Raw genomic sequence first — 72,089 nt, forward strand, 5'->3', positions numbered from 1 at the left:
GCGTTAGAACAGCGATGGATAGCCCGGTTATCTAATTACAACTTCATAATCAAGTATCGAGCAGGTCGCAAGAATGGAAATGCCGATGCCCTATCCCGGATGCCACACTTGAGAGATGTAGAAGAGGAAACGGGGGAGCTTGAAGAAATTGAACTACCAGCCTTCCATCGTCCCAAGGCAAAACATCATCAGTCAAGTACCTATCAGAAACAACAAGAGGTGAATTTTAATCCGTTAGCACACCATAGATGGGCTGACACCCAAGACAGCAATCCGGCTGTGAAGTTGGTGAAGGAACTGTTGACTGAGCAAAGTGCATATCCCTATGAGGATGCCCCAGAAGAGACGCATCAACTCTGGAAAGAGAGAGGCAAAATGTTCCTGTATCAAGGGAAGCTCTGTAGAAGATACACCAATCCGAAAACACATGAATTGGTTTGGCAGATTATTGTGCCTAAACAAGATGTGAAGATGGTCCTCGAAGCTTACCATAATGGTGCTGGTCACTTCGGTTGGAAAAAGTTAGAAGTACTTCTAAGAGAAAGATTTTATTGGGTCGGGATGAGAAAATCAATCGAACAGTGGTGCAGAAATTGTGGCCCGTGTAACCTCAGAAGAAACGATCAAAAGAACCAAAGAGCACCACTGCAGCCCATAATCACCAAACAACCACTTGAACTTGTAGCCATGGACCACGTGAAGTTGACACCAAGCCGGTCCGGCTATGTCTATGCCTTGACCATCGTGGACCATTATTCACGTTTCTTGGTAGTAGTACCCGTAAAAGATCTGACAGCAAAAACAGCAGCCAAAGCATTCCAAACGTACTTTTGTAGACCCCATGGATATCCGGAACAGGTTCTCACCGACCAAGGTACAGCCTTTGAATCAGAGATCTTCAGAGAATTCTGTAATATGTATGGTTGCAAAAAGATCCGGACGACGGCCTATCATCCACAAACAAACGGCTTATGCGAGAAGATGAACCATATTGTAATAGACCTACTAAAGACTTTACCTGAGACAGAAAGGAATCAATGGCCAGAGAAATTGCCTGACTTGGTGGATCTGTATAATCATGTCCCGGTGAGCTCCACCAACTGCACCCCAGCTTACCTTATGCGTGCAAGACCCGGCCAATTACCAATCGATCTAGAAATGGGAATTCTGAAACCAGACGCAGAAGTTCAAGACTCCAATTGGGATATCATACGGCAAAAGCAGTATCGCCAAGTGCAAGAGAGTGTGGAAAGAAGCCTTCAGCAAACTAGAGAAAGACAAGAGCGAACTTTCAACCAGAATGCTCTAGCGACCCCATTAAGACCGGGTGACCAAGTGCTCAAGAGAAATCGTCGAACCAATAAACTGGACAATCAATGGGAAGCCGTACCCTACACAGTTTTACCAACAAGAGTGGATAATCCTAAAATGTGTCTCATTAGCAAAAACGGAGGCTTAACATCTGTACTAGTGTCACGAGACAATCTTAAATTATGTCCGGAAGCATTGAAAGAGCCAGACGTTGTCCAGCCAGAACCAGAAGTTATTCAACCCATACAGGTTCAACCAGTAAAGGAAAAAGAAGAGGAAGTGTATCACACCTGTATAGGAGACTTTCCCAAAACCCTACTAACATACCATGGTGCAGTAGTGGTTCCCATGGTGGCCTTTTACCCAACACCGAACCCAATACCAGAAGTCCCAAGACAGGAAGAGGCTGACCCCGTACTACAGGAGGTTCCAGGCCAGGAAGAACAGATTCCTGGTCAGAGTAATCCCATTCACGGTGGACTTGCCAACTCCATAGTCGTGGAATTATCTTTAGCAGAGCGGGCAGATACTACATCCGCAGTAGACAGTAGTACACCACATGAAGAGACACCGCTATTACGTAGATCACAGCGTAGTACCCAGGGTCAATTACCGGCCAGGTATGCAGATTACCAACTATAAAGCTCATAATGTGAATTGTATATATGTTATGCCGTATATAGTTAAACAGAAAATGTAGTATAGTCATTGCTATCAGTCTGCAACGTTTAAGCCCAGTGCCTACAGAGACTTGTCTGTATGAACTTATTGCATATTCTTGAACTTTTTATCAGCCCGGAGGCACTAAATCAAAGCTCCGGAAAGACTGCTTTTTGAACTTTGCTTTTTGCTCTTTTTGAACTTTCTTTAGACTTTATATTGATAACTCCGTTGGAAAAATGGAACTAAATTCCTGGACACTAAGTACAGTGCCGTTCCTAATACCTTCAAGGATAGAACTGTATTAATGGACGCTATTTGAAGTGACTTTTTACAGAACTCTATTTTTGTTTCCTTGAGTGGTTTTTGTAACTTTTCATTTTTAAGACTCTGTACATATTAATTGTTATTTCAAAATGTTATTGTCCCACAGTCCCGGAGTACTGTTCTTAACTAAGGGGGAATGTGGCACCCCTAGGGGTATTTGCCACAAAAATAGTTACTGACAGTAAGTACAAATACTAAAATAGCAAGACTGCACTACCACCTCCGGCCAGAAGGGGGAGCTCCAGAGACTCCCCTTGATCCATTCTGGTCTGAGAGAAGAAATGGCAGTTGGGCCAAGGAGCTGATGGTGAGAGGTCATACAGTTGAATCTCTAACAGCCCTGTGACTGTTACCAGGCCTAAATCACCGGCCTGAGGAGAAGAGGGATAGAGAAAAAGGACATTGTGAGAACCGGGTAGCATTAATCACTACCCAGAACAGGCGCAAAGACGGATACCGGATCCGTGGCTGTATTCATTATATATAATACAGCAACCGGAAAAACGTGAGGTGATATCAGCTTCACTAGGGTCGGATGCAGCAACAGACACAGAGTTCAGCGGTACTCCCGGAGGGGGTAAACCGATAAAAGGACTCAGGTTGCCCGTCGAACCAGGACCCGGAGGGGACAGATTGGGCCGGCAGCCAGTTCACATACAGCAGCAGGGCCACACAGAAATTGCGCACAATAAGAGGCGAAGACCCCGGCAGGGTCAAAGTAACTCAGAGTTCCCATACAGACTCCGGTGACAGGACTGGTTGTAAATCCTTTTATGTTAAAGTAAACTGGTTAAACGTTTCAGTGCCTCAGTCTTTCATTTGGACAATAGCCATCTATCCAGGATCAGGATCGTCACCGCTGGGAGAACCTGCTACTGATCAAGTAAGTGCCTGTCCCCTCATGATACCCCTTACACTGTGCATTGCCTGAGGCCACAGCACCGGGTCAAGCCACCCGTGACATCCCCCTCAAGAGACAGACTCCATTGGTCCGGTGCTGGGTATCCCGGTCTCCTGGGCGTCACACACATTTCCTGCATCTCCCACAGTTTTGCTGTATTGCAAAAAATGTACAACTCTGGATGTCTGTGAGATGGAAACTGAAGCACTGAGAGGAACCTGTAGATGTGTTAGCTATAATCGCACACAGCTCTGCAGTGAGATCGGGAGTGTAGAGAGTGGCCAGTACACATCACACTGGTAACTTCCCATCATGTAAACTAAGCTCTGCAGGCAGATCCTAAGGGATATCTGTGTCCAGTCCATAGACATTAACAGCACATTTACATATAAAAAAATGCAGATTTCTCTGAAATAAGAAATCAGATCACAGATATCAAGGTATCATTATATTCAGTTTTCAATTACCTAAATGCAAACAGGGATGTCTTAGGAGGTTTGATCCCACTAACATATTCTCTTTAAGGTATATGTATCTGTATATGGGTGTTTCTTTATATACATGTTGTTTGTGTTCCTTCCATATGCATTTTTCCAAATACAAGTACAGATCTTCTTATTGTGTACACTAGATGGTAGCCCGATTCTAACGCATAAGGTATTCTAGAATATGTATGTAGTTTATTTATGAAGATTTTATAATACATTGAATACACAGGATTTGGCCGGCCGCGACCAATTAGTGAAGTGTGGTTCAAATCCCACGCCAATTCGCAGCCGCACTGTGCCTGTCGCTGATTGTTCGCGGCTGGCCACGTAGTATATAGCACATCCACGTAGTATAGAGCACAGCCACGTAGTATATAACAGCCCACGTAGTATATTGCACAGCCACGTAGTATATTGCACAGCCACATAGTATATAGCACAGCCATGTAGTATATAGCACAGCCCACGGAGTATATAGCACAGCCCACGGAGTATATAGCACAGCTACGTAGTATATAACAGCCCACGGAGTATATAGCACAGCCACATATTATATAGCACTGCCCACGGAGTATATAGCACAGCCACTTAGTATATAGTACAGCCCACGAAGTGTATAACAGCCCACATAGCATATAAAACAGTAATGTAGTATATAACAGCCCACACACGCAGTATATAACACAGGCCACATAGTGTATAACACAGCCCACGTAGTGTATAACACAGCCCACATAGTGTATAGCACAGCCCATGCAGTATATTGCCCAGCCCACGTAGTATATCGCACAGCCACGTAGTATATTGCACAGCCCACGTAGTATATTGCACAGCCCGCGTAGTATATTGCACAGCCCATGTAGTATATTGCCCGGCCCACATAGTATATTGCCCAGCCCACGTAGTATATTGCACAGCCACGTAGTATATTGCACAGCCACATAGTATATTGCACAGCCCACGTAGTTTATTGCACAGCCACGTAGTATATTGCACAGCCCATGTAGTATATTGACCAGTCCACGTAGTATATTGCCCAGGCCACGTAGTATATTGTACAGCCCATGTAGTATATTGCACTGCCCATGTAGTATATTGCACAGCCCATGTAGTATATTGCACAGCCCATGTAGTATATTGCACAACCCACGTAGTATATAGCAATGTGGACTTCAAATCCCTGTTAAAAAAAGAATTAAAATAAAAAATAGTTATATACTCACCTTCCGTTGGCCCCCGGATCGCAGCGGTTACCGACGCTCCTTGCACGCTCCGATCTGAAGAGTGCATTGTGGTCTCGCGAGATGATGATGTAGTGGTTTTGCGAGACCGCTACGTCATCATCTCGCAAGATCGCAATGCATGGAGCGGTCACCGGAGAGTTGTGAGGAGAGGGAAAGACGTGTTCTGGATCCGAAGGACCGACGGACGGTGAGTATATAACGATTTTTTATTTTTTTTATTATTTTTAACATTAGATCTTTTTACTATTGATGCTGCATAGGCAGCATGAATAGTAAAAAGTTGGTCACACAGGGTTAATAGCAGCGTTAATGGAGTGCGTTACACTGCGGCATAACGCAGTCCATTAGCACTGCCATTAACCCTGTGTGAGCGCTGACTGGAGGGGAGTACGGAGCGGGCACTGACTGCGGGGAGTAAGGAGCAACCATGTTGCCGCCGGACTGTGCCCGTCGCTGATTGGTCATGGCTGTTTTGCCATGACCAATCAGCGACTTGGATTTCCATGACAGACAGAGGCCGCGACCAATGAATATCCATGACAGACAGACATACAGAAGGACAGACGGAAGTGACCCTTAGACAATTATATAGTAGATGATGTGCAGCCAATTTATGAAGTCAATTACAGCATGAGTCCCACATATTATGACAGGTTGACCCTCGCTTCTGTATTCATTAAATTAAACCTTGTTTGATAAATGCCAAATAGCAGCTTTTGTTAAAAAAATATTCTTTTGCTATTTTTACTTTTTTTTTCTAGACAACGTATTACAAAAAATATATAGAACACTTCAGTGTTAGCTATTCAAGAAATTAAGATTCATATCCAACATTCCCCATATTTTTCAGTCGGCATTTTCTTTTTAATTCTCCTGGCAGCAAAATCCTTATACAGTAACTGGAAGATGTTGTGAAAAATAATAGAGGCATGTGTTCTAACACTCCTCTCCACCCAGCACAAGTTGTTTACCAGAGTGTCCACGAAATAACATTACACTGCGAGTAGAATAATCTGATTCTCAATCTAGCACATGGCATGGACATGTAGAAATGTGCAACTGTTTGACAAGATCAAAAGTCTCGCTAAATAAATATAAAACTTGATCAAAATAAAATACAATAATACCAAATAATTAAAGGAAAATGCTATATGGTGATATGTTTAAAGTAGCAACAGTAACGACAGCAACAATAATAATGATGGCAATAATAACAATAACAGCAGTAATAATAGTAAGAATAATAATAGTGACACTGATAACTTGGGTAGACAAGTGGCAGTTAGAGGTAGACGGAATACTTGTAGCTTTTGATGGGATTTGATAGCAATCTACTGTGTATGGGAACAACTCAACTGTGATTTGTTAGATTTATCCTGAGCGTTAACATACTGTAGGTCTACAAAAATTTTACAAAATTACAAAAAGTTTTTTTCATGGATTTAAGGTATATTGAAGGTGTTAAATTCATAAATCCCATTACTTTTGCTGAATTGGTTATAGTTTTTTGAGTTAATTAATCGGTGAAAATAATGCATTCACACAATGTGTGTGATAACAAATGCAATAACTTTTGGTCTCTTGACTCTTTCACCCCTTATAGTGAAGGAGCCAATTTGCAGCTTAATGACCAGGCCAATTTTTACAATTCTGACCTCGGTCGATTTATGAGGTTATAACTCTGGAAGACCTTAACGGATCATACTGATTCTGAGACATGACAGCAAATACCCAAAAGTGAAACCATTCTAAAAACTGCACCCCTCAAAGTGCTCCAAACGTTCATTAACCCTTTACGTGCTTCACAAGAACTGATGCAATGTGGAAAGAAAAAAATAACACTTCACTTTTTTTTTACAAACATTTTACTTCAGAACCACAAAATAATAATCTTATAATAATAATCTTTATTTTTATATAGCGCTAACATATTCCGCAGCTCTTTACAGTTTTGCACACATTATCATCGCTGTCCCCGATGGGGCTCACAATCTAGAATCCCTATCAGTATGTCTTTGGAATATGGTAGGAAACCGGAGTGTCCGGAGGAAACCCATGCAAACATAGAGAGAACATACAAACTCTTTGCAGATGTTGTCCTGGGTGGGATTAGAACCTAGGACTCCAGTGCTGCAGTGCTAACCACTGCGCCACCGTGCTGCCCTAATGTGTTAAATTTCTCCTGAATACGCCAGTACCCCATATGTGCGGGTAAACCACTGTTTGGGCACATCGCAGAGCTTGGAAGAGGAGTGCTGTTTGACTTTTTCAATGCAGAATTTACTGGAATTGAGATTGCATGCCATGCCGCGTTTGGAGAGCCCCTGATGTGCCTAGACAGTGGAAACTTCCCACAAGTGATACCATTTTGGAAACTAGACCCCTTAAGGAACTTATCTAGATGTGTGGTGAGCACTTTGAACCCCCAAGTGCTTCACAAAAGTTTATAACTTAGAGCCATGAAACTAAAAATTTGCATTTTATTCCACAAAAATGATATTTTCCTCCCCAAATTTTTATTTTCACAAGGGTAACAGGAGAAATTGGACCCCCAAAGTTGTTTTTCATTTTGTCCTGAATACAACAATACCCTATATGCGAGGGTAAACTACTGTTTGGGCACACTGCAGAGCTCAGAAATGAATGAGCGCCGTTTGACTTTTTCAATGCAGAATTGGCTGGAATTGAGATTGAACGCCATTTCACGTTTGGCAAGCCCCTGATGTGCCTAAACAGTAGAAACACCCCACAAGTGATGCCATTTTGGAAACTAGACCCCCTTAAGGAACTTCTCTAGATGGGTGGTGAGCATTTTGAACCCCAAGTGCTTAACAGAAGTTTATAACGTAGAGCCATAAAATAAAAAAATATATATTTTTTCCACAAAAATGATATTTTCTCACCCAAATTTTTATTTTCACAAGGGTAACAGGAGAAATTAGACCTCCAAAGATGTTGTGCAATTTGCCTTGAGAACACCGATACTTCATATGTGCGGGTAAACCACTGTTTGGGTGCACAAAAGATTTAGAAGGGAAGGAGCGCCATTTGACTTTTTCAATGCAGAATTGGCTGGAATTGAGATCGGATGCCATGTCGCATTTGGAAAGCCCCTGAAGTGCCTAAGTAGTAGAAAACCCCCCACAAGTGACCCTATTTTGTAAACTAGATGTGTGGTGAGCACTATGAACCCCCAAGTGCTTCACAGACGTGTATAACGTAGAGCTGTGAAAATAAAAAATCATATTTTTTCCACAAAAATGATCTTTTCACCCCAAACTTTTTACTTTCACAAGGGTAACAGGAGAAATTGGATCACCAATGTTATTGTGCAATTTGTCCTGAGTACTCTGATACCCCATATGTGGGGGGGACCACTGTTTGGGCGCATGGCAGAGCTCGGAAATGAAGGAGTGCCATGTATGAATACAGATTTTGATTGAATGATCTGCGGGCATCATGTTGCATTTGCAGAGCCCTTGATGGGCCTAAACAGTAGAAACCCCCCACAAGTGACCACATTTTGGAAACTAGACCCCAAGGAACTTATCTTGATGTGTTGTGTGAACTTTGAACCCCCAAGTGTTTCACTAAAGTTTATAACACAGAGCCATGAAAATAAAAAATATTTTTTTCCACAAAAATGATTTTTTAGCCTGCATTTTTTATTTTCCCAAGGGTAACAGGAGAAATTGGACCCCAAAAGCTGTGTTTTCAAATTTTCCTGAGTACGCTGATACCCCATATGTGGGGGTAAACCACTGTTTGGGTGCACAGCAGAGCTCAGAAAGAAGGGAGCACCATTTGTCTTTTTGAACGCAAAATTGGCTGAAATCGATAGTGGCACCATGTCGCGTTTGGAGACCCCCTGATGTACCTAAACAGTGGAAACCCCCCCAATTCTAGCTCCAACCCTAACCCCAACACACCCCTAACCCTAATCCCAACCCTAACCATAACCCTAATAACAACCCTAACCCCAACACACCCCTAACCCTAATCTCAACCCTAACCATAACCCTAACCCCAACACACCCCTCACCCTAATCCCAACTCTAACCATAAACCTAATCACAATCATAACTCCAACACACCCCTAACCCTAATCCCAGCCCTAACCCTTATCCCAACCCTAACCCTAATCGCAACACACCCCTAGCCCTAATCCCAACCCTAACCATAACATTAACCACAAACCTAACCCTAATCCCACTAATCCCAACCCTAACCCTAATCTCAACCCTAACCCTAATCCAATCTCTAATCCCAACCTTAACCCTAATCCCAACCTTAACCCTAATCCCAACTCTAACCCTAACTTAAGCCCCAACCTGTTATGACCTGGTGGTTAAGAGGCCAGACTGAAATGACCTGGTGGCTAAAACGCAACATGGAACGAGCTCTGAGAAGGTGGTATCTCTACTGACCGCAGTCCCTAATCCTAACAACACAACTAGAAATAGCCGTGGGATGTTCCTGACACTCCCTAGACACCTCGTCACAGCCTCAGATATAACTACCCCTAAAGAAAGAAATAGAAAGCTATCTTGTCTCAGAGAAACCCCCAAAAGGAAAGACAGCCCCCCACAAATATTGACTGTGAAAGGAGAGGGAAATGACGAACACAGAAATGAAATTAGATTTCAGCAAAGGGAGGCCAAAACTAAACTAGATAGACAGAGAGCAAAGGATACTGTGCGGTCAGTGTTAAAAACTACAAAATCCACGCAGAGTTTACAAAAATGAACTCCACACCGACTCACGGTGTGGAGGGGCAAATCTGCTTTCCCAGAGCTTCCAGCTTGCCTGAATAAGACATAGTGACAAGCTGGACAAAAGAGACAAAACGCAAAGCAATAGAGTCCAAGCAAATGGACAAACAAAACTAGCAAAACTTATCTTTTGCAGACAAGGACTGGCCATATGAGAAATCCAAGGGAAGAATCAAATCCAACCAAGAACATTGACAGCAGGCATGGACTAGAGCCCAGAGCAGGTTTAAATAACAAACCCAGGCAAGGCGATTAGTGAAGGCAGCTGCCACAGCTACCTAACGGAGCAGCAGTTCCACTTGAAACCACCAGAGGGAGCCCAAGGGCAGAACTCGCAAAAATACCATTAGCAACCACAGGAGGGAGCTCCAGAACGGAACTCACAACAGTACCCCCCCTGAGGAGGGGTCACCGAACCCTCACCAGAGCTCCCAGGCCAATCAGGACGAGCCAATTGGAAAGCATGAACCAAATTGGGAGCATGAACATCGGAGGCAACAACCCAAGAATTATCCTCCTGGCCATAACCCTTCCACTTGACCAGATACTGAAGCTTCCGCTTCGAAAAACGAGAATTCAAAATCTTCTCTACCACATATTCCAATTCCCTCTCAACCAACACCGGAGCAGGAGGATCAACGGAGGGAACCATAGGTACCACATATCTCCGCAACAAGGATCTATGGAACACATTATGAATGGAAAAGGAAGCTGGAAGGGCCAAACGAAAAGACACTGGATTGATAATTTCAGAAATCTTATAAGGCCCAATAAAGCGAGGCTTGAATTTAGGGGAAGAAACCTTCATAGGAACATGACGAGAAGACAACCAGACCAAATCCCCAACACGAAGCCGTGGACCAACACACCGACGACGGTTAGCAAAACGCTGAGCCTTCTCCTGAGACAACGTCAAATTGTCCACCACATGAGTCCAAATTTGCTGCAACCTGTCCACCATGGAATCCACACCAGGACAGTCAGAAGGCTCAAGCTGCCCTGAAGAAAAACGAGGATGAAAACCAAAGTTACAAAAAAAAAGGCGAAACCAAGGTAGCCGAACTAGCCCGATTATTAAGGGCAAACTCGGCCAACGGCAAAAAGGTCACCCAATCATCCTGATCAGCAGACACGAAGCATCTCAAATAGGTTTCCAAGGTCTGATTGGTTCGCTCCGTTTGGCCATTTGTCTGAGGATGGAATGCAGAAGAAAAAGACAAATCAATGCCCATTCTAGCACAAAAGGACCACCAAAACCTAGAAACGAACTGGGAACCTCTGTCAGACACAATAGTCTCCGGAATACCATGGAAACGAACCACATGCTGAAAAAATAATGGAACCAAATCAGAAGAGGAAGGCAACTTAGGCAACGGCACCAAATGGACCATCTTAGAAAACCGGTCACAAACCACCCAGATGACAGACATCTTCTGAGAAACAGGAAGATCAGAAATAAAATCCATGGAAATATGCGTCCAGGGCCTCTCAGGAATAGGCAAAGGCAAAAGCAACCCGCTGGCATGGGAACAGCAAGGCTTAGCCCGAGCACAGGTCCCACAGGACTGCACAAACGAACGCACATCCCGCGATAAGGAAGGCCACCAAAAGGACCTAGCCACCAAACCTCTGGTACCGAAAATCCCAGGGTGAGCAGCCAACACCGAACAATGAACCTCAGAAATTACCCTACTAGTCCATCTATCAGGAACAAACAATTTCCCCACAGGACAGCGGTCAGGTTTATCAGCCTGAAACTCCTGAAGTACCCGCCGTAAATCAGGGGAGATGGCAGAAAGAATCACCCCCTCCTTGAGGATCCCAGCCGGCTCAAGAACTCCCGGAGAATCAGGCAAAAAACTCCTAGGAAGGGCATCAGCCTTCACATTCTTAGATCCAGGAATATACAAGACCACAAAATCAAAACGTGAGAAAAACAAAGACCACCGAGCCTGTCTAGGATTCAACCGCTTAGCAGACTCAAGGTAAGTCAGATTCTTGTGATCAGTCAAGACCACTACGCGATGCTTGGCTCCCTCAAGCCAATGTCGCAACTCCTCAAATGCCCACTTCATAGCCAACAACTCCCGATTGCCGACATCATAATTACGCTCAGAAGACGAAAATTTTCTGGAGAAGAAGGCACAAGGTTTCATCAAAGAGCCATCAGAATTTCTCTGAGACAAAACGGCCCCTGCCCCAATCTCAGAAGCATCAACCTCAAGCTGAAAAGGGAGAGAAACATCTGGCTGACGCAACACAGGGGCAGAAGTAAAATGACGTTTAAGCTCCTGAAAGGCCTCAACAGCCGCAGAGGACCAATTCACCACATCAGCGCTCTTCCTCGTCAAATCGGTCAGAGGCTTCACCACACTAGAAAAATTAGCAATAAAGCGACGATAAAAATTGGCAAAGCCCAAAAATTTCTGAAGGCTCTTTACAGATGTAGGTTGAGTCCAATCATGAATGGCCTGGACTTTAACAGGGTCCATTTCAATAGCCGAGGGAGAAAAAATGAAACCCAAAAAAGAAACCCTCTGAACTCCAAAGAGGCACTTAGACCCCTTCACAAACAACGCATTAGTACGAAGGACCTGAAACACCATCCTAACCTGCTTCACATGAGACTCCCAATCATCGGAGAAAACCAAAATATCATCCAAATACACAATCATAAATTTATCCAGATAATTCCGGAAGATATCATGACTAAAGGACTGAAATACCGATGTAGCATTAGAGAGCCCGAATGGCATTACAAGATATTCAAAATGGCCTTCAGGCGTATTAAATGCTGTTTTCCATTCATCACCTTGTTTAATACGCACAAGATTATACGCCCCTCGGAGGTCGATTTTAGTAAATCAACTAGCACCCTTAATCCGAGCAAACAAATCAGAAAGCAAAGGTAACGGATACTGGAATTTGACAGTGATCTTATTGAGAAGGCGATAATCTATACAGGGTCTCAAGGAGCCATCCTTCTTGGCAACAAAAAAAAATCCCGCTCCCAACGGTGACGAAGACGGGCGAATATGCCTTTTCTCCAAGGACTCCTTTACATAACTCTGCATAGCGGCATGCTCTGGCACAGACAGATTGAAAAGTCGGCCCTTAGGGAACTTACAGCCAGGAATCAAATTAATGGCACAATCGCAGTCCCTATGAGGAGGCAGGGAACTGGACTTGGGCTCATCAAATACATCCTTGAAATCCGACAAAAACTCAGGAATTTCAGAAGGGGACGAGGAAATGGACATCAAAGGAATATCACTATGTATCCCCTGACAACCCCAACCAGTCACAGACATAGATCTCCAATCCAGCACTGGATTATGTACCTGTAACCATGGAAAACCCAGCACAACAACATCATGCAAATTATGCAACACCAAAAAACGAATATTTTCCTGATGTGCTGGAGCCATGCACATGGTTAACTGTGTCCAGTACTGAGGTTTATTCTTGGCCAATGGCGTAGCATCAATCCCCCTTAAGGGAATAGGACTCTGCAAAGGTTCCAAGGAAAAACCACAGCGCTTGGCAAATTCTAAGTCCATTAAGTTCAGGGCAGCGCCAGAATCCACAAATGCCATAACAGAAAAGGACGACAATGAGCAAATCAGGGTAACAGACAAGAGAAATTTAGGCTGCACAGTACTAATGGTAACAGACCTAGGGACCCTCCTAGTACGCTTAGGGCAGTCAGAAATAGCATGAGCTGAATCACCACAGTAAAAACACAGGCCATTCTGACGTCTGAATTCCTGTCTTTCTGCTCTAGTCAAAATCCTATCACATTGCATAGGCTCAGGACTTTGCTCAGAGGACACTGCCATATGGTGCACCGCCTTGCACTCACGCAAGCGCCGATCAATCTGAATAGCTAGAGACATAGATTCGCTCAAACCGGTAGGCGTAGGAAAGCCCACCATAACATCTTTAAGGGTTTCAGAAAGACCTTTTCTGAAAATAGCAGCCAGCGCCTCTTCATTCCATTTAGTGAGCACAGACCATTTTCTAAATTTCTGGCAATATAACTCTGCCGCTTCCTGACCCTGACACAGGGCCAACATTGTTTTCTCAGCATGCTCTACAGAGTTAGGTTCGTCATACAACAATCCGAGCGCCTGAAAGAATGCATCTACATTCAATAATGCCGGATTCCCTGTTTCAAGAGCAAATGCCCAGTCTTGAGGATCACCCCGCAGTAAGGATATGATGATTTTCACTTGCTGAATGGGATCACCAGAAGAACGGGGTTTCAAAGCAAAAAACAATTTGCAGCTATTTTTAAAGTTCAAAAACTTGGATCTGTCCCCAAAAAACAAATCAGGAGTAGGAATTCTTGGCTCTAGAGACGGAGTCTGAACAATATAATCTTGGATACTCTGGACTCTTGCAGCAAGTTGATCCACACGAGAAAACAAACCCTGAACCTCCATACCAGAGCATATATCCAGCACCACCCAGATATCAAGAGGAAAAAGAAGACAGAACAGAGCACAGAAAAAAAAAATGGTTCAGAACTCTTCTTTTTTCCTTCTTTTGAGATGCCTTCAATTCATTCTTGGCCTGCTGTACTGTTATGACCTGGTGGTTAAGGGGCCACACTGAAATGACCTGGTGGCTAAAACGCAACATGGAATGAGCTCTGAGAAGGTGGTATCTCTACTGACCCCAGTCCCTAATCCTAACAACACAACTAGAAATAGCCGTGGGATGTTCCTGACACTCCCTAGACACCTCGTCACAGCCTCAGATATAACTACCCCTAAAGAAGGAAATAGAAAGCTATCTTGCCTCAGAGAAACCCCCAAAAGGAAAGACAGCCCCCCACAAATATTGACTGTGAAAGGAGAGGGAAATGACGAACACAGAAATAAAATTAGATTTCAGCAAAGGGAGGCCAAAACTAAACTAGATAGACAGAGAGCAAAGGATACTGTGCGGTCAGTATTAAAAACTACAAAATCCACGCAGAGTTTACAAAAATGAACTCCACACCGACTCACGGTGTGGAGGGGCAAATCTGCTTTCCCAGAGCTTCCAGCTAGCCTGAATAAGACATAGTGACAAGCTGGACAAAAGAGACAAAACGCAAAGCAATAGAGTCCAAGCAAATGGACAAACAAAACTAGCAAAACTTATCTTTTGCAGACAAGGACTGGCCATATGAGAAATCCAAGGGAAGAATCAAATCCAACCAAGAACATTGACAGCAGGCATGGACTAGAGCCCAGAGCAGGTTTAAATAACAAACCCAGGCAAGGCGATTAGTGAAGGCAGCTGCCACAGCTACCTAACGGAGCAGCAGTTCCACTTGAAACCACCAGAGGGAGCCCAAGGGCAGAACTCGCAAAAATACCATTAGCAACCACAGGAGGGAGCTCCAGAACGGAACTCACAACACCAACCCTAATGTCCCTAATGTATGTTTCCATGGGGCATAATTCCTGCACTTTGGACGCAGCTGGTACCCCTCTCTGCCCAAAGCACCGCCCCATGTTGTAAGCGCGGTGATTGTGTTTGTGTTCATCACCGCATCATATTCATAGACTTTGCTATTTATCTTGTGGAGACGGAGCATCTCCGCAAGATAAATAGACAGGATGTGGTCTGGAAAGACGCACCGCATGTCTGGTCACACAGGGCCACCAGATGCGGCACTGCATGCATAGTGGAGACCGAATTTCATAACACCTCCACTATGCTGTAACACCTGGACACTGCGGATTGGATGCTGCGGCTGTAAGCAGCGTCCAATCCACAGCAAATCCTGAATGAATCCTTAACGTGGAAACATACCCTAACCCTAATTTTAGCCCCAACCCTAAGCCTAACTATAGCCTAACTCACTTTAGCCCAACTGTAACCCTAATGGGAAAATGGAAATCATGCATTTTCTTTATTTTATTATTTTTCCCTAACTAAGGGGGTGATAAAGAGGGGGGGTTATTTACCTTTTTTAATTTTGATCACTGTGATAGGGTCTATCACAGTGACCAAAATGAACCAATAGGAAAAATCTTCCTATTGTTGCCGGGTGCCGACCAGAAGATCTCAGCTGGCGCACTGCGCATGCACCCGCCATTTTCTTACCGGAAGAAGATGCTAGCGGCTGTGCGGAGAAGCAGGAGGACCCAGGGAAATTGGGAGACACTGGTAAGTATTGGAGGGTGATTGGAGACCTTATTTTTTGTCCTCTGATGTGCGATCACATCGTAGGACAGAGAAACTAAATTGCAAATCGCGCTTTTTTTAGCTCACCATTATACGGTTAATAACAGCGATCGCAACCTGGGGTACAGGAAAAACTGACCCGAATCATGTTCTCTGGGGTCTCAGCAACCCTCGGCAGCCGAGACCCCATAGAAAATCCGACTCTGGTGAGCGCTATACACTTTTTCCACAGCGCCGTTAATTAATGGTGCTGTGGTTTAAGTACCCTTAAAAGGCGTATTAGCGGTCGTTAAGGTGCTAAGTGTCTCAGGTAATGAAATATCCCATATAATTATTTTGTATTTAAATTTGTAGCCTTATAGTGCTATAAAAACAACTTTTTGAAGCTAGAATTCTACTCTAATTACTTAATTAACTATTAAATATCTCAGAAACTAGGGAAAATCTGTCAAAACCAAAGTAATATTCTTAATCAACATCATAAACTTTATATAAAAACATTCAGACTTTTTTGTTGTCACCAAAATCACTGTATACCAGAATATGTACAGATGAGCGAATATATTTGAATAGAAGTGAATTCTACTCAAATTTTTAGAAAAATCTTGTCTTCAATTAATCTGAACCATAGAGAGCCATCAGAATGCTAAAAAGTTCCTTATCCTCACCTAAATGCTCACCTCTCAAGTACTTGCACTCCTGTCCTTACTGTCACATGTCTGGTCTTCGGCTGCAGCTTGTGCTGAAATCCCTGAGTTAAGGTCATGGCACATGTTGTGATATCATGACAACATGACCCTACGCATGTTTGCACAGAACCCTCTTAGACTTCATCAGAGCCGGAAGTCCTGGCCTAGCGTGAGAGGGAATTTCATTGGTGATCCAAAAATGTGGGGAAGACTGTGCAGGTGTTGGTGAGAAGGAAAAGGGCTAGATAAACACCAAATCATAATTAGTGTTGAGCCACCTCCCTAGTGTTCGGGTTCGGTTCGTCGAACTGGGATGTGTTCGACGAATGTTCATCGAATGTTTGACGAACACTGTCAAACCCCATTGAAACCAATGGAAAGGGGCACCCTAATGGCCAACACAGACATTAAGGGGGCATTCCGGTTACTACCTGTACCTCCAAATAGTGTGGTCCCATTGGGCTGCTTCTGTGAAGGAGCATACTACATAGATCGCTGTTTGCCCATGGGGTGTTCCATATCCTGCTCACTATTTGAGGCATTTAGTTGCTTCCTCGAATGTGTTGTCATGGATGTTTGTAAGGCGGCACATATTATCCATTACCTCGACGACTTCTTATGCCTGGGCCCAAAAGATTTGCCACAGTGTGAAAACACGCAGTAGTCCACCTGTGAGAAGGAGAGAGCTGGAGGGAGAGTGGACACCCCAGAGCTGAGGGGTTAGATTTAGAAAGAAAGATGGCGGTGTAGCTTGCTTCATGGGTGGGGTACTCTGCTGAGTAGCAGAAATTGCTACTAGGCCCAAAAGGATTTCCTGGGCCAAATGCCATTAAAAATAGTACTTAGGTAAACAGGCGGTGTAGCTTGCTTCATGGGTGGTGTATGCTGCTGAGTAGCACTAAATTCTACTAGGCCCTAAAAGATTTCCTGGGCTAGATGCCGTTACAAAATAGTAGTTAGATAAACAGGCGGTGTAGCTTGCTTCATGGGTGGGGTATGCTGCTGAGTAGCACCAAATTCTACTAGGCCCAAAAGGATTTCCTGGGCTAGATGCCGTTACAAAATAGTAGTTAGGTAAAGAGGCGTTGTAGCTTGCTTCATGGGTGAAGTACGCTGCTGAGTAACACCAAATTCTTATAGGCCCAAAAGGATTTCCTGGGCTAGATGCCGTTGCAAAATAGTATTTAGGTAAACAGGCGGTGTAGCTTGCTTCATGCGTGGGGTATGCTGCTGAGTAGCACCAAATTCTACTAGGCCCAAAAGGATTTCCTGGGCTAGATGCCATTACAAAATAGTATTTAGGTAAACAGGTGGTGTAGCTTGCTTCATGGGTGGGGTACGCTGCTGAGTGGCACTAAATTCTACTAGGCCCAAAAGGATTTCCTGGGCCAGATGCCATTAAAAATAGTACTTAGGTAAACAGGCGGTGGGTGGCTGGGCTACTCTGCTGAAGCTTGGAGCAAATTTCTGAATCCCAGGCCATAGTATGATTAAACAACTCTGCAGACGACCCCACCCACCTGGAATTGACGATGGCAACGTCATGTAAAACTCAGCAAGGGGACTAAATAAAAAGTCTCCATTTTTTCCAAAAATTCGGCCACAGACAACACTTAAGTGGCATCAATTTTGCCAGAGTTTTTTAAAACGGTTGGTGAGGTGATTTTCAAAAATCATCGAGCTTATAGTCTCCCCAAGATGACACAGGGGTAGAAAAGTCCTTGCGGATCCAGGATTTGTTCATCTTGATGAACATTAGTCTGTCTACATTGTCACTGGACAGCCGCATGCGCTTATCTGTCAGCACACCACCAGCAGCGTTGAACACATGTTCAGAGAGAATGCTGGCTGCGGGGCACGACAAGATCTCCAAGGCGTGAGTGGCGAGCTCAGGCCATTTTTCAAGATTGGAAGCCCAAAATGAGCAAGGGTCCAGTTCCACAGTCATGGCATTGATGTTAACTTGGAGATACTCTTGTACCATCCTCTCTAGGCGCTGGCTGTGCGTCTGACTTCTTGTCTCCTGTGGCCTTTTAAAGGATGGTCTAAAAAAAATCTTGAAATGATTGGAAAAAATTGCTGTTACCACCAAATACGATGTTACTATTACGGTTTGAGTGATGATTCGATAGTCCCACAGTTGGCAAGTTAGAACTCAGAGATTCACTACGTGCACCACTGGTGTTCTGTGGAAAAGCAGGTGTTAGATTCTGTAACAGTCTCTGCTGAAACTCCTGCATGCGTGAATCCCTTTCTATGGCAGGAATTATTTCGCCAAATTTACTTTTGTACCGGGGATCTAAGAGTGTGGCAACCCAGTAGTCGGCATTACATCGGATTCTGACAATCGGAGGGTCATGTTGCAGGTAGTGCAGCAAGAAGGCACTCATGTGTCTTGCGCATCCAGGAGGACCAAGTCCTTGTTGTCTTGGTGGTGGCAAGAGGAGAATCATGCTTCCTTCGTCTGCCCTCTCCCCCCAACCTTGCACATCAGAAATTTGATCAAGGTCTCCCTCATCTGATGAGTCTTCCATGCCCAGCGCCAGTTCGTCCTCCACTTCTTCCTCACCTCTTGCACCTTCCTCAACAGTTTGGCTGCTACCATGCGCCCTTGGTAATCCCTCTCCCTCAGCCTCCAATGCCAGCCGCCTTGGTGCTGCCAACCTTCTTGACCTTGGAAATATTATCCCTTCTGCATACGACTCCTCCTGTTCCTCCTCCTCCTCTTGTTCCACCACCTGACTCCACCGAACACTGTGCAAGGTGTGCTCCACCATGTAAATCACCGGAATGGTCATGCTGATAATGGCATCATCAGCACTAAACATTTTCGTTGCTATTTCAAAACTGCGCAGAAGGATCTGAGACCACTCCTGCAGCGTGATTTGCCCCCCCTCTTGATCTCGTTGGCCCAGGCTATACGTCATAACGTATTGCACCAGGGCTCGTCGTTGCTGCCACAGTCGCTGCAACATGTGCAGAGTTGAATTCCACCATGTGGGCACATTGCATTTCATACGGTGAACCGGCAGGCCCAACGACTTCTGTAGAGATGTAAGTCATTGAGCTGCGGGATGCGAATGGCAGAAGTGAGCACACAGCGACCGTGCCCTCTGCAGAAGCCCATCTAATCTGGGATAGTGGGATAAAAATTGCTGGACAACCAGGTTCAAAGCCTTCCCTGGCTGCAGGTTGAGTGGAGACAACCATTGATGGAACTCGGTCTCCAGAGCTGACCACAACTCCTCAGCTGTGTGACTCACATTTCCCAAACATTTCAATGTAAACACTGCCTGATGCCATTGAGCCCTGGTGACAGCATAGTGAGGAGGTGTGCAGGATTCCTTCTGCGCAGTTACAACGCAGGTGGCATTACCAGACAGGCTTTGGGTGCAGGTGGAGGACCGAGAGGAGGTTGAGGAGGCAGAAGCAGTGGAGGAACTTCTAGATACAGAGGATCAATGAGCAACTCATGGGGACGTCAAGACTTGGACAGCAGCCCCTTCTCCTGATGTCGCTGTAGTTACCCAGTGCCCAGTCATCGACATGTAACGTCCCTGTCCATGTCTACTCGTCCAAGTGTCTGTGGTGAAATGCACCATGTCACACTCAGAATTTCTCAAGGAAGTGGTGATGTTGTGTGCGACATGCTGGTGTAGCGCAGGCACAGCTTTCTTTGAGAAGTAGTGGCGACTGGGCATCTGGTACTGGGGCACTGCGACGGACATAAGGTCTCGAAAATTCTCTGTGTCCACAAGGCTGAAAGGCAGCATTTCTGTAGCTAACAGCTTGCAGATGGAGAAATTCAACCTCTTAGCTTTGTCATGGCTTGGAGGAAATGGTCTTTTACTTGTCCACATCTGAGGGACTGAGGGCTGGCTGCCGTGCTTAGACGGAGTTCAGTAGGGTGTCCCTGGCAAACTGCTGGTCTGTGAGGAAGGTTCAGGCAGAGATGTTGTGTTGCATTGATCAAAATGTGGTGTTGATGTCGGAGAGTGCTCAACAACAGCAGGTGTTCCCACTTGCAAATGTCCTGACGACCTGCCAATCACACTGGCTGTTGCGGGTAAAAAGGTGTAAGGTCTGCGTCCAAAACCATGTGCGACTGCTGTCCCCACAGTCACAGAGGATGAAGAGGACGCGGATGCACTTGATGGGGCAGACGGTGGTTGACGCGGCCCACTAGGCTGCATTGTAGCACAGTGAGCTTCCCACTGCAACTGATGCCTCATATCCATGTGACGGTTCATGCATGAAGTACTCAAGCTAGTCATTTTTTGTCCTCTACTGAGATTTTGTTGACAAATCTTACAGACAACATGAGTTGGGTCATCCTTTGCAATGTCAAAAAATGCCCAGGCTATGCAAGGTTTGGAGCCCGTGCGACTTGAAGAGCCACCACAACTTCTGGTCTGAGGCACAGTTGGGGTTAAGGATGCAGTTGTTGACATGCTTCCAGTACTCCATCTCTGTCCAGGAAGGCGCAAAGTTACCTCGTCATCAGACTCATCACTAGCATACTCCTCCACCTCCTCTGCTGGCCTCATGGACTGGCAGACTGAGGGTTGACAGTAAGTGGGGTCTACAACCTCATCATCATCATCCTCTGTGTTCTCACACTCGTCGTCCTCAGAGCCAACCTCTTCCTGCCTTGACCAAAAACTCAAGTTTTCGTTCCAACCAGGTATCTCAGTCTCATCATCATCTTCCTCATTGTCTCCACCAACAGGAGTGACAGTTTGGGTATGAGGGTCTACATTATGCTCTGAACCTTCTTCATCTGGGCCTTGATCTGACTCACAAAGATTCTGGGCATCAGTGCAGATCATTTCCTCATCTGGATTCACAGAAGCTCTAGAGCAGACCTCTGATTCCCAGGCTATAGTATGTGTAAACAGCTCTACAGACTCAACCATCTGTGTTACCCCATGCTCAGACGGGCGGCTGGAGACTTGTGAGCTGTGAGGAAGCAAGTGCAATTGGGGTGACAACTCTGAGGACTGGAGTAGTTGTGATGTTGAAGTTGACATGGAGGAGAGCCCACTTGAACGAGCACTTGATATCCATTCAAGCACCTGCTATTTTTGTGCCTCATCTGGAATTTTTGGTGATGATTGTAGCGATGGTCGTAAGAAAGGGATCATTGTTATGATCTGGTGGCCTTGGAGCAGCATGAGACGTACTCTGGAGAAGGTGGTCCCTGTACTGACCACAAACACTGAACCTAGCAGCGCAACTAGAAGCAGCCGTGGGGGTACCTAACACTCCCTAGACTCCTCGACACAGCCTAAGATCTAACTACCCCTAAAGACAGAAACAGGATACCTATCTTGCCTCAGAGAAAATCCCCAAAGGATAGATAGCCCCCCACAAATATTGACTGTGAGAGGAGAGGGAAATAACATACGCAGATATGAAATCAGATTTTAGCATAGGAGGCCATACTAGCTAAAAAGAAAGAATAGAACAGAGTACTATGCGGTCAGTATAAAAACACTAGAAAATATCCACCGCAGAAAATACGGATGACCACATCTGACTAAAGACATGGGGGGTATATCTGCATCTCCAGAGAAATAGCTAGGCTGCAAAAAATCCTTCACAGACCAAGCTGGACAAGACAAAAACATGAAAATGCACAGAACTATAAGGTCCACTGCAGGTGGACAGCAAAAACAAAGCCAGGACTTATCTTTGTAGAAAAACAAAGCAAACTGGAGAGACCAGCAGGGAAGTGAATCCTTCAAGAACAATGGACAACTGGCACTGACTGAAGGATCCAGCAAAGCTATATACCCCAGTCAGTTTTGCAATTAGTAGATACACCTGTCCACTCCTGCAGTCCAGGCACAACTGCATTACCCTCTACAACCACCGGAGGGAGCCCAAAAGCTGAATTCACAACAGATCATATCAGATTGTCCACGAAAAGAAGTAGACATCTTACTTTGGCTGGAAGATGGTCTTTCTTCTGCAGATGTTACTGTTGCTTTACCACCTACCCCATGGAGCCAATTTTTTTTCCCTTTCCAACACACATATTCCCCTTTCCTCCAGCAGCAGGCCTTTTGCCACTCATTTTAGTGCTTAACTAATTGGCAACTCTGTATCTGTAGTTGTTGGCACAACAACCGATGGATGAAAACCGAACAGAACTAAGTGGCCAAACTGTGGTACTAGGCCCAAAACTATTAACTGGGTTAGATGCAGTAGAAATTTAGATACACAGGCAGAGTAGTTAGTTTCACAGGCGGGCTACTCTGCTGACGTGCAGACACTGCTCCTAAGCCCAAAACTATCAACTGGATTAGTTGCAGTAAAAATAGAGATACACAGGCGGTGTAGCTAGCTTCAGAGGCGGGCTGCTCAGATGACTATCAGACAATGCTACTAGCCCAAAAGGATTGGCTGAGCTAGATTACACCAAATGCTGTGACAAACACTTGCACAGCACTGGCACAGACCTGCCTGGCAATCAGTGCTATGAACTGCTGTAACTTACCCTGAAAAGGGCTGATATTACAACTAGTTTTGACTCCTCCCGACTCCCTAAACCTATCTCTCTGAAAATTTGCTCCAAAAAAACACTCTTAGGCTGTATAGCGCCCACAGCAGCAGCGGTGCCATCTAATACTAAGCTGCAGCAGTGAGGAAATGGTGGCGATGGGGCAAATCGCTGGTTCTTATAGGGCAAGGACATGTGACATACACAGCCAATGACACATGCCCTTGCTTGTGTGCATCACATGCACATTGCTGTGTGTGTGTGCACTGCTGATAGGCTGAGAGACTGCACCGCCCCACTGTAAATGCGGGAAATAAAAAAAAATGGAGATCGGCATTATTTCAGCAAAGATATATCCCACGCCCTCCCCGCCCCCCCACCCACTATACACTGAAACAGTCTATTAACAATAATAAACCGTTTTAATGTGCAAATCAAGTTAGGCTTTTGGTGAACGAACAGTTATCGAACAGAAACTCGAACAGCCGAATTTTAAGCAAATTGTTCGAGTTCGTTGAACGACTCGAACACCGCCCAAAACAGCTCGAATTTGAAATTGGCGAACAGTTCGACTCGAACACTGCTCATCTCTAATCATAATAAGGAGCATTAAATCTGAAGATAATAACTTCTCAGCTAATCAGATTTTCCAGGAAAATCCAAGTAAGTATGCAAATTCAAATTTTGCCTGATCCACTCATCCAAAGTAATTAGCATCATGAGAAGTGTTTCAGAGAGAAATCAGTGAGGTATATACAGCTCTGGCAAAAATTAAGAGACCACCACATTAAAAACCTGCCATAGCCAGCCTAATTTCCAGACCTGAGCCCCAATGAAAACCTCTGGATTGTAATAAAGAGGATGATGGATAGTCACAAGTCATCAAACAAAGAAAAACTGCTTACATTTTGCACCAGAAGCAGTGTGAAAGACTGGTGGAAAGCATGCCAAGACGCGTGAAAGCTGTGATTAAAAATCATGGTTATTACACAAAATATTGATTTCTGAACGCTTCCTGAGTTAAAACATTAAGGGTATGTGCACACAATGCAGATTTAGTGCAGAACTGCTGCAGATTTTTCTGCAGCAGAAACGCTGCAGAACTGCACTGTGATCACAGTACAATGTAAATCAATGGGAAAAAAAAAAAGCTGTGCACATGGTGCAGAAAAATCTGTGCAGAAACGCTGCAGTTTTCAAAGAAGTGCCTGTCACTTCTTTTGTGCAGTTCTGCAGCGTTTCTGCACCCCTCCATAATAGAAATCTGCAGGTGCGTTTTTGATGCGTTTTTCATGCGTTTTTGATGCGTTTTTCATGCATTTTTGATGCGTTTTTCATGCGTTTTTTGTGCAGATTTGTGCTCAAAAAACGCATAAAAAACGCATCAAAAACGCATAAAAAACGCATCAAAAACGCATAAAAAACGCACCTGCAGATTCTGCCAGGAGATGCAGATTTAGTGCAGAACTGCAGCAGATTTTTCTGCACTAAATCTGCATCGTGTGCACATACCCTAATAATGTTGTTTTGAAATGATTTTGAACTTGTTTTCTTTGCATTATTTGAGGTCTGAAAGCAATTGTTATTTTTTTTTTATTTTGACCATTTGTCTTTGCCAGAAAAAATACAAAATGTATTGCTTGGAAATTTGGAGACATGTTGTCAGAAGTTTAAAGACTAAAAGAACAATTTACATTTTACTCAAAAATATACCTACAAAGAGAAAAATCACACAAACTGAACATTTGCAGTGGTCTCTTAATTTTTGCCAGAGCTGTATATATATTGACTTTTACCCTAAAGAGATTGTTTACTACTACTTACTTAACGGCTATCATTAGGATAGGTGATCAATATGATATGCATGGGGGTCTCATTAGTACAGCCTTACTAAAAAACTTCATAACTCTCTTATACTCATAATGGCAATAATTAATGAAGAAGTATGTGATGTTCTCTAACAATGGCAGGAATAGCACAGCTCCATACTCCATGAAGTACCTATGTCGAACCTTCAAATCCCCTACTGATCTGATGTTGATTACCTACCTAAGGATAGATAAACAATACCTAAGGATTGAACAATCCTTTTAAACATACACATTATTATATTATTGGATGAACTCCTTTAATAATGGCAGGTCCACCATCTCATGTGTATGCAGGTCTCGATAATCTCTCTACCGATTTTTCCCCAGTGGGAATTAGCCACCCCGCGAGCTTTTTGGGAATACATTAAACTTGGCCGAACCAAATGTATTAGTGCACTTTGAGAGATAACTGATATGTGAATGAGAATTTGAACAAAAGAAAACTATTGTGTATGGCCAACTTAGTTTGCTTGCGCCACCATATAGTAAAGTAGAATGGATCCACTTCCAATGAATCCCAAAAAACTCTCGAGGATCTCATTGACTTATAATGAGATCCAGCATTTTTTCATCATATGCCAAGAATTGACATACAGGTTAAGAAAACACTATCTCAGATATTAGAAAAATAAACAGAGCCTAGCTTTCACTGTATGTGTAGTGTCAGACGTTGCATGATCTATGCATTTACATGTTTATTTTCATTAGAAAAGGTTTTTTTTACTAGATTTTTCCATATTGACACCAGATTTCATAACTGCACGTTCTATCTAGAAGTCATGTGCTTTTTGCTTCCTTGGTTACAGTGTTGCTACAGATGACATAGCAGGAGTTGAATGGGGCAACGGAGATCACAGACCTGTCATTCTTCATTCTAAGATGATTGTTCCTGAAAAACTGTGTCTTGCTTCAATATTTAAGGCTGAGGGACTAATATTAAACCAGAATGATACTTTGGTTAAAAACCTATAATTAACCTTGTCTTCGTCTGTAGGTCAGGCATTAATAGCAATTTCAGAAAGTGGACATTCCTCTGCCTTTCATTCGCTGAGGCCTTGATAGGTTTTAAATAATATGTCTTTGGGAAAAGTACAAGGGTAATTGTTGCAATTTTTGATGCCATTATCTAAGCCCTTGAGACCTCACATTCCCAGTTCTTCTCTCTTGTGTAATTGCACACATCTTGGGAATGTGTGAAATGATGGTAATATTCTCTGAAACTGGCCTTTTCTAAAGACCCCACTTTATGCGAGGGGTCACAGTCTTTCCAATATTGAAGAGGACTAGCAAAACTTTTATGTTCAAGATGAAGAACTTTTTACTTGATATAAGCAATACCACCTGCAAATGTTCTGTAGGTGTGAGATTGGAAAAAAACCGAGCACATAAAAGTTACCAATTACATTATATCCATCTAGAATATGTGTGTGCCTTGTGTAACCTAACGGGAAATTATGGACCCTATTCATTATTGAATTTTTTCTTTTTTTTTGCCTCTATTTTTTGCACAGTTTTTATCATAATTTTCTTTTTTTTTTTTAAAGTTTATTTTTTATACGGACCCATCTGATTTTTTTTAATGTTTATCATTGTTGGAGAGGTTTGGGGTTTTCAGATATTTTTCTCTGATTCATCAAATGTGACTTTTTAAAACATTGTGATTTTTTTTAACATATGTACTGCAGTCCATGATTTTGAATTTTTGATTTTGCACAAAATTCATGAAGCACGTGTACCATTTCGAATAATTAAGTGCAAAAACCGTCAACAAATACCAGATGCCATAAAAAGAAAGGCGACTCTAAAAAATAGCTGCTATTAAACTTTAGATTTATTTTTCTCATAAAAATGAAATGTTCAATATACCCTACAAGGAGATCATGGTGGGGGTTTGGCAATTTTTGACACATCAACTTAATGGGTATATGAGACACAACAGCTTAACAAATATTAAAGCGTTATTTCCAACTTTTATGATTTATGGTCTATCTGCAATATCTTGGGTTTATCCACTAAAATCTTTTTCTTGAGAACAAGGTGTGAATGTGCAACAGTGTTGGAGGAGAGATGGCAATACATGAAAGTTTCTCTGTTTTTCTACTATAGAAGCTGCAGCAAATTTCAGAACAAGCATGATTTGCAATCTTTGGAGCTTCCATATGAATGAAGAAAGCAGTACATAAATAGTCAGTCCACCTCTTTTTTTGAGGTCTGAACTTCTGATTTTACAATGCGAATGTTAGGTCTCGAGTTCCCACTTCTGCACAGGGGGAATCTCGGGCCGTCTCCGCTGCGATCTCCCATTCCTATCCAGCCGCAGTGGAGTCTGCTCAGCAGGGACGTCGGTCCCAGCGTCTTGCTCGGTCTCGCTCTGTACAGAGAGTTACTGCTGCTTCTTCAGCTCCTGCCATTAAATTCAGTGCTGGTCAGCAACGAGCGGACTTCTCTGGGACTAAGTCCTTATTTGCGCACACTGAGCATGCCCAGGGCAAGATCTCCCGTTGGAGATCGAGGGTCATGTGCTCAGGCTCTGCAGCGCATTCCATTGGTCCTCTTGGCAGGTCTTGGAAGGGCAAAGTTTCTGTGGCCACTTCCTGTCCTGCAACTATATAAACTGCGCATGACCGCACGGCCATGCGCTAGTGTACAATTATTATGTGTGTGTGTAGATGGATGTATGTCGATGGATGAAAGCTCCTAAGTATCCCTCCCTAGAGTTGTTGACTGCTCGCGGATGATGGTAGCTCTCTAGCGCCCGACTATCCATCTGTATGTTACACACATCACAGCGTCCTATAGCTGTGCCTGCCAGTACGGCGCCGTGCGCTTGCCTTGCGCTTTCCATACCCAAGCCTGGGTGGTTAGTGGCGTCCGTCAGTGCGGCATTGCACGCACTCTTGTGCTCATTTATTACTAATAAGGTTCATTACACACCCAGTTGCGGTGTTGTGCTAGCAAGGGTCTATTCGGACTTCAATCCCTTTCGGGGTTAAGTTCGCTGACTACTTGCTCGCGCTCTATGTGCGGTACTGCGGTCCTGTGACTTAACAGGATCGCTTTCTTCACGTTGGGTGAGGTTTAACCCACGTGTTTATACTTTTAGTACCGCCATATAGTCTGTCATTCACTAGCAGCGGGTTTCGCCTGCACGGTGGACCCCGGACTGCGAACGCATCTATATCATCTTACTTGGTGCGTTCCGCCAGTCCTAACATTACACTAGCGCCAGGGTCTGGCTAGTGATGACAGACAAACAGCAATCCTTCCGGTATATCCAGCAGCTGGAGGGTAGGTTGGCGGCTCTCGAGAGCGCAACCTCAGCTGTGGATGTGACCGCAGTTGCTGTACAGGCTGCCAGCGTGGCTGCAGCAACTTTGTCCATTGCCACCCCTGTTCCGACATTTTCTCGCCTCCCGCTGCCAGAAAAAATTTCTGGTGATAGCAAATTTTGTAGGGGATTTGTGAGTCAGTGCTCTATTCATCTTGAGCTCCTGGCTGCACGCTTCCCCACAGAGCGGGCTAAGGTGGGATTTATTGTATCTCTATTGTCGGACAGGGCGTTGGAATGGGCTACGCCGCTGTGGGAGCGTGGCGATCATGTGGTGCAGAGTGCTCCGCTGTTTTTGAGCACTCTGAAACAGGTCTTTTTAGGACCTCAAGTCACCCATGATACTGCGCTCCAACTGCTGGCATTAACTCAGGGTGAGTCCTTGGTCAGTCATTTTGCCGTCCAATTCCGCACTTTAGCAACTGAGCTGGAATGGTCGGATAAAGCTCTTATCCCCATATTTTGGAGGGGCTTGGCTGACCACGTAAAGGACGCTCTGGCCACTAGGGAGATTCCTACCACACTGGAGGAGTTAATAACAGTCTCCACTCGAATTGATCTCCGTTTTAACGAGCGGAGGTTAGAGCGAGCCCAGTGTAGGCAGAGGTTTCGGCTGGCTCCTACTTTCGCCAAACCTCTGGAATCTCCGGTCCTGGTTCCTGAGTCACATGAGGCCAGAGAAGGGTCACAAGCGGGATCTAAGTCCCGGACCGCTTGTGCACTCAGGGTCTGTCATGTTTGCCAGCAGTCAGGACATCTAGCCACCAGATGTCCTCAGCGGTCGAGGAAACGTCAGCGTCTAGTGGTAGTAGGTGGAGGTACACTAGACACGGCGACGTTTGCCTCTAAATTGTCCTTTAAGGGGACAATTACTATAGGCTCATTCTCCCACTCAGTAGAGCTCTGCGTGGATTCTGGGGCGGAGGGCAATTTTATGTCTTCTGCCTTCGCCCAACATCACGCAATACCCCTGGTTATGCTAGCTCAACCAGTAACGGTACGAGTGGTGAATGGGTCGACACTGCCCTCACAGATAACACACCAGACCATCCCTTTTACTCTGTCCATGTCGCCATCTCATCAGGAGATTATTTCTCTGCTCGTCATTCCAGAGGGAATTGATGAGATCCTGTTGGGAATACCTTGGCTACGGTACCAATCTCCTCATATCGAGTGGTCCTCAGGCAGAATTCTGGGATGGGGTGAATCTTGTGGGGGTAGGTGTCAGAGGGAGTGCGTTCAGGTTGCTACAACAGAGGTACCCGCAGATCTATCCTCTCTCCCCAAGCAGTATTGGTCTTATGCAGACGTGTTCTCCAAAAAGGCGGCGGAGACCCTTCCGCCCCATCGCCCCTATGACTGTCCTATTGATCTCTTGCCTGGTGCTGAGCCTCCCCGGGGTAGAGTCTATCCGCTATCTCTCCCGGAGACGGAGGCAATGTCACAGTACATCCAGGAAAATCTGGCAAGAGGGTTCATCAGGAAGTCAGTGTCACCTGCTGGGGCAGGATTCTACTTCGTGCAGAAGAAGAATGGGGAATTGCGTCCATGCATAGACTACAGGGGTCTTAACGCCATCACCGTTAAGAATAAGTACCCTTTGCCTCTGATATCCGAGCTATTCTATAGGCTTCGGGGAGCAAGGGTATTTACTAAATTAGATCTGCGGGGTGCTTACAACCTGATTCGCATCCGTGAGGGGGACGAATGGAAGACGGCGTTTAACACCAGGGATGGGCACTATGAATATCTGGTGATGCCCTTCGGGCTCTGTAATGCCCCAGCCGTTTTCCAAGACTTTGTGAACGATATCTTCCGGGATATGCTTTCCACCTCAGTCGTAGTCTATCTGGATGATATTCTCATCTACTCTCCAGATATTGACTCCCACCGGAGAGATGTTAGCAAAGTCTTCGACCTCCTACGGGCAAACTCTCTCTATGCCAAGTTGGAGAAGTGTATGTTTGAGCAGGAGTCCTTACCTTTCCTAGGCTACATCATCTCAGCCCAGGGATTGGCTATGGATCCTGCCAAACTACAGGCTGTGATGGACTGGCAGGAACCCCATTCACTTAAAGCGGTGCAGCGCTTTATGGGATTCATCAATTATTATCGCCAGTTCATCCCGCACTTCTCAACTTTGGTAGCTCCCTTGGTTGCCCTCACCAAAAAGGGGGCGAATCCCAAATTGTGGTCTGAGGAGGTCTCCAAGGCCTTTATCTCTATAAAGTCACACTTCGCTAGCGCTCCCATTCTACATCGCCCCGATGTTGATAAGCCATTTATCATGGAGGTGGATGCCTCTTCTGTTGGTGCTGGAGCAGTCCTCTTCCAAAAGGATGCTCAAGGTCGGAAGCATCCATGCTTCTTTTTCTCCAAGACCTTCGCACCAGCAGAGAGGAATTATTCCATCGGGGACAGGGAGTTGCTAGCCATGAAGTTGGCTTTCTCGGAGTGGAGACATCTCTTGGAGGGAGCACGTTTTCCCTTCCAAGTCTTCACAGACCATAAAAATTTGGTGTACCTGCAGACAGCTCAGCGGTTGAATTCTCGCCAGGCCAGATGGTCCTTGTTCTTCTCCCGGTTTCATTTCACCCTCCATTTCCTTTCTGGGGAGAAGAACATTCGGGCCGACGCTCTCTCTCGCTCCGTTGTGTCATCTGCGGAGGAGGAGGAGGAGCCTCGGCTTATTGTCCCCACCGAGAGCTTGAGAACTGTGGCTCCGGTTTCGCTGGAGTCTGTGCCCCCGGGCAAGACTTTTGTTCCATCCAGTTTGCGACCGGAGGTTCTTTCTTGGGCGCACTCGTCCAGGGTGGGTGGACATTTTGGTACTAAAAGGACATCTGAGCTACTGACGAGGTTATACTCGTGTCCGCATATGGCCCGTGATGTCGCGGAGTATGTTCGGGCGTGTGTCTCTTGCGCCAGGAACAAGACTCCTCGGCAACGGCCAGCTGGTTTGCTTTATCCTCTGCCCGTGGTGGACAGGCCCTGGGAGATGGTCGGGATGGACTTTGTGGTGGGCTTGCCCAAGTCTCGTAACTGCACCATTATCTGGGTGATCACCGACCATTTTTCCAAAATGGTGCATTTGGTGCCTCTTCCACGGCTACCATCTGCACGGGCGTTGGCTGTCTTGTTTATCAAGCATATCTTTCGCCTACACGGTATGCCAGACAAAATTGTTAGTGACCGGGGTCCCCAGTTTGCGTCTCGATTCTGGAGAGAGCTTTGTCGTCTACTCAGTATTGAGTTAAATCTCTCTTCGGCATATCATCCAGAGACGAATGGGTTGGTTGAAAGGGCCAACCAGACCTTGGTCACATATCTGCGACATTTTGTTTCTGCCAGGCAGGATGACTGGGCATCCTTGCTACCGTGGGCAGAGTTTGCACTTAACAATGCCGTAGCTGACTCCACCGGTCAGACTCCATTCCTCTTAAATTACGGCCAGCATCCGCGTGTTCCTGTGCCCATGCCTGTGTCTTCCGCTGACTCCAGGGTGGCAGACTGGGCTGTGGAGGCACGGGACATTTGGGATTGCACGCAGGATGCCATTCGGGCCTCCAAGGAGAGAATGAGGCGCCCCGCTCCGACCTTTGCCCCTGGCAACTTGGTTTGGCTCTCCGCCCATAACATCAGGCTGCGAGTTGAGTCCACTAAGTTTGCTCCTCGCTACTTGGGTCCCTTCAAGGTTCTCGAACAGGTTAATCCCGTGGTCTACCGTCTGGCTCTTCCTCCACGCTTGGGTATCACCGACACCTTTCACGTATCCCTCTTGAAACCCGTATACATGTCCCGGTTTTCCGAGTCATCTGCCGGGACATCGGGTTCGTCTATGGACGATTATGAGGTGAACGCTATTTTGGGGTGCAAGGTGGTACGCGGCAAAAAGTTCTAATTGGTGGAGTGGAAGGGTTATGGCCCTGAGGACAGGTCATAGGAACCTGCTGAAAACATTCGGGCCCCACAGCTCATTGCTGCCTTCGAGCGTAGCGAGGTCCAAGGAGGGGGGGGGGCCCTAGGAGGGGGGTAATGTTAGGTCTCGAGTTCCCACTTCTGCACAGGGGGAATCTCGGGCCGTCTCCGCTGCGGTCTCCCATTCCTATCCAGCCGCAGTGGAGTCTGCTCAGCAGGGACGTCGGTCCCAGCGTCTTGCTCGGTCTCGCTCTGTACAGAGAGTTACTGCTGCTTCTTCAGCTCCTGCCATTAAAGTCAGTGCTGGTCACAATGAGCGGACTTCTCTGGGACTAAGTCCTTATTTGCGCACACTGAGCATGCCCAGGGCAAGATCTCCCGTTGGAGATCGAGGGTCATGTACTCAGGCTCTGCAGCGCATTCCATTGGTCCTCTTGGCAGGTCTTGGAAGGGCAAAGTTTCTGTGGCCACTTCCTGTCCTGCAACTATATAAACTGCGCATGACCGCACGGCCATGCGCTAGTGTACAATTATTATGTGTGTGTGTAGATGGATGTATGTCGATGGATGAAAGCTCCTAAGTATCCCTCCCTAGAGTTGTTGACTGCTCGCGGATGATGGTAGCTCTCTAGCGCCCGACTATCCATCTGTATGTTACACACATCACAGCGTCCTATAGCTGTGCCTGCCAGTACGGCGCCGTGCGCTTGCCTTGCGCTTTCCATACCCAAGCCTGGGTGGTTAGTGGCGTCCGTCAGTGCGGCATCGCACGCACTCTTGTGCTCATTTATTACTAATAAGGTTCATTACACACCCAGTTGCGGTGTTGTGCCAGCAAGGGTCTAATCGGACTTCAATCCCTTTCGGGGTTAAGTTCGCTGACTACTTGCTCGCGCTCTATGTGCGGTACCGCGGTCCTGTGACTTAACAGGATCGCTTTCTTCACGTTGGGTGAGGTTTAACCCACGTGTTTATACTTTTAGTACCGCCATATAGTCTGTCATTCACTAGCAGCGGGTTTCGCCTGCACGGTGGACCCCGGACTGCGAACGCATCTATATCATCTTACTTGGTGCGTCCCGCCAGTCCTAACAGCAAATTAAATATGCAAATATCCTTTTCAATAAGGAAGATAACTAGAACAGTAGTGCCACCTATTATGGGTAGCAATCCAGAATATCAACCCTTTTGTGATCCTTGCTACATTACTTAGAATAAAAAGCCAAACCAGACTCTCCTGTTTCAGACACAAGTTTGGGGTGTTTGACCCTCATCAGTGCAATGTATGAGGGCTAATTTGGCTGGGTGAGAGGCCTCTGACAGTAAATCTAAAGGGAAGTTTCTCTTCCAAGTGGCAAGTGGACATTAAGAGACTTATACCTCATGCAATGCTCCTCTGGGATTTTAAAAATGCAAATATCCTTTTCAGAGAGGAAGAGAACTTGAAGTATTGTGACATCTACTGGGGGTGGTAATCCTAAAGGTCAATATATTCTTTAATAAGTCTAACCACAAGACTTGGATTAAAAAGCCAAAGTAGACACTCCACGTAATGCAAGTTATACATTTCTGTTGAGCATTTAGCATTTTTAGAATGAAATGTTCAAGATGCCCATATCGAAATGAGGATCACGTACTTTCGATGTATCAGAGGTAAATATTTATTAGGAACTAAGAAGTGTCTATAAACTCTTATAGAGATTTTCATAAAGTCAACAAATTGTAGTTTGTGATGCTCTATAAAACATGAAGGTTTAGCTACTAACTAGATAATTGATTGTTTTATCTGTCAGTTAATTTGATATTTCTGTATTTCTATTCTAAGAATTGAGAAATGAGTCTAATTTTTGGAAAGAAAGTGATTAGATGCATTTGCGTTGTATGCAACTATGTTATTCTTTTTTCCTGTGCGAATTATTAAAGTTTATGATTTACAAAATATCTGTTGTGCAATATTGATTCTGCATAAATCACACTAAAAGGGCAAATCCATTAAGGCAATTTGGAGGAGGTGATGCTCATTATTTGCCATAGGTAATTCTGTCTCAGCTAATTCAAGCCAGGCCCTGATTTGAAAAGTCATTCTGCGTGTCTTGCTGATTAGATTATGATTTATAATGCTGTGCAAGTTTTACTTCCATCTAGGCATTCTGCATTTCAACTATTCTTCATTTTTACACATTATGTTAATAAACTGTAAATTTTTTACTTCATAGAGACTGGCAACAGTTACGAGCTACATTTTCCATTCGATGCCCTGTCAATCATTTTCATTGCCAGATACAATGTCTTCATGAGACTTTTTGAATGAAGCTGACCGAGTGATGAGCTTGATCGCTGCAGGTATGACATTTTACATTTCACAGAAGAAATCCCAAATATTAAAAACACCTTTTATTATTAATTATATTAAAAAAGCTGGTGCACACAAAACCATCACCAAAGAAATAATAATAATAATCTTTATTTTTATATAGCGCTAACATATTCCGCAGCGCTTTACAGGTTGCACACATTATCGTTGCTGTCCCTGATGGGGTTCACAATCTAAATTGCCTATCAGTATGTCTTTGGAAGAAAAACAACATCTTACAAAAAGAAGCCCTAGGGGGTGCCTAACCCTGTGGGCCTACCACTTTTCTGCACCCTACCTAGCAGCGGAGGTTGGCACCCTATTTCCTGCGCAGTGGCGCCCCCGCGCACCATCGGCTATCCCTTCTACTCTAATATTCCCTATGAGGAAGGGGTAGGAAAAACAATATGATACCTTAATTTTTCATAAGAAGCTTTTGGGCTAGAGGATATGGCTTTTGGAGGCCAAGAAAAATGCTAATTGCCCCTATTCTGATCCAATCTAGATTCCCAATGATATATGGCGCCATATATAGAAGGGATAGCCGACGGTGAGCGGGGGTGCCACTGTGCAGGAAATAGGGTGCCAACCTCCGCTGCTAGGTAGGGTGCAGAAAAGTGGTAGGCCCACAGGGTTAGGCACCCCCTAGGGCTTCTCTTTGTTAGATGTTGTTTTTCTTTGGTGATGGTTTTATGTGCAGCAGCTTTTTTAACCCTGCTGTTTTGTTCGCATTTACTATACACTTGTAGTGTTCTGGGTCACTATGACCCGGCTTATTAAACCTTGATTTGAGACACTCTAACTCCATTTTTTTTATACTTTTTGCTTACTAGACTGTTTGTGAACATGTTTGATAGTAAAAAAAAAAGAAAAATGAACTAGAAATCTTTTTTTTTTGTTTTTATTCTGAAAAAACAGATCCATCCAATGAGCAAAACGAAAATAGAAAACTACACATATTTTGTAAAAAAAAAAAAAAAAAAATCAAATCAAACATTTTGTGATAAAAGATTAAAGATAATAAACATTACAATGTGAATATATTTACATGATCATATAAATTTACGGATTCTTGCATGAAAAACAATACACATGATTTTTGCATAGAAATGTTTTACAGCCAGAACATGTTATACTCGTCTTGTTGTCACAAGTAGAAGGGCAATAGCTGCATCTTTTTCTTTTGATGCCGGAAGAGGCCATGGGGGTAGAAGCACACAGCTGCTCTCCAAAGAAACTGAAAGGTAACATGTCTGGGCTAGCATATGTGTACTGATAAGAGAAGATAAGAACCCTTCTGAAAACAAGCAGATAAGCCAGGAAGACAGACTTACTTAGCAAAAAAAAAATTATTTGCAAGACTTTACAGCTCAGCTTTACAAAAAAAAACCCGTCTTAGACAGCGCGTTCTGAGCAGTCCGTTCTGCGCATAATATACACGTGTAGTGCACACCTAGTGATCTCTCCGGATGCACTCTACATTTTAGAATAGACTGTGCACCAAAAATAATCAATATAAAGCCATTTTTATGGTGCGCAGATCTCAATGCATACCCCGGGTAGAGCGCGTGTACGACCCCATTGAAATAATTTAGGAAATAAATCAATTGATATACAATAGTAGATGCAATAAATAGATCCAACTGAGTTTATAACTCCTTTATTTTACTGAAAATATGGCCTCACAGCTGTAAAAAAGATGTCGGGTCACTATGACCCGAACACAACAAGTGTAACTTTTTGCGTGTAGCAAAAAGTAACCAAAAAAAAAAAATACTCATAGGTAGGTCCCCCCAAATGAGGAAAAGTCAAGGAGTCTCAAGTTTTATAGACTTACAGAAAAAAATCTACAGGGCCGCAAAAAAGTCTGTTCGGGTCACTATGACCCGAACACAAAAGCAGGGTTAATGTAATTAATAATAAAAGGTATTTTTAATATTTGGGATTTCTTCTGTGAACTGTATTTTGGATTTTTCCCAACAAATCATATTTACTTTGAATTTCTTTATGACATTTTAATCCCTCCCAGCCCCCAAGAAAGGATGACATCACCAGGTGAGTTGTGACTGGCTGCACAGTATTACATGTTCTCTATCTAAATGAATGACCATCCAAGTAATATATACGACCATTCTGGGTCTGCCACAAAAAATCACCTAGAAACAGGAAAGCTTTTTATTATAGAATGTACATCCCAATCCGGTAAATCCATGTGCATATATAGAAGTTAGGAAGAATAGCACGCTAAGCACGGATGAATACAGAACACAGTTATTTAAGTGCATGTCAAAAACTGTAGTTTTGACATTTATTTTACCCATTGTAGGCCATATTTACCTAGCAGCAATATATGTGCATCTTTTTTTAGTTATGCAAGCATATACAGTAGCTGTGGAATAGCGTATACTGTATTATGCAGTATTTTGGTATTTTGGTATACCAAGTGCATACCTGAATAGTGTTGCATAAGTCCGTGGTGCCTGAGGTGCCCAACCATCTTTGTCACATACCAGTATTTTAAATGTCACATTAAACGTGAAAGGGGCCATTACAGATTTTGCAGTGGGATCAAGAGCTTCACGTTCTCACTGATCTTACTGGGATCTAAATCTGGAATTCATTAAAAAAAAAAAAAAATTGCTCCTAATTGTCAACTCTGATTTTATCCTTTTTAATAAAAACACTTATTCAAAAACTAGCAACTCCTAATAATTAAAGACATTCTTCTGAACAGTCAGTGATTACTAGGGCAGACACTTATCAGTGAATTGCTACGCATTTCGGTGAAGGTGAACATACACTTCAATGATATAAGCTTCATTTTACGTCACAAAACCACATTTACGACAATAATTCAGCCTTGCATAAGTGGATCATCCAAATATTGATAAACAGCAATGTACAGTAGTAATAACATTAAGAACCCCCACAGGAAGTAAATGCCAAATATTTTAATGATGGCGTCTCTTGAAGTGTAGTTTGGTAACCACCTGCCGTTTGGACATGATTTACAATATATGTATCAATCATTAGCAAATTAAGAACAATCACTCACTTCCTAGTGTATTCATTAGTACATAAAAACTGTAAGAAAAGCATTTCAGAATGGAATTAATTGCTGTTACACTACACCATGTAGCATGGGTCAAGCACAGGAGCAGCGCTCTGTGGAATGCAGCTGGAGCCTTTGATCTCTCCTCCCCTGCGGAGAAGTAACGGAGTGCCAGAGGTGTCGATGGATCATATTGTTAGAGCAGCTACATGCTAACACCATTTGACCTTCTGCCATTACAACAGTAAACCTTCTTGTTACAGCCTGGCATGTTGTGGACAATAACGAGATTTTTCTCTTCAGCATATGTTTCAAATACTATACTATTTTACTGGAGTCTTGTCACTTTTAAGTTTAATTGTATTTTTTACCATGCCTTGTAAAAAAATAAATACTTCCCTGTGTCTGTCAATGTTCTGGAGTTTTGGGCCATTGTTTCTATGTCTTATTATAAAACCAAATTTTGAGGATTTTGTAAGCATGATGCTATTATCAGAACTGCTTTCTTGATAAGACTAAACATTTCTAATTTAAATTAGCAAAGTTAGGGAAACTGCATTCCCCGCACAAATTCTGCTGATGCTCCTACGAGAATGTTGCTACTTTTACAGCGGTCTGCAGTTTGTGAATTCAACATGAACATAGTATTTCAAAATTTGTTGAGGGGCATTGCGAGAGAGAGCGTGAGAGAGATGGCTCTGGTGTGGATATCATTCACATAATGTATACTGCTGTAAATGGATTGAGTATTCTTCTGGTGGCCCTTGCTGAACCAGTGATCAAATGGAAGAAAGGAAACAGCTTGCCATGCAGCACCATAATATTTTACAGCATTTAGAAGTGGGATTTCAAAACATTTTGCTTTGTACATCTTTTCCACTGTGGTTCCACACAGCAACCTCATGAAATGGCTACAGGTGCATTTACACTTGCCAATGTGGGCCATTAAACAACTGAAAATTGGCCACGTGGGTCTGTGTCTGGCAGGCACACAGTCTCCTATAACCATGGCTAAGCCTTCCAGCTGTATGGCACTTTAATAAGCACAGTCACTTTATTTATAAAAACTCTGCCTTACTGTCTATGCCATCTTTGTTGCTTTATAGCACTTTTTTTCCCATTTTACTCTTCCATTAATTTATATGGGATTTACTACTCCTCATTGCTGGTGACGTATCCCCAAATCCTGGCCCTCCTCAACACATCTCCACACTCAATTCTAACACCCTACCGCAATCATCTACACGTTTTCACAACCATGATAACCTCATACCCATTCATGCAGCCCTCACTCCCCCGATCCTCCTACCTGGATCTCTATGGATTGCACGCTCTGTCTGCAGCAAACTGTCATTTATCCATGACCTCTTCGTCACCAAAAAACTCTCCTTCCTTGCCATCACTGAAACCTGGCTCACCCCCTCTGACTCAGCCTTTCCAGCTGCACTTTCCTCTGGCAGATTCCATAGCTCCCACTCCCTCACCCCAGCAACAAACATGGTAGTGGAGTTGGCTTGCTCCTGTCCGACACCTGCTCCTTTACCCCAATTCTGCTACCACCCTCAGCTACTGTTCCATCGTTTGAGGTGGACTCCATCCACATCTACTCCCCCTCCAACCTCCTGCTGGCTTTCCTCTACCGCTCCCCACAACTAGCCATCTCCTCATTTCTTGACCACTTCACCACCTGGCTACTTCACTTCCTCTCTGCTGATATCCCCACTATCATCATGGGAGACTTCAATATTTCCATTGACACTTCCGCCTCAGGTGCCTCTAAACTTTTATCTCTCACTGTCTCCTTCAGCCTCACTCAATGTTCCTCTGCAGCCACTAACAAAGATGGCCACACACTGGACCTTATCTTCATCCGCTTCTGTTCCCTTACTAATCTCACTAACTCACCCCTCCCCTGTCTGACCACAACCAACTGACATTTTCTTCCCTCTGCTCTCCTAGTACGCAACCCCCACTCCACAAACTCACTCACTCTCGCAGAAATCTCAAACTCCTCAATTTACAATCACTCTCTGAGTCCCTTCTCCCTCTTACAGACATAGCTTCCCTTCATGACACAGATGCTGCTGCCACTTTTTATAACACCACAATAACAGCAACATTTGATTCGGCCACCCCCCTCACACATAGCAAAACTCGTACCATCAACATGCAGCTCTGACTGACCAGCCTGACCAAAGAACTGAGACAGGCTTCCAGGGTCACTTAGCAGAGATGGAAGCAAACATGCTCCACCGAGCACTTCATCGCATACAAGCAGACCCTCACCAGCTTCAAGTCGACGCTCACTACCGCAAAACAAACTTACTTCTCATCTCTCAGATCCTCCCTGTCTCACAACCCTAAACAGCTTTTCAACACTTCCAATTCTCTACTCCGTCTCCCAGCACCTCCTCCCTCTCCTTTCATTACTGCTGAAGACTTTGCCTCTTTCTTTAAGCAAAAGATCGATACAATCAGAGGAAGCTTTATCCCACAGCCCCCAATGCCCCTCTTAGCTGTTCAGCCCTGTTCCTCCAAAACTAACTTCTCTACCATGACAGAAGATCAGCTCTCCACCCTCCTGTCAAGATCACACCTCACCACTTGCATGCTTGACCCGCTCCCATCCCACCTAACTTTGCCTCAGTCTTCATCCCAACTCTAACACACCTCTTCAACCTCTCACTTACAAATGGTTTCTTTCCCTCATCCTTCAAACATGCCTCGATCACACACATCCTCAAAAAGCCCTCCCTCAACCCATCCTCTGTTTCTAGCTATCACCCGATATCTCTTTGCCTTTATGCCTCAAAATTACTGGAACAGCATGTCCATCTTGAACTGTCCTCCCACCTCTCCTCCTGCTCCCTCTTTGACCGGTTACAATCTGTCTTCCGACCGCATCACTTAACTGAAACTGCCCTAACCAAAGTCACCTATGATCTACTAACTGCCAAGAGCAAGCGACACTACTCTGTTCTCCTTCTCCAGGACTTCTCTTCTGTCTTTGAAACTGTGGACCATTCCCTCCTGCTACAGATTCTCTCATCTCTTGGCATCACAGACTTGGCCCTATCCTGGATTTCGCCATATCTAAAAGACCGAACATTCAGTGTCTCCCTCTCCCACACCACCTCCTCATCTCGCCCTTTGACTGTCGGTGTTCCTCAAGGCTCAGTTCTAGGACCCCTACTCTTCTCCATTTACATCTTCAGCCTGGGACAGCTCATAAAGTCCAACGGTTTGCAGTATCATCTCTACGCCGATGACATGCAGATCTGCCTAGCCGGACCTGACCTCACCTCCTTACTCGCCAAAATCCCACAATGTCTTTTTGCTATCTAAGCCTTCTGTTCTGCTCCCTTTCTAAAATTGAACATGGACAAAACTGAATTCATCATCTTTCCCCCATCTCCCTCTACCCCTCCATCAGTCCTATCCATCAATGTCAATGGCTGCTCACTTTCCCCAGTCCCAAATGCTCGGTGCCTCAGGGTTATCCTTGACTCTGCCCTATCTTTAAAGCCACATATCCAAGCCATTGCCTCTTCCTGCTGACTCAAAATCAAAAATATTTCCCGGATCTGCTCATTCCTTGACACAAAAACACCAGTGCACGCCCTTAACATCTCCCGCCTTGACTACTGCAACCTCCTACTCTCTGGCCTCCCCTCTAGTGCTCTGGCACCACTCCAATCCATCCTGCACTCTGCTGGCCGACTAATCTACCTGTCTCCCCGCTATTCCCCAGCCTCTTCTCAATGTTAAGCCCTTCAGTGGCTTCCTATCATCCAGAGACTCCAGTTCAATACCCTTACTATGACATACAAAGCTATCCACAACCTGTCTCCTCCATACATCTGTGACATGGTCTCTCAGTACTTACCTACATGCAACCTTTGATCCTCTAAAGATCTCCTTCTCTACTCCCCTCTTACCTCTTCTTCCCACAAACGCATACAAGACGTCTCCTGTGCTTCCCACATACTCTGAAACTCTCTACCCCAACAAAACAGACTCTTGCCTACCACAGAAACCTTCAAAAAGAACCCGAAGACCCACCTCTTCTGACAAGCCTACAGCCTGCAGTGATCCTCAATCTACTGAACCGCTGCACAGCTAGCTCTACCCTCTCCTAGTGTACCCTCACCCATCCTCTGTAGACTGTGAGCCCTTGTGGGCTGGGTCCTCTCTCCTTCTGTACCTGTTAGTGCTTTGTTTTTGTTCTTGATTATTGTACTTGTCTATATTTGCCCCCTTTTCACATGTAAAGCGCCATGGAATAAATGTCGCTATAAAAATGTATAATAATAATAATAATTAGATGGCCGAGTGCTCCTGTGTTCTCTATGAGAAAGCCACTGACTGACATGTTGGCCAGTACCTATCTATGGGAGAACAGTATGATTGGCATCTCTGCAGACGATCAGTCAGCCCGCTACTCCATACACATTAGACCATTGGCCGAACCCATCGACATCGTTGGGTTTATCAACATTATTCTAAGGTGAATAGGGGGTTAAATCTACTTAAAAATCACCTTATTCCCCATGAATTTTGCTCCTTCAGTGGACAATTACTGTCTTGTTTAAATGGTCTGATAATCATGAATGACTGTTCTCATAAACAGTTATTGTCCACTCATCAGCCCAGCTAAATGACCTTCAGACCAGGGACAATCAATTTATAAATGCCAGGTCTTTGCACTTAGGAATGATTTTTTATTCATCGTTGCTCAACAATAATACATTTTGCAATCACGAATTTTCTGTTGAAGAAATTCTCTTTATATAGAGCCCCAATACTGGTGACACGAAGTCAAAAACACTTCAGCTCTCATTATACTTCATACCCACCATAACAACTGCATGTGGTTGGTCACAACTTAGCCTGAAACCCATTTCACATATTGTAACATTTCATATAAGACAAACAAGTAGACTCAAAAATAAGTCGTACATAGTGAAGAAAAGTTTCCAGCATTCATATATACACACAAAAACGATAATGTTTCCATGTATATAACTGTTCACTTGTTAGTGCTGCTTGATGTATACAATAATTATGCATTTATATATTTGTCATTCCCATATACAGGGGTTTAAATGTTCTCAATCTGCAGAAAATACCAGTGGTGTTCATGTTAAGCTACATAGATGAGGTGAATATGAAACCTCTAAATAGGTAACTTGCAGGATTGACTCAGTTATCCTATCTGCAAACAAGAAAATGTTGATGGTGAACCACAGTCACAAAATTTAAATGTGCGTAAACACCAATTTGAGCTGCTTATTTAAAACTACCAAATCATGCATCAAAGAGCATGTTTGGATAACTGTGCAGTTTCTGCCCAGCCTTACTGTAATTTACGGGAGCTTTGCTTACATTCCTAATCAGTTTGGGTGAAATATGTAGTAGCACATCATTTCAGATGTAAACAACTGCGTTCAGTTCTAATTTTGAGCCAAACTTTTTTTCTTTTTAGCGTAATTTTAGTTTATCTCTAATGGAAAATAAAATCAGCTGAAATCATTTGCATTGAGTGATTTCGACAAGTTACACAAAGGGGGTTTATGTAAAATCCACTGATTCATGAAAAAAGAAGTCATTGCAGTGTGTAGTGAAACCGAATGATTACATACTTTCAGCCACTAGAAGATCGTTCTAATTAAGGAGATTATCTTTGAAGTTTTCCAAGAATGCGTCATATCTGTCAGTGATTGCCCGGTTATTAACCAATATAATAACTGACTGAAGCTGCGGACATGAACATTCATTACAAATGAGAAAGGAGACAGCTGTGTGGAGCAGAACATCGAATATGCTGAGAGTGCAGCATGGCATACATATGAGCATCTTCTACAACAGACTCCGGCTCTTATTAAAGATGTATACGGACAGGCGGAAGAAACAAACATTGCACTACATGCATATGTATGCATTACCAAAAATATACTTTGTTGGAAATATCAACTGAATAAAAATGCCAACAACCACAGCTCAGTAATGAGCGATGCACACCGTGGTCAGAGTCATTCCAAAACTTCTTTAACTTAACCTTCCTCTAGTGTAAGCTTTCTGTTACTCTTTTTTATGTTGACGGGTCGGTTTTGACTCGTGTCTTAAATCACCCCTAGGATACCCTAAAAACAGTTATTTATGATCCAATTTGTTTCTTACCTCTTAGTTACCTTGTTAGGGTTTCTCATCCATGGAAGGATTGATTTTAATATTTTTGTTGTGGCCCCCTGGGCCTTTCATTTGAGAGCATACCCTTCATTTTCAATATAAAAATATTGTCAAATGAACCTCAAGAGAATAATATAAACTATACTCTGCAAAGTACCAACTCTAAGCTGATTTGGCCATACATGCCTGGACATGTCCCCAACTCAAGTTGTTGGAGGTAGAGCTGGCTGTGGCCTGTTGGTTTATATTGTGTTTATGAGTTCAGTTTTGGGACTTATTATTTTTTTTTTACTATTATATTAAACCTGGGTCGAAATTGATCTCAACAACACAAATGTTATAATTTTAATAAGAGCATTTTACAATTTAGTAAAATAGTTTTATTTTATTGTATTTTGTTTAACAATAAGTTCCTGAAAAAGTTAAAAAGTCTTGATGCAATAAACAATTTATGTAGAATTTGTATGCATTTAAAACCTAAAACGGGTCGGTCACGACCCTAACACTAGAGGAAGGTTAACTAAATTGCAATGGTTCTTTTGCCAAAATAAAGTTTATTAAGATCCTAAATTACACAAATGGTTATATTTGTTACAATGAGGCATTTTGGGGTAATCATAAAAGAGATTTCCATTACACAGATACATACAGTAGGTCATCAATGTCAGACTGGTGAGGAATCACTAGACCTGCTCCTGCAGGGGACAGAAGTAGCAGAAAAACACTAGTAGTGATGAGCGAGTGTACTCATTGCTGGGGTTTTCCAGAGCACGCTCGGGTGACCTCCGAGTATTTATGACTGCTCGGAGATTTAGTTTTCATCGGCAGCTGAATAATTTACAGCTAGTTGCCAGCCTAAGTATATGTGGGTGTTGTCTGGTTGCTAGGGAATCCCCACATGTAATCAAGCAGGCTAGTAGCTGTAAATCATTGAGCTGCCAGACTGAAAACTAAATCTCCGAGCAGTCATAAATACCCAGAGATCACCCGTGCGTGCTCCGGAAAACCCAAGCAACGAGTACACTCGCTTATCACTAACCACTACAGCATAATAATGTTTACTGGCCATTGCCCAATACTGTAAACCAGTTTTTACTAGACATAGGGAAATCGTTTCAAGGGTGATTGAATTTGCCTCAAGTTTTATGGAAAAACTGAATTTTTCTGAATGTATTTTTTTTATGTTTTGCTTCTTGTTTATTCAGCAAAATGGTGGTCATCTGGCTGCTATTTAAATGTTTTGTAGAGAGGAAATAAAATGGGGGAAAAATATACTCACCTCGCTGTTAAATTGTTCTGCCACTGTAGCCACCATGTGGTCTTTTAATCATGCAATATCGTCTGCCAGCATGTTCACTTTGTTTTGGGGCCACTGGCGCTGAGTAGACCCCAGATATCACAACTCATATCACTTCCTAAAGGAAAGAAGAGGCCTAAAGTAGTTTGATGGAGGACCGGATGGAGGGCTGCAGAGGCAAGACAAATAAGTGGCAATGTGAGTATTATTTTTTATCCACTATACTTTTGTTATACTATGGGGTTGGCACAGAATCCCAAATCCCAAGGCATAATAATAAATATTTACATTGTGTTACATAACTTCTTTGCAAATCAAATTTCCCTGACAAATTTGAGAAAACTGCTGTATCCATCACTAGCTCCAATACATTTGAAGATGAGATGATCTGCAATACCCAGCAGCAGTCACTAAACATTGTGGTGGAGCTGGGGTGTCCACTACCAACATGCCCCAAGGTAATTACGCAGTACTATTAGCGCTTTAATACTTACTTCTTAGACACCTGGGTTGCCGTTGATGTTTATTTATGCTCTTGGTCTTTATACCTGTTAGGATCTCTTTCTAGGGAGTTTTTTAACCTTTGATTAATTGCACCTGTGGGCTTATCATATATATACACACATATGTATAATATGACCTTCTTCTGACATTCACCCACTATGACCATAGAGCATATTCCGCTTTGATGCTGTAATAGGGACGCTTGGATTTGCATGTGTTCTTTACCAGTATCATCTTCACCATCTTTGTATACTGGTCTCTTCAGCTGTTATTTCCCATTCACCACTGTTTGTCAATATATGTATTTATTTATCATGTCTATGTATATTTGATACCTTAATAAATTTGTTCTGATTGATTTTGATTTGATACCTCTACCGCTTTTGCGTGGCTCTTTGGTCAATAATTAACTTTACTACAAATTACGGATTATTAGACCCGCTGACATTCGTCTTTGTTCCACAACTGAGCGTGATTTTTATAGGTTTATATGGTAAGGAGTCATGGTTATTATCTCTCCCTAGCCTAAAAATATCAACCCGCAGCCACCTCAGAAAAGGCACATCTATTAGATACACCATCTCTGGCACTTTGCACGGCTTTTATGTATTTAAATAATTTAGAAAAATGGCGTGAGACCTCTCTATTCCTAATAACAAGCCGTGATAAATCTGGCTACTGGGGGTTGCAGCCTGTTGTTGTCATTTTTGCCTGCACTGTTTATCAAAAATAGAAGAGACCTCTCATCATTTATTTATTGCACAGGTGTCAGCTAATGAGCATTTTCATTAGCCTCACCTGCTCTCGCTGCTACCAGCAACAGCAGGCGTATGCTGATGAAAGTAGTACTCTCATCAGCTGATGCTTGTGACAGACGGTAACCTGCTGATCAGAGCTGCTGGTGTTTCTTGCATTGTCACAGAGATGTCATCATGTGAAACAGCCATCTTTTGGGGTGCCAAATAGTGATGAGCGAATATACTCATTGCTCGGGATTTCCCGAGCACACTCGGGTGGTCTCCGAGTATTTATGACTGCTCAGAGATTTAGTTTTCATCACCTCAGCTGAATGATTTACATCTCTTAGCCAGCTTGAATACATGTGGGGATTCCCTAGCAACCATGCAACCCTCACATGTATTCAACCCTCCCATGTACTTAGCCTGGCTAATAGCTGTAAATCATTCAGTTGTGGCAATGAAAACAAAATCTCCGAGCAGTCATAAATACTTGGAGATCACCCGAGCGTGCTCAGGAAAACCTGAGCAAGGAGTATATTCGCTCATCACTAGTGCCAAACCCAAGCAGTAACACGGATTTCCTGGAGAAGTTCAGGATCTGTGCATGGACATTAGGTGCTTGGTACAGAGCCTGAATTTTACTGTTCTGGTTCATCCATCACTACCCTTTTCATCTCTCCACAGCTGGAGTTAATAACAGCTGCTCAGTAGGAGTGCCTATTTATTCCATTTAGAGCTACACATTTGAGATTGTTGCCTGATCCTATTTTGTATTCTCAGTTTTACTCTAATGCCTTCACATTTAAGGTTTAATCAGAGAGATTTTCTACACACTAATATATGATTAGCCTCTCATATAAACTTAAGGTGGGTGTCATTTTAACGCCAAGATTTAATTTTTGGCCATAGATGATAGGCATATGCGCGCGGCTGTTCATTAGTATATGGCACCTCCCTCATATAATATTGTGACTTTTCTGTATACTGCTGACAACTGGTATTTTAACCTGCCTTTAAGTCAGTTATTATGGCTTTTTTTTTAGAAATATAAAGTATTTTCAGTCCTATTTCTATACCAAAGTTCAGTTCGTGTGCGAGAACTGTACCCAATCTAGAACCAGAACCCAAACCCCAGAGAAAACAGTGGGGACCTGGATTTTTTAACCAAAAATTAATTATCTCTTTCTCCCTCTCTCTCTCGTTCAAACTGAATTCCCCCTGAACTCTCAACATGGCAAGGGACTTACAAGGGAAGTCCTTGTTCGGCGTTAACCACCGGACAGTAACTGTCTGGTATAAATGCCATATGCAAATTGCCTCTTCTGAGAAAAAGAGGACTTAAACTCTATAGCGCCACCTGTTGGAAGTAGCGATCCTACAAGTCACAATCAACCCTCTAACGAGTCGTGCAATATGACTTAGGATAAATAGCCAAATTAGTATCCCAATTCTCAGACACGGTGTTTCGGGTTGTTGGCTCTCGTCAGTGCGAAGAATGAGAACTGATTTGGCTAGGTGAGAGGCTCTGGACTGGGGTCTAAGGGGTATCATTTCTCTGCCGAAATTTAAAGTTTGCATCCGCTCATCCCTACTTTTATGCTAAAGGTTAGGTATTTTCATCTTCAGACATACACACAAGATCTACAACAACACAGAATACAACTTCCTAAAGATCATCAGCTCTGTATTATACAGAAGCCAAGGACCACAATATTGAATTCTCAGTTTTATTGAGAAGATAAACACCAAATGTGATATAAAGGAGGGTGAAAAAATCAGTGATCTATACAATTACTTTTCTTCCTGGGTTTTAATTAATCTCATTGTCACATTACATTTTCCTCGGAACTACATTTGAAAAAATAATCAGTAAAACAATTATGTAATAATTACACTCTGTCAATACAATTAATAATGGTTACATTCTGTCAATACATTCTTGACTACATGATGTGAGACTGAGCAAGTTATTAATCTGCCCACTGAATGTGTGGCATGCATACCTATAAGATTACATTATCATAAGATTAATATGAAAAAAAAAAACACCCCTGGTGTCCATTACCATAAAGTATGTGGAATATCCATGTATCAGTCTAAGCCATGCTGATAAATGCTTATTTGTCTGGGGTTCTGTACACTATATGTAGACACAAGGTGGTCTTTTTATTGGAATTAGAACACGATTCCCTGCATGGAGCGGAGTATCTGTTAACACCAAGATCATTATGTTAACAGAGACCCACCAGTTACACAGTAAAGTAGTAAGATTCTCAGGTGGATTTTAATGTCACATTTTACATGACTCCTTCTTAAAAGATTCATTTATTAAAGCTTACATACCATGCATACTACCATTGCTATGCCAAGTAATACATGCTTTGGTCTCATCTAGCCTGCCTGGACCTAAATGAGCTATGTCTGTATAACTTGGCATCATAAACCTTTTATAAATGTCTATAAATCCTAATAAATTTCTACATCTTTGCAAAGTAAGCAGAACTGTCACATTTTAATGTACTGGTGGGACTTGCAATGTTTAAAGTGGGAAGCAATAAGTCAAACATTATATGTGTATTAGATTCCGGTGTCTACTGTGTATAAATGTAATACCATTATAATTAATGGAACGAGGCTCATGTCTTTCACATTTTCCTCTGTGTATAGGGAGATGTCAGTATTTTTTCCAGGTAAGCTAGAGATCTCGTTGTTCTGCTACAACAATAAAAACACAACTATAACAAATCTCATGGGGAAAATAAACCGCTTTAAGGCTAATATTACCGTCAAAGGATGGACTGAGATGACAGCCATAAGCTTAAAAGTCTTACAGAGTCATCTAACCTAGAGTTGGTGGATGTCATAGCGCAGGTATACATGGGGATATGGATGTGAAATGTGTATTATGCTTGAAAGGATGACATGATGAATGTAAGATTTCTGAATCTGATGCAATGCAATAGTTAGATAGAAGATATATTAATAGATATAAACCAGAAATATAGCTTATAATTAAATAGGTGTAATTTTAATTAGAATAATTAGCCTAGACTGTATAAACAATATACAGCTCTGGCAAAAAATTAAGAGACCACTGCAAAATATTCAGTTTGTGTGATTTTTCTCTTTATAGGTATATTTTTGAGTAAAATGTAAATTGTTCTTTTATTCTATAAACTACTGACAAAATGTCTCCGAAGTTCCAAGCAATAAATTTTGAATTTATTTTCAGAAAATGAGAAATGGTCAAAAAAACAAAAAAAAATGTATTGCTTATAGACCTCAAATAATGCAAAGAAAGCAAGTTCATAATCATTTAGAAACAACAATACTAATGTTTTATCTCCGGAACAGTTCAGAAATCAATATTTTGTGGAATAACCATGATTTTTAATCACAGTTTTCATGCGTCTTGGCATGCTTTCCACCAGTCTTTCACACTGCTCCTGGCACGAAAATGTAAGCAGTTCTTCTTTGTTTGATGTCTTGTGACTATCCATCATCTTCTTGATTACATACCAGAGGTTGTCAATGGGGTTTAGGACTGCAGATTGGGCTGCCCATGACAGGGTTTTGATGTTGTGGTCTCTTAATTTTTGCCAGAGCTGTACATGAAAATATAATTAAAGGGGTTGTCCATACGGAAAACATACAAACTCCTTGTAGATGTTGCATTTGGTGAGATTATGAACACAGGACCCCAGTGCTGCAAGACTGCAGTGCTAGCCACTGAGGCACCGTACTGCCCATATAGCCACTGTGCTGTCCATATCAATGCTTGATAACATTGCACATACATGTTTATTGAAAATGGCTGTGTAAAAACAAAGAACATGCTATTGCTCTCAGTTTCTCAGTGGCTGTCCAGTGCTTTATAAGTCCCTTTCACATTAACTAATTGCTTTAGTTAAGATCTTTTGTGAATACCCCGCAAATCCTTCTGTAACCTGAGCGGTTCTCTTTGGCGCTTGGTTCCTGCCTGAGAATCCTCTGACTTCCTGTGAAGTCAAATGACTTCCTGGCACTGGAATCTATCACAATCATGTGATTTTAATGGTGTGTGGGTGGGTAGAGCTCACTCACTGCTCTCCCATCTCCCTACACATTTCTCCCTCCAGAGCTGTCCCTTGTATCAGTATGTATACAGCAGAGTGTATATAGATGTACACGCACCCTGCTCTATACCCTGCGTAATACGCATTCATTAGATATGAAGGTTATGATTAGAAATGGTGGTCTCTCCCTCCTGATGGTTCCTAGAACAGTTAGCAAGGGTTTGTTTAGGACAAGACAGGAGACAGTCACTCTGCCTCAAGAACCTAAAATATTTTGCTTCCACTGTGTTATGCTAGACATTTTTCTAACCAGACCATATGGACATAGTGTAAAACATTAAAAATACTGTTGGACTTTTATTCTATAATTAATGAGGCTTTTAGGGACAATGTAGGGAATATCAGTGATCAATAAGAAAGCTAGTCTCAAAATATATATTTAAAATTTGGTATTGATGTATTTTTACTGTTATAGTGGTAATGTTTTATCTTCTTTATGCAGTGGGGAAAATAAGTATTTGATTTTTGCAAGTTTTCCCACCTACAAAGAATGGAGAGGTCTGTAATTATTATTGTAGGTACACTTCAACTGTGAAATCTAGGAAATCACATTTCATGATTTTTACATAATTAATCAACATTTTATTGCATGAAATAAGTATTTGATACAATAGAGAAGCAGAACTTAATATTTACTACAGAAACCTTTCTTTGCAGTTACCGAAGTCAGATGTTTCCTGCAGTTCTTAATAATAATATTTATTTATATAGCGCCAATATATTCCACAGGGCTTTACAATTCAACAGTTCATACACAACAGTCATAGGAAGCAAAGTTAAAGATGATACAATAATAATTAAAGCTAAGATAATTATGACTCTGCTCGTAAGAGCTTACAATCTACAATGGGGTGGGGGTGAAATAAGGCACAGGTGCTTATTTACAATGATGGTCCAGCAATCTTGAGGAAATGACCATGCATGCATGACCAAGTTCTTGACCAAGTTTGAACACACTGCAGCAGGGATTTTGGCCCACTCCTCCATACAGATCTTCTTCAGATCTTTCTATTTCGGGCTGTCACTGGGCGATATTTAGTTTCAGCTCCCTCCAAAAATGTTCTATTTGGTTCAGGTCTGGAGACTGGCTAGGCCACTCCAGGACCTTGAAATGCTTCATATGGAGCCACTCTTTAGTTGCCCTGGCTGTGTTTTGGGTCATTGCCATGCTGGAAGACAAAGCCATAACCCATCTTCAATGCTCTTACTGATGTTGTTGGCTAAAATCTTGCAATACATGACCCCCTCCATCCTCCCTTCAATATGGTGCAGTCGTCCTGTCCCCTTTTGCAGAAAAGCAAAGTAGGATTCCCCCCACGGTGTTCTTGGGTTGTGCTCATCCTTCTTCTTCCTCCAAACACAGTGAGTAGAGTTGATACCAAAAAGTTCTATTTTGTCTCATCTCACTACATGACCTTCTTCCATGCCACCTCTGAATCATCCAGATGGAGATTGGTGAACTTCAAATGTGCCTAGACATGTGCTGGTATAAACAGGAGGCCCTTGTGTGCCTTGCAGGATTTTAATCCATGATGGCATTGTATGTTACTAATGGTAATGTTTAAGACTATTGTCCCTGTTCTCTTCAGGTCATTGTCCAGGTCCTCCCATGTAGTTCTGGGCTGATTCCTGACCTTTCCCAGAATCATCCTAACCCCACTAGGTGAGATCATGTATGGAGCTACAGACAGAGGAAGATTGACAGTCATCTTGTGTTTCTTCCATTTTCTAATAATTGTGCCAACATTTGTAGCCTTCTCACCAAGCTGCTTACCTATTGTCCTGTAGCCCATCCCAGCCTTGTGCAGGTCTGCAATGTTGTCCCTGGTGTCCTTGTGCAAGTCTTTAGTCTTTGCCATGGTATAGAGGTTGAAGTGTGATTGATTAAGTGTGTGGATAGGTGTCTTTTATACACGTAATGAGTTCAAACAGGTGCAATTTATACAGGTAATGAGTGCAGAGTAGGAGGGCTTCTGAAAGAAAAGCTCATAGGTCTGTGAGACCTGGTGTCCTTGTACAGGTCTTTGGTCTTGGCCATGGTATAGAGGTTGAAGTGTGATTGATTAAGTGTGTGGATAGGTGTCTTTTATACACGTAATGAGTTCAAAAAGGTGCAATTTTTACAGGTAATGAGTGCAGAGTAGGAGGGCTTCTGAAAGAAAAGCTAATAGGTCTGTGAGAGAAGTATAAATAATATCATTGAAGATTCTTAAAAACTGAGATTTCATTGCACTATGATCTATTTTAAATCTTCTTACTAAACAGAGGCTGTAATTATTTTAACATCTTAAAATGACTGCTCTATGCACTTATAAAGATGACAAAAGGGAGAAACCATCTTGTTCTTTTATATCCTAAGGTTTAGGGTGAAGCTGGCTATAATCAGCTATTGTTTCTAAATCAAATGCTATGAAAGCCCAATGTGGTCATTCTGGCAATGGAATGCATGCTTAGGACATTTTTCCCTACCTTTTTCCTTTTTACAACTTTATTTGTGTGTTCAGGTTTTGTCCTGTATTCTAGGGTTATTATTACTTATTTGTTTGTATTGACTTTTTTAATAAAATACCTGTAGCAAAAAAATGTGCATTCAGTAATTTAACAATACAAATATAAATGAGATATTTCATTGTTCTGGAACACTTGAAAATATCACTTACTCGGTTAATGATATACAGACTGTAGTTTTTCTTTATTAAAGCTCATGAACTTTACATTTTTTTTGTGAGGACAGCAAAATATAAATTAAAAACTATAACCTTTTATTGAGCCTTTGCCAGAATATAATTACGTCTGACGTGCATATTTCCATTGTTGCTGTGTTCAAAAACTTTCTTTACACATACTGAATAAAAGTCAGGTAGCTATGTAGATGTTTCATGATTGATTTGTCATGTATTCTCTAAAGATAATAATCCGTGGTCTCTGGTGTTTTCAATACAATTACCAAACAAAAAGGAACATTTCAGCTTTCAATTTCTCTTAATGGGAACCTGTCAGCAGGATTGTGCACAGTTACCTATAGACAGTGTCAGGTCGGCGCTGTCATACTGATTAAAATGATACTTTGGTGATGAAATCCGTCTTGTGGTTGTTGTTTAATCTTTATTTTCAGTTTTGAGGTAATGATCTGCTCGTGCTTCGGGGCGGCCTATGGGGGTCTTCGTGTGGTGCTCTGATTAGATATTCATATGTAAAGGCTTCTGACAGGTCAATGATACCTCAGTGACCTGCCCCCTAGTTTACATAGTGATCATAAAATGGTTATTCTGGCATTTCAATTTTTTCTCTTTACATCATTTACCTAATAAGTTAATTAATTTTATATCTTCAAAGATCACATTATTGTGGATATGGCTAAGCCAAATATGTTTAATTTTATGTTTGTATTACTTAATTTTTTGAGCTGGGAAAAGGAAGTTTATTAAACTGTAAAATTGTTTTAAATGAAAGAAAATGTTTTATTCACTTTTTCTTGATTTTTCAGCTCCTTTAAGAGACTGGAATCTACAATAATTGGATCACATTTACTATACACTGCAATACTATAGTATTATTTGCTATTTATTCCTCAGCTGTTTTCTTAAGGTTGACTGTGATTATCTCTAAATAACTGTGAGCTAATTGTAGAGTCAAATTACTCAAACATCTCTTTCTCGGCAATACTTCGGCGCACCACTTCCCATTAAAACGCTCTGTAAAGTGTCTGTAAACAACTTATACTATTGATCAGAACCTAGCTCTTTCAACCATGTCTTAGTACTCCATTAAACTCTGTCAAAAACTTCTACTTTTCACATTTTATGGAAAACTTTTCTTACTTCCACGTTACTCAGCTACAGTTTTCTAGAAATAAAATCTTCCCCATAAGGATAATTTTACACCCAAAATTAATTTACTCCAATTAGGATGGCATCTTCATAAGCGTTATTTTCTTAAAGGGAACCTGTCACCCCCCAGGCGTTTGAAACTAAAATAGCCACCTTGTGCAGCAGTAATGCTGCATTCTGACAAAGTGGCTCTGTTAGTTATTGGTGCTGTAACTGCAGAAATAATCAGCTTTGTAATTTGTCCTAAATACCTTTCTTAAGTCCTGGATGCAGGTCTTTTCCCCCTGCTGCAGACACCACACAGCCGTCAGTCAAGTCTTCTTGGCGCCGGGCGCCGCCTCCTCAGCGCTGTTTTGAAATCAGCCGGCGCCTGCGCTCTTTTGTCATGCCTTGGGCAGGCGCAGTGAGCGCTGCCCTTCCTCCGTCCTCATATGCAGTCTAGCTGACTGCGCCTCTGCGGCCATCCTGCCTGTGAATCCCAGCCCCGCGGTGTCTTCTGATTTATTCACACTGTGGGGCTGGGATTCCCAGGCAGGACAGCCGCACAGGCACAGTCAGCTAGACTGCATATGAGGGCAGAGGACGGGCAGTGCTCGCTGCGCCTGCCCAAGGCATGACAAAAGAGCGCAGGCGCCGGCTGATTTCAAAACAGCGCTGAGGAGGCGGTGCCCGGCGCCAAGAAGACTTGAGTGACGGCTGTGTGGTGTCTGCAGCAGGGGGGAAAGGCCTGCCTCCAGGACTGAAGAAAGGTATTTAGGACAAATTACAACACGGATTATTTCTGCAGTTACAGCACCAATAACTAAAAGAGCCACCTTGTCAGAATGCAGCATTACTGCTGCACAAGGTGGCTCTTTTAGTTTCAAACACCTCGGGGGGTGACAGGTTCCCTTTAATACTGTTTTCCTTACTTTGTTAACTGACATAGGCTCTCTTCTTGTTTACCTGCAAAATATATACTCTCAGCTCATAAGTCTGGACCACTGGTTCAAATATTTGTGGCCAAAATTCAGAATCTTGCTTCCTGCATTTTTCTTCCAAATAACCTATTATACTACATTTAGCCATGCCAATATAAAAGGTGCATCAACTATGAAATTCATAGATTTCAAAAGTTTATCACAATGCTCAGGTTTCTCCTCTACTCATACACTTTTATCCACCTCACAACTGATCTTCCCTGTCTCCTCTCGTTCTGTCTGAGCCCTTGATCTTTTGCCACCCCCACTTACCAAAAAAAGCAACCTAGCTAGATCAAAGAAATTCTTTACCGCCCCTATCCATTTGACAACTATTTGTGATAAATATGTCTATGTTGGATATAGTGAGCATGCATATGTATTCTGATCTTCAACTGCTTACACCCTTTTCACCCCTTGCACTTTTTCAGCAACAGAAACCTCCATTCTTGTAAAACCTCGTGCCACTTTATGAATTGTGCACCTCTTACTCAACAACTCCCAGGATTGACAACTTGATTTTTATTTTTTTCTGGGCGGCTTATTCAAATATCATAGTCAGACAATGTCTTTTATGATCACGTTAAAAAACAAGATTAAATCATTATGATTTTAAATGTCTTCATATCAGAACTGCAGGATCTACAGCTGCAGTCACTGCAAACTGTAAAATAATATTACATTCAAAATAATCTAAATTTGTTCAGCCTCAAAAAAAAAATTCAAGAACATCTCATTGTTTTATCAAGAGGGTAAAAAGTTGCACTTTTTTAAGGACTGCCCTGGAATTTCTGGACAGTTGGCAACCCTGATCATGCCCCCTGATCAAGACTGGCGTTAACAAAGCCTTTCTTAATGAATCAAGACCACAGTACGAGTATGCATTCCCAAATCCGCTATCAATTTTTTCCTTTTCCTTCTGAATTCATTTCCCCTTAAGGGCTCATACCCATATGCGAGAAAAAAACAATCCAATTTCTGGACCGAAAAAACGGGCGAGTGCTATGCTTTGCATTCTCTTGAAGCTCATCAAGAGAATGGCAAAAGTGTGCAAAGCAGTCATCAAAGCAAAAGGTGGCTACTTTGAAGAACCTAAAATATAAGACATAATTTCAGCTGTTTCACACTTTTTTCTTAAGTATATAATTCCACATGTGTTAATTCATAGTTTTGACGCCTTCAGTGTGAATGTACAATTTTCATAGTCATGAAAATACATAAAACATTTTTAAATGAGAAGGTGTGTCCAAACTTTTGGTCTGTGCTGTATATATATATATATGTATAAATATATATATATATACAGTGTGTCCGTAAAGTCATAGTGCACTTTTGACCAGTCACTGGAAAGTAACAAAAAACTATAGAAATGTGAAATCTGCTCCAAATAAAGAAAACCTCTCTCAGTTTCATACCTATTCAGTGCAGTTCGATGTGGGCTCCATTTGTTGCCCTACACACATCCAAACAATAGCATAAACTTGTGGATGCACGATGTCACAAACCCGGCAGTATATTAACCAGAGTTCAGTTTATCAGGGGTTAATCTGATTGGGGGCTCAGCAACAGCTTACATAAGTTTGTGTTGTTTGATTGGTTCATGTTATCTCTTCTCATGAACAGGTCTGATATGATTGGGCCAGAGAAAGGGTGCCAAAATATAAACTATAAAAGTGCACAATGACTTTACAGAAACACCGTATATATATATATATATATATATATATATATATATACTGTATATATTTATATATACTGCTCAAAAAAATAATGGGAACACTTAAACAGACTATAACTCCAAGTACATAAAACTTCTGTGAAATCAAACTGTCCACTTAGGAAGCAACACTGTTCGACAATCAAATTCACATGCTATTGCACAAATGGAATAGAAAATTATTGGCAATTATCTAGACACACTCAATAAAGGAGTGGTTGTGCAGGTGGGGACAACAGACCAAATCTCAGTAGCAATGCTTTCTGGCTGATATTTTGGTCATTTTTGAATGTTGGTTGTACTTTCACACTCGTGGTAGCTTGAGACGGACTCTACAAACCACACAAGTGGCTCAGGTAATGCAGCTCATCTAGGATGGCACATCAATGCCAGCTGTGGCAAAAAGGTTTGCTGTGTCTGTCAGCATAGTGTCCAGAGGCTGGAGGTGCTACCAGGAGACAGGCCAGTACACCAGGAGATGTGGAGGGGGCTGCAGGAGGGTAACAACCCAGCAGCAGGACCGCTACCTTAGCCTTTGTGCAAGGAGGAACAGGAGGAGCACTGCCCTGCAAAATGATCTCCAGCAGGCCAAAGATGTGTATGTGTCTGCACAAACTGTTAGAAACCAACTCCATGAGGATGGTCTGAGTGCCCGACATCCACAGATGGGAGTTGTGCTCACAGCCCAACACCGTGCAGAACGCTTGGCATTTGCCACAGAACACCAGGATTTGCAAATTCGCCACTGCGCCCTGTGCTCTTCACAGATGAAAGCTGGTTCACACTGAGCACAGTGCCACGTCCTGTCCCACAATGCTTTTAAATTTATTGATAAATGGTACGCACAAAAAACAGGCCCCGTGATGTGGACGCCGGTGGCTTGCGTTTTCGCCAATTTATTTCTTGCGGCGTTTGAAGAAAAATACATTACAAGTATAAATAATCCATACTTGAAGTTCATACGTACCTATCTGCGATTCGCAGATGATATTTTTATCATATGGGATGGAACTGAATGCGATTTTAACAATTTTGTATCGCATTTAAATGTAAGAAACGATGAAAATATGCGCTTTACTGCGTGTTTTGGAAAAAACTCTCTAGAATTCCTTGATGTGAAAGTTGAAGTGGTAGATGGGGAAATAAATACAAGTGTGTTTAGGAAGCCCACTGCAACAAATAATGTGCTCCACTATGAGAGTGCCCATCCGGCACACACAAGAAACACGATCTCTTATAGCCAAATGGTAAAAGCGAGGAAAATAAATAATACTAATAAAAAGTATAAGGAACAAATAATAGAGCTCAAAAATCGCTTTAAAAATAGAGGATATCCAACTGATGTTTTAGATCGGGCAGAAAGTTGGGCTAATAAATTGTCTCAATCAGAATTACTTAAACGAACAGCAAAAAATTGCGCTTTAAATGACCAAGCTTATCGCAGGTTTAATTTCACGTTTAAACATAGCCCAACGGAAAAAGCGATACACGTAGCAGTGAGGAAAAATTAGCACATTTTGCAGAACGATAGGGAGTAGGGTTGAGCGAAACGGGTCGAACATTTTCAAAAGTCGCCGACTTTTGGCTAAGTCGGGGTTTCATGAAACCCGATCCGACCCCTGTGCGGGGTCGGCCATGCGGTACGCGACTTTCGCGCCAAAGTCGCGTTTCAATGACGCGAAAAGCGCCATTTCTCAGCCAATGAAGGTAAACGCAGAGTGTGGGCAGCGTGATGACATAGGTCCTGGTCCCCACCATCTTAGAGAAGGGCATTGCAGTGATTGGCTTGCTGTCTGCGACGTCACAGGGGCTATAAAGAGGCGTTCCCGCCGACCGCCATCTTACTGCTGCTGATCTGAGCTTAGGGAGAGGTTGCTGCCGCTTTGTCAGAAGCAGGGATAGCGTTAGGCAGGGTCCATTAACCACAAAACCGCTTGTGCTGCAGCGATTTGCACTGTCCAACACCACCCTCGGTGTGCAGGGACAGTGGAAGTTTTTTTTTTTTTTTTTTCCCCTCAGCGCTGTAGCTCATTGGGCTGCCCTAGAAGGCTCCCTGATAGCTGCATTGCTGTGTGTACGCCGCTGTGCAAACCAACTGCTTTTTTCAAAGCACAAATCCTCTTGTTCCTTCCTTTCTGCACAGCTATCTTTTTTGTTTGTCCACACTTTTTATTTCATTTGTGCATCAGTCCACTCCTTATTGCTGCCTGCCATACCTGGCTGAGATTACTGCAGGCAGGGAGATAGTAGCTGCCTGCCATACCTGGCTGAGATTACTGCAGGCAGGGAGATAGTAATTGTAGGACATTCCCTGTTTTTTTTTTTTTTTTTTTTTGGTGGGAGATTAAGATTGGCAATTTGGCATTTCTGCTAGAGTGCCATCCCTGTGTGTGCCATCTCTCTCACATAGTGGGCCATAGAAAGCCTTTTCATTTTTCTGTATTTTTTTTTGTGGGGTGTATAAATTCTCCCTGATAAAAATACAGTGGGAGATTAATATTGGCCTTTGGGCTTGTGTGCCAGTCCTGAGTGTGCCATCTCTCTCACAAATAGTGGGCCATAGAAAGCCTATTTTATTTTTTTTGGGGTTTTATAAATTCTCCCTGAAAAAAAGGGAGATTAATATTGGCCTCTGGGCTTGTGTGCCAGTCCTGAGCGTGCCATCTGTGCCAGCCCTGAGCGTGCCATCTCTCTCACAAATAGTGGGCCATAGAAAGCCTATTTAATTTTTTTTTTGGTTTTATAAATTCTCCCTGAAAAAAAGGGAGATTAATATTGGCCTCTGGGCTTGTGTGCCAGTTGTGAGCGTGCCATCTGTGCCAGTCCTGAGCGTGCCATCTCTCTCACAAATAGTGGGCCATAGAAAGCCTATTTAATTTTTTTTTTTGTTTTATAAATTTTCCCTGAAAAAAGGGAGATTAATATTGGCCTCTGGGCTTGTGTGCCAGTTGTGAGCGTGCCATCTGTGCCAGTCCTGAGCGTGCCATCTCTCTCACAAATAGTGGGCCATAGAAAGCCTATTTAATTTTTTTTTTTGTTTTATAAATTTTCCCTGAAAAAAGGGAGATTAATATTGGCCTCTGGGCTTGTGTGCCAGTTGTGAGCGTGCCATCTGTGCCAGTCCTGAGCGTGCCATCTCTCTCACAAATAGTGGGCCATAGAAAGCCTATTTAAATATTTTTTTGGTTTTATAAATTCTCCCAGAAAAAAAGGGAGATTAATATTGGCCTCTGGGCTTCTGTGCCAGTCCTGAGCGTGCCATCTGTGCCAGTCCTGAGCGTCCCATCTCTCTCACAAATAGTGGGCCATAGAAAGCCTATTTTTTTTTTTTTTTGGGTTTTAGAAATTCTCCCTGAAAAAAAGAGGGAGATTAATATTGCCCTTTGGGCTTGTGTGCCAGTACTAAGCGTTCCATCTCTCTCTCTCTCTCAGTCAGTGGGCCATAGAACGCCTATTTTTGGTTTTATTTGTTTTCTAAATTCTCCCTGAAAAAAATCATTTTATTTTATTTGGTTTCTAAATTCTTCCTGATAAAATCATATTTTTTTTATTATTTTTTTTTCTAAAGTCTCCCTGAAAAAAAAAAAAAAAAAAAAAAAACAGTGGGAGATTAATATTGGCCTTTCTGCTTGTGTGCCAGTCTTGACTCCTGGGTGCGTCATCTCTCAGTCAGTGGGCCATAGAACGCCTATTTTTGGTTTTATTTGTTTTATAAATTCTCCCTGAAAAAATCATTTTATTTTATTTGGTTTCTAAATTCTTCCTGATAAAATCATATTTTTTTTATTATTTTTTTTTCTAAAGTCTCCCTGAAAAAAAAAAAAAAAAAACAAACAAAAAAAACATTGGGAGATAAATATTGGCCTTTCTGCTTGTGTGCCAGTCTTGACTCCTGGGTGTGCCATCTCTCTCTCTCTCTCTCTCTCTCTCTCTCTCCAATTGTGGTCCATAGAAAGCCTATATTTTTTTTCCTTGATTTGGGTTCCAAAATCTACCAGAGAAAATAACTACATCAATCATTGGTAGAAAAATATTGGCCTCTGGGCTTGTGTGCCACTCCTGACTCCTGTGTGCGTCATCTCTCAGTCAGTGGGCCATAGAACGCCTATTTTTGTTTTTATTTGTTTTATAAATTCTCCCTGAAAAAATCATTTTATTTTATTTGGTTTCTAAATTCTTCCTGATAAAATCATATTTTTTTTATTATTTTTTTTTCTAAAGTCTCCCTGAAAAAAAAAAAAAAAAAACAACCAAAAAAAACAGTGGGAGATTAATATTGGCCTTTCTGCTTGTGTGCCAGTCTTGACTCCTGGGTGTGCCATCTCTCTCTCTCTCTCTCTCTCTCTCTCTCTCTCTCCAATTGTGGTCCATAGAAAGCCTATATTTTTTTTCCTTGATTTGGGTTCCAAAATCTACCAGAGAAAATAACTCCATCAATCATTGGTAGAAAAATATTGGCCTCTGGGCTTGTGTGCCACTCCTGATTCCTGTGTGCGTCATCTCTCACTCAGTGGCCCATAGAAAGCATATAGTTTGTTACATTTGTTTTCTAAATTCTCCCTGCAAAAATCTATTTTTTTTTTTTGGGGGGGTTTCTAAAGTGTTCCTGAAAAAAATAAAAATAAAAAAAAAATAATAGTGTGACATTAATATTAACATTTGTGCTTCAGTGACAGTCCTGCGTGTGGGGCATCTCTCTAATTTGCAGCCACCAAAAAAAGAGTGTGTAACATTGGGCCTGATTTTCGCTGTGGTCTCACCAACCTGTAAAAAGGTAGCTAAATCATACTGAAGTTATAGCTCACCGTGTAAGTTGTGTGACTGCAACAAATAACGTTAGTTTGGTTACGTTTTTAAAACAATGAGGAAGTCTAGTGGAAGAGGTCGTGGCCGGGGGCGTTCATTGTCAGCTGGTAATGAGGGTAGTGGTAGTGGTGGAGCATCAGGTGGTCGTGGGGAAAAAAATATTGCACCTAAGTCTGGAGCTGTGGAGCCAGGTTCGTCGTCCGGCTACACAAGGCCTCGAACGCTCCCTTTTCTGGGATTAGGAAAACCGCTTTTAAAGCTGGAGCAGCAAGAGCAAGTTTTGGCTTATCTTGCTGACTCAGCCTCTAGCTCTTTTGCCTCCTCTCGTGAAACTGGTAAAAGTAAAAGCAGCGCGTCGTTAGTGGATGTTCACGGTCAGGGACAAGTCACTTCCTTGTCCTCTTCAGCAAAAACAACAACAGAGAAGAATGCAGCAGGCGACACAACGGGTTACTCCATGGAGCTCTTTACACATACCGTCCCTGGCTTAGAAAGTGAAGCAGTTAACAGTCCATGCCCATTACAAATTGAATCTGACATGGAGTGCACTGACGCACAGCCACAGCCAGACTACTATGCTGGTCCTTTGACTCAGACCACAACATTGCCCTCGCAGGGTGCTGATCAAGAATCAGACCCTGATGAGACTATGTTGCCCCATCACGAACGCTATACCACCGAACGACACGGTGACACAGACGAAGTTGCGCAGGAGGTACAAGAAGAGTTATTAGATGACCCAGTTCTTGACCCCGATTGGCAGCCATTGGGGGAACAGGGTGCAGGCGGCAGCAGTTCTGAAGCAGAGGAGGAGGAGGGGCCGCAGCAGGCATCAACATCGCCACAGGTTCCATCTGCCGGGCCCGTATCTTGCCCAAAACGCGTGGCAAAGCCAAAACCTGGTGGAGGACAGCGTGGCCATCCGGTTAAAGCTCAGTCTGCAATGCCTGAAAAGGTATCCGATGCTAGAAAGAGTGCAGTCTGGCATTTTTTTAAACAACATCCAATTGATCAGCGCAAAGTCATCTGTCAAAAATGTTCTACTTCCTTAAGCAGAGGTCAGAATCTGAAAAGTCTCAATACTAGTTGCATGCATAGACATTTAACCACCATGCATTTGAAAGCTTGGACTAACTACCAAACGTCCCTTAAGGTTGTTGCACCCTCGGCCAATGAAGCTAGTCATCAACGCAACATCCCTTCCGGCAGTGTAGGACCACCATTTAGCGCACCACCTGCTGTATCTGTTCAGGTATCTTTGCCAGGCCAAAGCAGTCAGGGTCAGGGAATCACCAGTTTCGTAGTAGGAAACACTGCATCTAGAGCACCGGCGGCAACAATACCATCTCCCACCGTCTCTCAGTCTGCCATGTCCACCGGCACCCCCGCTAGTTCCACGATCTCCAGCTCTCCAGTCCAGCTCACCCTACATGAGACTATGGTTAGAAAAAGGAAATACTTAGCCTCGCATCCGCGTACACAGGGTTTGAACGCCCACATAGCTAGACTAATCTCGTTAGAGATGATGCCCTACCGGTTAGTTGAAAGCGAAGCTTTCAAAGACCTGATGGACTACGCTGTACCACGCTACGAGCTACCCAGTCGACACTTTTTTTCCAGAAAAGCCATCCCAGCCCTCCACCAGCATGTTAAAGAGCGCATCGTCCATGCACTCAGGCAATCTGTGAGCACAAAGGTGCACCTGACAACAGATGCATGGACCAGTAGGCATGGCCAGGGACGTTACGTGTCCATCACGGCACACTGGGTAAATGTGGTGGATTCAGGGTCCACAGGGGACAGCAAGTTTGGGACAGTTCTGCCTAGCCCACGGTCTAGTAAACAGTTGTCTGTAGCCGTTCGCACCCCCTCCTCCTCCTCCTCCTCCTCGTCCTCCTGCAGAAGCAAGAGCTCGTCCACAGACCGCAGTCGCACAAACACTCCATCCGCACCTGCCACTGTTGCACACCAGGTCTCCCATTATGGGGCAGCTACTGGCATACGTCAGCAGGCTGTATTGGCTATGAAGTGTTTGGGCGACAATAGACACACCGCGGAAGTTCTGTCCGAGTTCTTGCAGCAAGAAACGCAGTCGTGGCTGGGCACTGTAGATCTTGAGGCAGGCAAGGTAGTGAGTGATAACGGAAGGAATTTCATGGCTGCCATCTCCCTTTCCCAACTGAAACACATTCCTTGCCTGGCTCACACCTTAAACCTGGTGGTGCAGTGCTTCCTGAAAAGTTATCCGGGGTTATCCGACCTGCTCCTCAAAGTGCGTGGACTTTGCGCACATATCCGCCGTTCGCCTGTACACTCCAGCCGTATGCAGACCTATCAGCGTTCTATGAACCTTCCCCAGCATCGCCTAATCATAGACGTTGCAACAAGGTGGAACTCAACACTGCACATGCTTCAGAGACTGTGCGAACAGAGGCGGGCTGTTATGTTTTTGTGGGAGGATACACATACACGGGCAGGCAGTAGGATGGCAGACATGGAGTTGTCAGGTGTGCAGTGGTCGAAGATTCAAGACATGTGTCAAGTCCTTCAGTGTTTTGAGGAATGCACACGGCTGGTTAGTGCAGACAACGCCATAATAAGCATGAGCATCCCCCTAATGCGTCTGCTGATGCAAAGTTTGACGCACATAAAGGATCAGGCGTCTGCACCAGAGGAAGAGGAAAGCCTTGATGACAGTCAGCGATTGTCTGGTCAGGGCAGTGTACATGACGAGGTACCGGGCGAAGAGGAGGTGGAGGATGAGGAGGATGATGGGGATGAGTATATTTTTAATGAGGAAGCTTTCCCGGGGGCACGGGAAATTGGTGGCGTGGCAAGGCCGGGTTCTGGTTTTTTGAGGGACACAAGTGACGTAGATTTGCCTGCAACTGCCCCTCAACCAAGCACAACCGCAGATTTGACAACGGGAACTTTGGCCCACATGGCGGATTATGCCTTGCGTATCCTCAAAAGGGACACACGCATTACAAAAATGATGAACGATGACGATTACTGGTTGGCCTGCCTCCTTGATCCTCGCTATAAAGGCAAATTGCAAAATATTATGCCACATGAGAACTTGGAACTAATATTAGCAACAAAACAATCAACTCTTGTTGACCGTTTGCTTCTGGCATTCCCTGCACACAGCGCCCGTGATCGTTCTCACACGAGCTCCAGGGGCCAGCAGACCAGAGGTGTTAGAGGGGCAGAAATCAGAAGTGGCGTTGGCCAGAGGGGTTTTCTGACCAGGTTGTGGAGTGATTTTTCTATGACCGCAGACAGGACAGGTACTGCAGCATCAATTCAAAGTGACAGGAGACAACATTTGTCCAGTATGGTTACAAACTATTTTTCATCCCTTATCGACGTTCTCCCTCAACCGTCATTCCCATTTGATTACTGAGCATCCAAATTAGACACCTGGCCAGAATTGGCAGAATATGCATTGCAGGAGCTTGCTTGCCCGGCAGCTAGTGTCCTATCAGAAAGAGTATTCAGTGCTGCAGGTTCAATACTAACAGAAAAAAGGACTCGTCTGGCTACCCAAAATGTAGATGATCTAACCTTCATTAAAATGAACCACAACTGGATTTCAAAATCTTTTGCCCCACCCTGCCCGGCTGACACCTAGCTTTCCTATGAAAAGGTCTTGCCTGTGGACTATTCTGAATGACTTTTCCAATCTCGTAATTTTCTTCACCTGATTGTCCAGCATACGACATGTTTCCACCTCACGAAATGGCCAAACTCCCCACACGGGGCCGTGCTATCGCCACTTTGCGCTTGGACCCTTGAGAGTGCTGTTTGTCTGAAGAGGTGGGTGTGGCCGCTTTTGGTCGACGGCACTGCCACTGGGTCCCTCATAGTACAATAAAGTGTCTCTGGCGGTGGTGGTGCGCACCCAACGTCAGACACACCGTTGTAATATGAGGGGCCCTGTGCCTGTACCGCCGGCCACAAGACAGTTCCCCCCCCCAGCTCAAACAGTGCTCTACCACTAGCAAAATTATCTCTCACAGCTTCACCAATGTGTAGTCTAGGCGCTGACATCCTTCAATGCCTGGCACTGACAATACCATTGTTTTGACATTTTTGTTATGTTAGGCCTTCGAAGCCTGTCTGCGGTCCCTTCTTTCTACAACTACTACACTGACCAGGCCACTGCTGGCCGTGTTACCCTGGAACCAATTTAAAAGTGCCTACAGTCAGCCCAATTTTGTTATGTTAGGCCTTCGAAGACTGTCTGCCGTCACTCCTTCCACTAGACTTCCACTGACCAGACCACTGCTGCCCGTGTACCCCTGGAACCAATTTAAAAGTGCCTACAGCCAGCCCAAGTTTGTTATGTTAGGCCTTCGAAGCCTGTCTGCGGTCACTCCTTCCACTAGACTTCCACAGACCAGACCACTGCTGCCCGTGTACCCCTGGAACCAATTTAAAAGTGCCTACAGCCAGCCCAAGTTTGTTATGTTAGGCCTTGGAAGCCAGTCTGCGGTCACTCCTTCCACTAGACTTCCACTGACCAGACCACTGCTGCCCATGTACCCCTGGAACCAATTTAAAAGTGCCTACAGCCAGCCCAAGTTTGTTATGTTAGGCCTTGGAAGCCTGTCTGCGGTCACTCCTTCCACTAGACTTCCACTGACCAGACCACTGCTGCCCGTGTACCCCTGGAACCAATTTAAAAGTGCCTACAGCCAGCCCAAGTTTGTTATGTTAGGCCTTCGAAGCCTGTCTGCGGTCACTCCTTCCACTAGACTTCCACAGACCAGACCACTGCTGCCCGTGTACCCCTGGAACCAATTTAAAAGTGCCTACAGCCAGCCCAAGTTTGTTATGTTAGGCCTTGGAAGCCTGTCTGCGGTCACTCCTTCCACTAGACTTCCACTGACCAGACCACTGCTGCCCGTGTACCCCTGGAACCAATTTAAAAGTGCCTACAGCCAGCCCAAGTTTGTTATGTTAGGCCTTCGAAGCCTGTCTGCGGTCACTCCTTCCACTAGACTTCCACAGACCAGACCACTGCTGCCCGTGTACCCCTGGAACCAATTTAAAAGTGCCTACAGCCAGCCCAAGTTTGTTATGTTAGGCCTTGGAAGCCTGTCTGCGGTCACTCCTTCCACTAGACTTCCACTGACCAGACCACTGCTGCCCATGTACCCCTGGAACCAATTTAAAAGTGCCTACAGCCAGCCCAAGTTTGTTATGTTAGGCCTTGGAAGCCTGTCTGCGGTCACTCCTTCCACTAGACTTCCACTGACCAGACCACTGCTGCCCGTGTACCCCTGGAACCAATTTAAAAGTGCCTACAGCCAGCCCAAGTTTGTTATGTTAGGCCTTCGAAGCCTGTCTGCGTCCCGTTCTTTCAACTACAACTACACTGACCAGGCCACTGATGGCCGTGTTCCCCTGGAACCAATTTTAACTTGCCTACAGCCAGCCCTATGTTATTATGTTAGGCCTTCGAAGCCTGTCTGCATCCCGTTCTTTCAACTACAACTACACTGACCAGGCCACTGATGGCCGTGTTCCCCTGGAACCAATTTTAACTTGCCTACAGCCAGCCCAATGTTAGGCCTTTGATGCCTGTCTGCCGTCACTCCTTCCACTAGGCCTCCACTGACCTGTCTATTGCTGCCCGTGTACCCCTTGAACCAACATCATTAAATATAAAAAAAATTAATTTGATTATAAAAAATAAGATCGTGTTGAGATCTCAAATGCAGACATTTTAACAATCAAAACAAACACACAACAAATATCTGGAACTGTACTACAAAGGTCCAACAGCTACAATTTCTTTCTCCTGCAAGAAGTTAACTGAAAGTTTTTTGGAGTTGTTAACACAGATATGGCATCCACCGAGTGTTGTCCTGTCGCGTCTCCTTTAAATTATTTCCAATAAGATGTTAAACTATTAATTTAATAAAATCAATAATTAAAAAAATAATTGAGTAAGTCAAAAGCACATTGCAAATAAACATTAATTACAAATCAAGAAGCATGGCGCGTCCGAGGGTGAGTAGATACCGAATAAGAATATAATCACCCTCGGACGCGCAATGCTTATTTACAACAGCCTTCCTTCCTAAGAATCAGCCCTTTCGTGGTGTAGAGAGAGGTTGTGTTACACTCCAAGGTGTTCCCCGGGTTGCCTTTCATGAGCTTCGATCTTCCGGCTCTCGTTTAGTAGTTGGTGGAAACTACGCTGCATTAGGCCTACAAATTTGGTATGGGGTGTAGAGACAGGTTGTGTTACACTCCAAGGTTTTCACCAGGTTGCCTTTCCTGAGCTTCGATCTTCATGCTCTCGTTTAGTAGTTGTAGAAAAGTACGCTGCATTAGGCCTACAAAATGGGTATGGGGTGGAGAGAGATGGTGTGTTACACTCCAAGGTATTCCCCAGGTTGCCTTTCCTGAGCTTCGATCTTCATGCTCTCGTTTAGTAGGTGTCGGAAAGTAGGCTGCATTAGGCCTAAAAAATGGGGAATGGGGTGGAGAGAGATGGTGTGTTACACTCCAAGGTGTTCCCCAGGTTTCCTTGCCATTGCTTCGGTCTTCCGACTCTCGTTTAGTAGTTGTAGAAAAGTACACTGCATTAGGCCTAAAAAATGGGTATGGGGTGGAGAGAGATGGTGTGTTACACTCCAAGGTGTTCCCCAGGTTGCCTTTCCTGAGCTTCGATCTTCATGCTCTCGTTTAGTAGGTGTCGGAAAGTAGGCTGCATTAGGCCTACAAATTGGGTATGGGGTGGAGAGAGATGGTGTGTTACACTCCAAGGTGTTCCCCAGGTTGCCTTTCCTGAGCTTCGATCTTCATGCTCTCGTTTAGTAGGTGTCGGAAAGTAGGCTGCATTAGGCCTACAAATTGGGTATGGGGTGGAGAGAGATGGTGTGTTACACTCCAAGGTGTTCCCCAGGTTTCCTTGCCATTGCTTCGGTCTTCCGACTCTCGTTTAGTAGTTGTAGAAAAGTACACAGCATTAGGCCTACAAAATGGGTATGGGGTGGAGAGAGATGGTGTGTTACACTCCAAGGTGTTCCCCAGGTTGCCTTTCCTGAGCTTCGATCTTCATGCTCTCGTTTAGTAGGTGTCGGAAAGTAGGCTGCATTAGGCCTAAAAAATGGGGAATGGGGTGGAGAGAGATGGTGTGTTACACTCCAAGGTGTTCCCCAGGTTTCCTTGCCATTGCTTCGGTCTTCCGACTCTCGTTTAGTAGTTGTAGAAAAGTACACTGCATTAGGCCTAAAAAATGGGTATGGGGTGGAGAGAGATGGTGTGTTACACTCCAAGGTGTTCCCCAGGTTGCCTTTCCTGAACTTCGATCTTCATGCTCTCGTTTAGTAGGTGTCGGAAAGTAGGCTGCATTAGGCCTACAAATTGGGTATGGGGTGGAGAGAGATGGTGTGTTACACTCCAAGGTGTTCCCCAGGTTTCCTTGCCATTGCTTCGGTCTTCCGACTCTCGTTTAGTAGTTGTAGAAAAGTACACAGCATTAGGCCTACAAAATGGGTATGGGGTGGAGAGAGATGGTGTGTTACACTCCAAGGTGTTCCCCAGGTTGCCTTTCCTGAGCTTCTATCTTCAGGCTCTCATTAAATTGTGGTTAAATGGAACAACTGCATTTGGCGTACTAGTTGGTTTGGGGCCTACTATCGGTGTCTGCCACTCCTTGCTGTTCTCCTGGTTTCCTGTCCTGAAATTCCATTTTCAGCCTCTCGTTAAGTAGTTGTTAATGTTAGACTGCATTTGGCCTACTAGTTGGGTTGGGGCCTACTATCGGTGTCTGCCACTCCTTGCTGTTCTCCTCCACTGAACAAAGCTGTGCCGCCTGTTTACTACGGTTGCCAATTTTGAACTGCATTTCGACTACTTACTGATTTGGCCCTACTCTCTGTGTCAGCCTCTCATTCCAGTTGTCCTCCACTGCAATGCCCCCTGGTTATTCCTGTGTTACCAATTTTGAACTGCATTTAGCCCACTTTCTTCTTTGGGCCTATATCTGTGTTTCCACTTCATCGTGCCCATTGCCCAGCCAGTGATAGATGAGTCTGCTGGTACATTGACCCATAACGCAACATTCCCCGTGCACGCTACACAACAACATTGTGACCCTGCTGAAAGTCAGGTTGCTCTTCCCGCATACCATACCACCTTACACGGGGACAAAGAGGAAGGTGCAGATGAAAGTGCAGGTTCCTTCATCAGGTGGGGGGAGGAATACTAGTTGGCGACGTCACTGGCACAGGGCCTCTCATAGTACGCAAAAGTGTTGCTGCCGGTGGGAGGCGCCCCCGCCGTGCAAACACACCGCTGTACTTTGAGGGGCCCTGTGCCAGTGCCAATGCCAACGAGTGGGCCCCCCCTGCTTGCTCAGGTTCACAGCACTTGCAAAGTTGAAATACTTACCTCTCCCTGCTCCACTGCCGTGACGTGGTCCAGATTTCCTGGGCCCACTAATTACTTGAACCAGCCCTACCCCCCACAACTTTAGCCAAATGACCCCCAATTTCAAATGCCTTCCAATTATTATAAGGTAAATTACGCTTGACAAGCTTCATTAAGAAGAATGGATGGTTTTGACATTAAAATGGGTACTCTAGGTGTTTTCCTGGCCCCCACTCACTGCCGACTATGCTGCCCCATTGACTTGCATTGGGTTTCGTGTTTCGGTCGATCCCGACTTTACGTCATAATCGGCCGATTTCACTCGACCCGACTTTGGACATAGTCGGGTTTCGCAAAACCCGGCTCGACTCTAAAAAGGTCAAGGTCGCTCAACTCTAATAGGGAGTTAACAAAAATTACGACACTTGATCCACAATTTGCGTATAAATGCTCTAAAAACCTTGGAGATCTATTGGTGCACAATAGGTTATTACCATTTACCAGCTCAAAATAATTGGCTAACAAAGGATCTGCCTGAAGGCAACTTTAAGTGTAAAAACTGCAAATTTTGTCATTTGCATAAAATAGTCAATCCGTTAAATATCGCAGGCATAGTCCATAATGTACGGGATTTCATTACGTGTAAGAGCAAATACGTGGTGTATGTGATTTATTGTCCATGGAATTATTTTTATATCGGCAAGACAATTCGCCCCTTATTTGTCAGGTTCAGAGAACATTATAACTCATTAAGGACAGGTAAGGGTTGCATGAGATTTATAAAGCATATGCAAGAGCAACATAATGGCAACCCTGAATTGCTGCAATTTGCTGGCCTGCAAATAGTTAAATTTCCACCTTAGGGTGGTAACCACAACAGGTTACTCCTGAGAGAGGAGGGGAGGTGGATTCTAAAAGCCAATGCTCAGGGCCCTTTAGGCCTTAATGACAAACTAGATATGGTGGTATTTTTTTTTAAATTTCGACAAAATCCCAGTGAATATACGATAAAATATATAGTGATTGTTTTTGATACAATTTATGTATAAAATGTCAGCAATGTGTTGTTTTTTCATTTTTCATTATTGATTTAACCTGTATCAAAGGAAATGACATCATTTTATTGCACATGGACCCGTAGAAGGGCTATCCGCACGAAACGGCCGTCGTCCTCCTGCACTCCCCGCACCCTTGTAACTTCTTAGCAAGAGACTGTATTAATCTGTACATGGATTAAATACTGCGCATCAGCAAATTGGTGAGTGCCGCTGTTTTCTTATTCTTTTTATGGGATTTCGTATTGCATTACTCGCACACAGCTGAGCACCAAAAACCGATTGCACACTAATGTTGGCACGTGAAGGAGAAATGTGATTGCAGGATTGCAAGTTTTCGTGCTGCTGAGTAGCTGGTCCGAGTGCCATTCCAATTCTGAAGATTCACACTGAGCACATGTGACAGATGTGACAGAGTCTGGAGATGCCGTAGAGAGCGATCTGCTGCCTGCAACATCCTTCAGCATGATGGGTTTGGCAGTGGATCAGTAATTGTGTGGCTGCTCAGTCCTCCATATGCTCGTCAGAGGTTGCCTGACTGCCATTAGGTACCGAGATGAGATCCTCAGACCCCTTGTGAGACCATATGCTGGTGCGGTTAGCCCTGGGTTCCTCCTAATGCTGGACAATGCCAGACCTCATGTGGCTGGAGTGTGTCAGCAGTTCCTGCAAAATGAAGGCATTGAAGCTATGGACTGGCCCGCCCATTCCCCAGACCTGAATCTGATTGAACACATCTGGGACATCATGTCTCGCACCATCCACCAACTTCACGTTGCACCACAGACTGTCCAGGAGTTGGTGGATGGTTTAGTCCAGGTCTGGGAGGAGTTCCCTCAGGAGACCATCTGTCGCCTCATCAGGAGTATGCCCAGGCACTATAG

Source organism: Ranitomeya imitator, chromosome 3 (assembly GCF_032444005.1).
Source record: "Ranitomeya imitator isolate aRanImi1 chromosome 3, aRanImi1.pri, whole genome shotgun sequence".
NCBI classification, from domain to species: Eukaryota; Metazoa; Chordata; class Amphibia; order Anura; family Dendrobatidae; genus Ranitomeya; species Ranitomeya imitator.